The sequence below is a fragment of the Somniosus microcephalus genome, chromosome 23 (genome assembly GCF_052327205.1).
Source record: "Somniosus microcephalus isolate GS21.2 chromosome 23, FLI_Smic_1.0, whole genome shotgun sequence".
Lineage (NCBI taxonomy): Eukaryota > Metazoa > Chordata > Chondrichthyes > Squaliformes > Somniosidae > Somniosus > Somniosus microcephalus.
The window spans coordinates 207,909-279,997 of NC_141009.1; the positions used below are offsets into that span (position 1 = coordinate 207,909).

A 72,089-nucleotide genomic window follows, 5' to 3' on the forward strand; every position below is an offset into this window, starting at 1 on the left:
GCTTCAACAACACTCAAGAAACTTGACACCATCCAAGACAAAGCAGCCCGCTTGATTGGCACCCCATCCACCACCTTAAACATTCACTACCTCCACCACCAGCGCACCATCTACAAGATGCACTGTAGCAACTCGCCAAGGCTAATTCGACAGCATTTCCCAAACTCGTGACCTCTACCACCTAGAAGGAGAAGGGCAGTAGGTGCATGGGAATACCACCACCTCCAAGATGCCCTCAAATTAACACACCATTCCTTCATCGTCGCTGAGTCAAAATCCTGGAACTCCCTCCCTAACAGCACTGTGGGAGTACCTTCACCACATGGACTGCAGCGGTTCAAGAAGGTGGCTCACCACCACCTCCTCAAGGGCAATTAGGGATGGACATGGACCGACTGGTGAAATGGGCAGACACATGGCAGATGCAATTTAATGCAGGGAAGTGTGAAATGATGCACTTTGGGAGGAACAACATGGAGAGGCAAGCTATCATAATCTAAATGGTACTATTTTGAGGGGGGTGCAAGAGCAGAGGGGCCTGGGGGTACACATTCACAAATCGTTGCAGGTGGCAGGGTAAGTTGAGAAGGCGATTAAGAAAGCGTATGGGGTACTTGGCTTTATAAATAGAAGCATTGAATACAAAAACAAGGAAGTCATACTAAACCTTTAGAAATCTCTGTTTAGTCCTCAGCTGGAGTATTGTGCACAATTCTGGGCACCACACTTTAGGAAGGATGTCAAGGCCCTGGAGGAGGTTTACCAGGATGATACTGGGGATGAGGTACTTCAGTTATGTGGAGAGATTGGAGAAGCTGGGATTGTTCTCCTTAGAGCAGAGAAGGTTAAGAGATTTGATAGAGGTGTTCAAAATCATGAGGGCTCTTGATAGAGTAAATAGGGAGAAACTATTTCCTCTGGCAGGTGGGTCCGTAACCAGAGATCATAGATTTAAAATAATTGGCAAAAAAGCTAGAGGAGAAATGAGAATTTTTTTCAAGGAGGGTTGTTGTGATCTGGAACACATTACCTGAAGGGCTGGTGGAATCAGGTTCCAGAGGAACTTTCAAAAGGCAAATGGACATGTATTTGAAGAGGACTAATTTGCAGGGGGAAAAGCTAGGGTGAGACTAAATTGGACAGCTCTTTCAAAGAGCTGGCACAGGCATGACGGGCCAAATGGCCTCCTTCAGTGTAAGATTCTATGATTTTACAAATGTCAGGTATATTATCCCCAAATCTGCTGAAAGTCAAAGGGCAAGAAGCAATGTTGTGGGAAAATCATCACCACCTCCAAGTTCCCTTCCAAGTCATACACTATCATATATCACCATTCCTTCTTCGTCGCTGGGTCAATATCCTGAAATTTTCAAACGCCATCATGAGATAAACCATCTCCACAAGAACTGCAGCAGTTCAAGGAGGTGCCCCACCACCACCTCCTCAAGGCAACTAGAGATGGACAAGAAATTCAGCCTTGTGAGTGACGCCCACAGCCCAAGACCAAGTAAAAAAATTGGAGGGGCCTCAGGGTGGAGGGTGGCCCAAGGACTTGTGGGGAAGAGAACCTAAATCATGATGTTGAGGATCTGGGGCTAATAGTAGGGGTCCAAGCCCACTGAAGGAGTTGTCTCCCCAGACTATGGAATGCATACAGGCACCAATGTCCTGAGCAGGCCAAAATATCACTTGAGAGCATTGAACAAGGTGGTGAAAGACTATCCAGTCCTGGGTATGTCTAACAGGAGACCCACCACAGACAGTGCCAGTCAATGCCAGTGTTACTGCATTTGCTGATGCCAAATAGGGCCGGTAATGAGAACAGTGGACCAGTCAGTGCCAAGGTGTCCAAAGTGCCTTGGATTGGGAAGATGGGGATAGCCTTGAAAAAGGTCTCAGTCAGCAGGGAGCTCAATGTAGGGAGGTGCTGGTACATTGGACATAGAAGTTTTCTTTTTCTTTTCAGAGGTGGTGCCCCAAGTTGAAGTGGGGCCTGTGCGTCACTCGGCACTCATTGGAACTGAGGAACCAGAGGCATCTGCTTTAGACAAGGGGAGACATAAGGAATAGGATCAGGAGCAGGCCATTTTGTCCTTTGAGCCTGCTTTGAGACTGGACAAGCTTGCTTTGTGCTTACTTTTATGGTGTACTTTCTCTGTAACAGCAAAGACAAACACTACAGTTTGTCCTGATAGGTTCGACCGAGTGCATCCCTGAAAAATAAATTAATTTGTTGTGCTCAAAATCAACAGGTGAGCAAAACGATGGAACCTTGAAAGTGGAGAGAAGAATAAAAGAAACGCATATGCCCCCTCCTCCCTCCCTCCCTCATTCCTCCCTTCCCCTTCATCTCCCTCTCCTCTCCTTCTTCCTCTCCTTGCCCCCTCCTCCCTCCCTCCCTCATTCCTCCCTTCCCCTTCATCTCCCTCTCCTCTCCTTCTTCCTCTCCTTGCCCCTCCTCCCTCCCTCCCTTTCTCATCCCTCCCTTCCCCTTCATCTCCCTCTCCTCTCCTTCTTCCTCTCCTTGCCCCCTCCTCCCTCCCTCCCTCCCTCATTCCTCCCTTCCCCTTCAACTCCCTCTCCTCTCCTTCTTCCTCTCCTTGCCCCCTCCTCCCTCCCTCCCGTTCTCATCCCTCCCTTCCCCTTCATCTCCCTCTCCTCTCCTTCTTCCTCTCCTTGCCTCTCCTCCCTCCCTCCCTTTCTCATCCCTCCCTTCCCCTTCATCTCCCTCCCCTCTCCTTCTTCCTCTCCCTGCCCCTCCTCCCTCCCTCCCTTTCTCATCCCTCCCTTCCCCTTCATCTCCCTCTCCTCTCCTTCTTCCTCTCCTTGCCCCCTCCTCCCTCCCTCCCTTTCTCATCCCTCCCTTCCCCTTCATCTCCCTCTCCTCTCCTTCTTCCTCTCCTTGCCCCTCCTCCCTCCCTCCCATTCTCATCCCTCCCTTCCCCTTCATCTCCCTCCCCTCTCCTTCTTCCTGTCCTTGCCCCCTCCTCCCTCCCCTCCTCCACCTTGCCCCTCCCCTTGCCTCCCCTCTCTCTTCCTCCTGTCCCCTCGTGCTCCCCCTCTTCTTCCTCCCCTCCCCTCCTCCACCCCAGCCTCCCTCCTCTCTTCTTCCTCCCTCCCCTCCTCGTCCTCCCATCACTGTCCTCCTTCTCCCCTCCTCCTCTTCCTCCCCTTCTCCTTGTCCTCCTCTTCCTCGCTCCTGTCCTCCTCCCTCCTTTTTCCCTCCCCTCCTCCTCTTTCTCCCCCTCTCCTCCTCCATCTCCCCTCCCTTCCTCCTTGTCCTTGCCTTCCTCACTTCCCTCCCCCTCTTCCTCCCCCAGCGAGAATCGGTCTTATCCCAAAATCTGCTGCAAGGCAAACTTCCCACCAACATTATCCCCAAACTCACTAAAAATAACAAAGAACCTTGGGCCAGAGAAACATGAAAAATCCAGACACCGGTTTAAAGATTTGTTTATACAAAGGTTAGAGATTGTGGTGAGACATGGTACATTCGATTATGCAGCACTAACAGACACAGTGAGGTTTATTGGGTCGTGCAATACATGGGGAAATGATATACATTTGAAAGGTGGTCAGGGCTTTTCCTATGTTTCATTCTCCATACTAGTGACTCTCAAATCACAGCCTACGGCATCTAAGTGGGCTACCCCTCAATCTGTAACTCAGAAAAAAGTAAATTCAACAATGTACTGCATATATATCGGGTTATATTACACTGTTAGATATGGGTAGGATTTGTGTTTGCAATAAAACCCAGCCTATGAATAGATTCCCATTCTATTGTGTGCTGTGACAATGCGTGTCCTGGGACTGGTGTTTAATAAAAATGTTATTAACATCATTGTTTCCTACTTTAAGTATTACTCTGAATTATTATATGTATTAAGTTATATTACTTTCCTCACTATTGATGTTGATGTTTTCAATTGCTCTCATACCGCGTGTGATTTACGCGCCTGAACAGATCGATGGAGAGAAGCTCATATTTCCACGATTGCACATCACATCCGGGCAGGAAGCTCTCTTCAGCCACAAAAATATCCAGCTGCTTGGCTTGATCTGAACCATGCTGGGCAAACAAGCTGTCTGAAAAAGCAGGGAGAAAGTAGGAATCCCCAACAAAACCTGGCCTTATTGTCAGCAGTTTTTGTGTTGCACAGACATATTCCTCGATGATGGAGTTTGACAGGTTACAGAAACAGCCCGTCTCCTGTTCCTGGACTCAGTACTTGCAATCCATGCAGACAGGGACTGGGTGAGAATGGGCTGTTCAGTGCCAGAGTCCTCCCTCTCCAGCATCAGGGGTCTGGCTGTCTGACCTCCAGATTATGACTGACTGCGTGTTTATGCCAGCAGTCCGAGAGCTGCAGCTGCACCTCAGTACAGTACGTTGGAATACTGACTTACAACACCACTGCTCACACCGACAGTGGCTCTTCCAAATGGGCTTGCATCTTTTTCTTCTAATTTGTTCCACTAAATCTTGGCGTTGATAGATTTTTGCAAGTGGGCAGAAATATGACAAATGAAAATCAATACCCATCAGTGCAAACTGTTATATATTGGAAGAAAAAAATGGAACGCTTAATGAAGGGCATCAAACTAGCTGAGACAGAGGCTGAAAGAGATCTGAGAGTGATATTAAACTCAACAACAACCATGTCCCGTCACAAACTGAATAGACTGCTGAACTATATAGTCATAGTATGTTACAACACACACCCTGGAGTCATTCATGAGTTTAGATGTTGCGATGAAGAAAACCGCAGGGGTTAGAATTTCTGTGGGGTTCTCCCGATTGTCTGTCAGAACTTCAGGAGGAGATTCATGTAAACACTGCTCCAGAGCATTCCACCCCCTTTTCTCTGGGCTTTGCTGATCTTCTGCAGAATTTATGGCAGACAATCAAATGAACCCACTGTGAAAAGGAATGGTGTGGGTGCCCATTGAAGGACAAGCTCGATGTGGGTGCCCATCGAAGGACAAGATCGATGTGGGTGCCCATCGAAGGACAAGATTGATGTGGGTGCCCATTGAAGGACAAGCTCGATGTGGGTGCCCATCGAAGGACAAGATCGATGTGGGTGCCCATCGAAGGACAAGCTCGATGTGGGTGCCCATCGAAGGACGAGCTCGATGTGGGTGCCCAATGTGGTTTTAGATTTGAGCTTATACTGTCTTTATACGCATACCTGTACCTCCATTCCAAACTAGGCAATGATGTATTCTACCTATTGGTACTGAAGCTCCTCCCCCACCTAATTTTATCTTCTTTTTTCCTAAAAGGTATACAGATTAAGAGGAAGCTAGATAAGTACATGAGGGAGAAAGGAATAAAAGGATATGCTGATAGGATGAGATGAAGTAGGGTGGGAGGAGGCTCGTGTGGAGCATAAACACCGGCACAGACCAGTTGGGCCGAATGGCCGGTTTCTGTGCTGTAAATTCTATGTAAGATCGCATCTTGCCCAAGTGCCTATTCTCCAAGTGATCATCTGTGAGTTTAGACAGTGAGTGTCAGCAGGCTATTCACCCCAAGAGGGGGGTTCATTGCAGTCAAGCCCAATCCTGTCCTCACCCAACGTCCACACAGAAGGGGTCACCGGATAGTGATCAGGAACAGGGACCCTGGATGATTTTCCCATCCCTAATCCAAAGGCTTTGAAGTCAATTATATCACTGTTAATGCCCACACACAAATGCTTCCCAGCAGTGGGTCAGTGGATAGTTAACAGGAGCATGAACCCTGGCTGACTTCCCCTTCGCTAACTCAGGAGTGCTAAAGCCAATTGTATCACTCCTACTGCTATTCTGCAGAGACCAGGGATTGAACTTTTTTGTGTATATGTGCTACTCCAAATGATGCAGTTACTTCCTGGGCCAGTGGAGAGCTTCTTATGCAAAGTTTTAAGATGAGTTCACAGTTACACAGTACGATATTGGACAGGAGAAGACCACTGATGTCGCGAGCTTACCCTTTCAAACACCAGTTTCCTTGCCATGATTTTGGAAATCCCTTTCCTAATAAGGATCATGCAGTCCATTTTTAAAACCTGCCATAGTTTTCTGTTTATGTCTTTACGTTTTTATAATCATTCATTTGAATCACACATTTAGCCACCAGCTGAGCTTTTGCTTCGCACAATTGATATTCTTGCCTAACAGCCAATATTTCATAAGCTATTTCTGAACATATCAAGACTGGTTGGAGATAATGATACAGAGCCCCTTCTATTTCATATCGTACAGTGCATTTATGATGTCATTGTCAAAAGGAATGATCATTTCAGTGATGCAGTGCACAAATATAATGCTAGGACCAGAGACAGGATCTTGCCTGTTTCAGACACAGCAGAGTGTGCAGCAACTTAGTTTTACCGGATTTCCTCCATTTCCTGCTTGAGAGTTAATCTTCGGGAGAAGTAAGATAAAGGAGGCTGCCAGGCTGCAGTGATAGAAGCTGTGTACATAGCTGTAATCCCATTCCTGTGAAGAAAAGAGAGTGAGCCTGCATCAATTAGCCCATGTCACACACAATTCACAAATTAATCATCCATTTTGCTCAGTGTATCAACAACAACTTGCATTTATATAGTGCCTTTCATAGAATCATATGATACAACACAGAAGGAGGCCATTCAGCCCATCGTGTCTGGGCTGGCTCTTTGGTAGAGCTCTCCAATTAATTCCACTCGCCCGCTCTTTCCCCACAGCCCGGCACATTTTTCTCCTTCAAGTATTTATCCAATTCCTTTTGAAAGTTCCTGTTGAAACTGTTTCCACCGCCCTTTCAGGCAGCACATTCCAGATCATACCAACATGCTGTGTAAAAAAAACGTTTCCTCGTGTTGCCTCTGGTTCTCTTGCCAATCATCGTAAATCTGTGTCCTCTGGTTAACGACCCTTCTGACACTGGAAACAGTTTCTCCTTATTTACTCTATCAAAATCCCTCATGATTTTGAACACCTCTATCAAATCTCCTCTTAACCTTCTCTGCTTTAAGGAGAACAACCCCAGCTTCTCTAGTCTATCCCTGTAACTGAAGACCCTCATCCCTGGGACCATTCCAGTAAATCTCCTCTGCACCCTCTCCAAGGCCTTGACATCCTTCCTAAAGTGCGGGGCCCAGAATTGGACACAATCCTCCAGCTGGGGCCTAAGCAGTGTTTTACAAAGGTTTAGCACAACTTCCTTGCTTTAAACTCCCCTTTAGAATTGTACCATTTAGTTTAGATTGCCTCTCCTCATTCTTCCTACCAAAATGTATCGCTTCACATTTCTCTGTGTTAAATGTAATCAGCCATGTGTCTGCCCATTTCACCAGTCTATGTCCTCCTGAAGTCTGTTACTATCCTACTCATTGTTTACTACATTTCCACATTTCATGTCATCTGCAAACTTTGAAATTATACCCTGTATACCCAAGTCCAGGTCATTAATATCAAAAGGAGCTATGGTCCTAATACTGACCCCTAAGGAACACAGCTGTATACATCCCTCCAGTCCAAAAAACAATCATTCACCACTACTCTCTGCTTCAATCTACTAAAACGTCCCAAGGCGCTTCACAGGAGGGATTTTCAAAATGTGACACCGAGCCAAATAATGAGATATTAGGACAGCTGACCATAAGCTTGTTCAAAAGGTAGGTTTTATGTAGCATCTTAAAGGAACAGAGAGAGGTGGAGAGGTTTAGAGAAGGAATTCCAGAGTTTAGGGTCTAGGCAGCTGAATGCAACCCATTGAGCTGACCCATTGAACAGACCCATTGAGCAGACCCCATGAACTGACCCATTGAACTGACCCTGCAAGCTGACCTGTTGAGCTGACCCCATGAACTGACCCATTGAGCTGACCCACTGAGCTGACCCACTGAGCTGACCCAATGATCTGACCCATTAAGCTGACCCATTGAGCTGACCCATTGAGCCGACCCAATGATCTGACCCATTGAGCTGGCCCCTTGATCTGGCTCATTGAGCTGACCTCACGAGCTGACCCACTGAACACACCCATTGAGCTGACCTATTGAACTGACCCAATGAGCTGACCTATTGAACTGACCCAATAATCTGACCCATTGAGCTGGCCCATTGAGCTGACCCATTGAGCTGGCCCATTGAGCTGACCCATTGAGCTGACCCATTGAGCTGGCCCATTGAGCTGACCCATTGAACTGATCCATTGAGCTGACCCACTGAACTGACCTATTGAACTGACCCAATGAATTGACCCATTGAACTGACCCATTGAGCTGACCCAATGAATTGACCCATTGAACTGACCCGTTGAACTGACCCGTTGAACTGACCCGTTGAGCTGACTCATTGACCTGAACCATTGAACCGAACCATTGACTGACCCATTGAGCTGGCCCATTCAACTGACCCATTGAGCTGACCTATTGAACTGACCCAATGAATTGACCCATTGAACTGACCCATTGAGCTGACCCATTGAACTGACCCGTTGAACTGACCCGTTGAACTGACCCGTTGAACTGACTCATTGACCTGAACCATTGAACCGAACCATTGACTGACCCACTGAGCTGACCCATTGAACTGACCCATTGAGCTGACCCACTGAATTGACCCATTGAACTGACCCATTGACCTGAACCATTGAACCGAACCATTGACTGACCCATTGAGCTGGCCCATTGAACTGACCCATTGAACTGACCCATTGAGCTGATGCATTGAGCTGGCCCATTGAACTGACCCATTGAACTGACCCATTGAACTGACCCATTGAGCTGACCCATTGAACTGACCCATTGAACTGACCCATGGAGGTGACCCATTGAACTGACCCATTGAACTGACCCATTGAACTGACCCATGGAGGTGACCCATTGAACTGACCCATTGAGCTGACCCATTGAACTGACCCATTGAACTGACCCATGGAGGTGACCCATTGAACTGACCCATTGAACTGACCCATTGAACTGACCCACTGAGCTGACCCATTGAACTGACCCATTGAACTGACCCATGGAGGTGACCCATTGAACTGACCCATTGAGCTGACCCATTGAACTGACCCATGGAGGTGACCCATTGAACTGACCCATTGAACTGACCCATTGAACTGACCCGTTGAACTGACCCATTGAACTGACCCACTGAATTGACCCATTGAACTGACCCACTGAGCTGACCCATTGAACTGACCCATTGAACTGACCCATTGAACTGACCCACTGAGCTGACCCATTGAGCTGACCCATTGAACTGACCCATTGAACTGACCCACTGAGCTGACCCACTGAGCTGACCCATTGAACTGACCCATTGAACTGACCCATTGAGCTGACCCATTGAAATGACCCATTGAACTGACCCACTGAGCTGACCCATTGAACTGACCCATTGAACTGACCCACTGAGCTGACCCACTGAGCTGACCCATTGAACTGACCCATTGAACTGACCCACTGAGCTGACCCACTGAGCTGACCCATTGAGCTGACCCATTGAACTGACCCATTGAACTGACCCATTGAACTGACCCATTGAGCTGACCCATTGAACTGACCCATTGAACTGACCCATTGAGCTGACCCATTGAACTGACCCATTGAACTGACCCATTGAACTGACCCATTGAGCTGACCCATTGAGCTGACCCATTGAACTGACCCATTGAACTGACCCATTGAGCTGACCCATTGAACTGACCCATTGAACTGGCCCATTGAACTGACCCATTGAGCTGACCCATTGAGCTGACCCACTGAATTGACCCATTGAACTGACCCATTGAGCTGACCCATTGAACTGACCCATTGAACTGACCCATTGAACTGACCCATTGAACTGACCCATTGAGCTGACCCATTGAACTGACCCATTGAACTGGCCCATGGAGGTGACCCATTGAACTGACCCATTGAACTGACCCATTGAGCTGACCCATTGAACTGACCCACTGAATTGACCCATTGAACTGACCCATTGAACTGGCCCATGGAGGTGACCCATTGAACTGACCCATTGAACTGACCCATTGAGCTGACCCATTGAACTGACCCATTGAACTGACCCATTGAGCTGACCCATTGAACTGACCCATTGAACTGACCCATTGAACTGGCCCATGGAGGTGACCCATTGAACTGACCCATTGAACTGACCCATTGAACTGACCCACTGAGCTGACCCATTGAGCTGGCCCATTGAACTGACCCATTGAACTGACGCATTGAACTGGCCCATGGAGGTGACCCATTGAACTGACCCATTGAACTGACCCATTGAGCTGACCCATTGAACTGACCCATTGAACTGACCCATTGAACAGACCCACTGAGCTGACCCATTGAGCTGACCCATTGAACTGACCCATTGAACTGACCCATTGAGCTGACCCATTGAACTGACCCATTGAGCTGACCCATTGAGCTGACCCATTGAGCTGACCCACTGAATTGACCCATTGAACTGACCCATTGAGCTGACCCATTGAGTTGACCCATTGAACTGACCCATTGAGCTGACCCATTGAGCTGACCCATTGAACTGACCCGTTGAGCTGACCTGTTGAACTGACCCGTTGAACTGACCCGTTGAGCTGACCCGTTGAACTGACCCGTTGAACTGACCCGTTGAACTGACCCGTTGAACTGACCCATTGAGCTGACCCATTGAACTGACCCATTGAGCTGACCCATTGAACTGAACCATTGAACCGAACCATTGAACCGAACCATTGAACTGGCCCATTGAGCTGACCTATTGAACTGACCCATTGAGCTGACCCACTGAACTGACCCATTGAACTGACCCGTTGAACTGACCCGTTGAACTGACCCATTGAGCTGACCCATTGAACTGAACCATTGAACCGAACCATTGACTGACCCATTGAGCTGGCCCATTGAACTGACCCATTGAACTGACCCATTGAACTGACCCATTGAGCTGACCCACTGTACTGACCCATTGAACTGACCCATTGAACTGACCCATTGAGCTGACGCATTGAACTGACCCATTGAGCTGACCCACTGTACTGACCCATTGAACTGACCCATTGAACTGACCCATTGAACTGAACCATTGAACCGAACCATTGACTGACCCATTGAACTGACGCATTGAACTGACCCATTGAACTGACGCATTGAACTGACGCATTGAACTGACCCATTGAACTGACGCATTGAACTGACCCATTGAACTGACCCATTGAACTGACGCATTGAACTGACGCATTGAACTGACGCATTGAACTGACCCCGCAAGCTGACCCCACAACCTGGTTGAAATCAAATGATGATTGGGGAGTTAACACATTGCTTTTGTGTTTTAGGAAGAACTAGGGGTGGCATTATTTGTTAGATAGGGACTAATTACAATGGGGTTGGATGTGGAAAGTGGTACTGAGTGGTTAGAATTAAAAGGCAGTAAAAGGGAAAAGTTAGTAATATGAATGTGCTAATGATCAAAGGTGATTGCAGTTTTGAGGATGGCGATGAGGCAGTTGAGTGTCAAGTCTTAATAGTAATCCTGGGGGATTTCAATCTTCCTCATATTGACTGGCGTGCAGAATGGGGACAGTCTGCATCGAGATGAAATTTATTAAAATTGTGAGGGATTTGTTTCTTATCTTAAACAGTACTTTAAGGAATCCACAAGGGGTAATGCAATATTGGATTTAGTTTTAATGAAGTAGGAGGTAACAATAAACAATAAAGTAGAAGTTAGTGAGAATAATGTTCTAGTAAGTTCAAAAGGATAATTATTGAGATGCAGAAAGAATGTATCCCTGGAAGAGATCAGGGCAGTGTAAAAGAGGAAGACCAGGTTGGCTTAGTAACAAAGCATAGAGAAAGCATACAATTTTTTTAATGTTCAGGAAAGGAACAAGATTGGGAGATCTATAAAGATAAGCTGAGGAATGCTAATAATTGTTAAAGGCTGCAGAGGGATCACGAGGAAAACATAGCTGCAAACTTCAAGCAGAACAGTAAAGCATTCTCCAAGTATGTCAGGAGTAAACAAAGGTACAAAGAAGGGTCAGGCAACTAAACAATGACATTGAGGAAGTGCTGTCTGAAGGTAGAGAAATTGCTGAAGTATTTAACTGCCATTGTTCAACAGTTTTCACAAAAGAAATGGGAAAGAAATGCTAGAATTGGGGGTACAGTTTAAAGATGTATGTAGACTGAAAAATTGTAAAATCATAAGAGAGGACATATTGGGGAAGTTGCTGAAGTTCAAGGTAGGTGAGGCTCCTGATTCTGACAGGGGTCTGAAGGAATTGACTCAATGAGTGCGAGTTGTCTTGCGGATATTTCTCAGAGTTCACTGGACTCAGATCAAATCCCAAAGGACTGGAAAATAGCAAATGTGGCTCCCATCTTCAAGAAAGGGGCGAGGGGTGAACCATCAAATTATAGACCTGTAAGCCTTACTTCCACTGTTGCAAAAGTGTTTGAAATTATTATAAGGGTTAATATAAGGGAGCATTCTGAAGGCCATGAGTTAATCTGAGACAGCCAGCATGGTTTTAGGAATGGGAGATCATGCATGACTAATTTATTGGGGTTTTTTTGAGGAGATGACAGACTTTGTAGATAGGGGAGAGATAATGGATGTTATTTACCTGGATTTCAGGAAGCCATTTGACACGTCCCACATAATAGGCTCCTACATAAGGTCCAGGCCCAGGGGATAAATGGGAATTTATTAAAATATACATTGCCAAATGGTTGGTTGGTAAACAGCAAAGAGTAATAGTGCATGGGCAAATATCTGGTTGACAGCCAGTTGCCAGTGGAGTGCCACAAGGTCCAACGCTGGAGCTGCTGTTGTTTATCATTTTTATTTAGAGGAAGGTCAGGTGTCCAAACTTTCCAAATTTGCAGATGATACAAATTTGGAGCAGTGACAAATGATGAATATCAATGAGCACAAATTCAAAAGGTTCTTGACGAGCTCAATCGATGGCCGGAGAAATGGCTTATGTAATTCTTCCTGGCTCCACAATAAAATAAGTAAAAGAATTCGAACATACCTTTCGGTGGCAGCCTCCATCAGTCCCTTTAAAAACTGCTGGTTTGACTGCCAAGCGCCTAAGAATATTGACTGCAGCATGCAAGGCTGTGCATCTTTGAGGTTTAAGTCGCAAGTGCATTTTGCAAAGGGGGCCTCAAACAGGCTTTTGCATATGCAAATAAGGAACCTGCGACTGTTTCGGGTGCGGACTTTTGACACCTATGCAGGAGCCATTACCAATATGGCGGGTGTCGCACTTCCGATGTGGAATGAGTGTGCACACACCGCCCACCAAATTGGACCCTTGGGCCTGTAAAATGGGTGCGGTATGATCCAATTTACATAGAATTACATACAGCACAGAAACAGGCAATTCAGCCTAACTGGTCTGTGCTGGTGTTTATGCTCCACACGAGCTTCCTCGACCCTACTTCATCGCACCCTATCAGCATATCCTTCTATTCCTTTCTCCCTCATCTGTTTTTCTAGCTTCCTCTTAAATTCATCGATAATTAGATGCATTATTAAATCTATTAACGTTTCTAGGCCATCATTCTACAGCCTCAGCAATTTCCTTCCTCATCCCCCTCAGGATCCTGGGCTGTATCCCGCATTGTGCTGCCTTCCTTTAGGAATTTATGTTAGTTTTCCAGTTAATTCAGGGGTTTGAGTAATTTGGGTTGATTTCCATTGTGTGCCGCCACCTAGTGGATAGTTGGTACCTAGCAAGTGCAGTAAAGCGCAGTAAAGTGCTGTAAAGTAAACTACTGTATATCACAGACCTGCAGCTCGACACATGGTCTTGCAGTTATTTTCTTGTTACGCTCTGGCCTTGGACACTATTTGTCTGTAAGTACTTGAGCATGTTATAGATGATTAGTGTACACTATATTTTGCAGAAAATGTTTAGTTTGTAACCTTTCTCTGTACACAGCTAGCCGTGAAGTGCTCGCTCTCTGTCTAGCTGATTAATTTGTAGCTGTATTTTGATGCACTATGTACAGGGCTAATTTAAAGTGAATGTAAGAGAATGCCTTTCAGTTTGCTAAATGTATATTCACAGTAAGCTGTGTTTCCACGTGTTTTGGTAAGTTACATGTCAAATGTAGTGTGTTGCTCAGGCTTACCTAAATTTGTGTATGAATATCAGTTATGTGCTTGTGTACTAATGTGCGCTTCCATTTCTGTATTGTATTTCAGTTTCACAATAAGAATCTTTCAGTAAAGTTTACAAGAAAAGTCAAGCCTTGTGATTTTTATGGGAAGATATCAAGTTGTTAGCTACCTGTCTAGCTCTGCATAGGAACGCACTGCAAGGGCAGAAAACGCATCGCTGGCACTTTATCTTCCTTTGGTCTAACTAACTGATCAAACATTTTCCTTTTATCCAGAATAATATTATTCATCTCACTCTCCTCCACTTCAGAATTCAATCTTAAACATGGTGCTGAGTTTTTACATGTCAGACATCTTAGTTAACTGTTTGGGAGGTGTTAGAGTTTGGAGGTCATGGAACGAGAGGGATGGAGTACCAGAGGACTTTTTTTATATTCATTCCTGGGATGTGGACATCACTGGCAAGGTCAGCATTTATTGCCCATCCCTAATTGCCCTCGAGAAGGTGGCAGTGAGCCTTCTTGAACCGCAGAGGGCAGGTAAGAGTCAATCATATTGCTGTGGGTCTGGAGTCACATATAGGCCAGAGCAGGTAAGGACGGCAGATTTTTACGACAATCCGGTAGCTTCACGGTCACCATTACTGATACTAGCTTTTTATTCCAGAGTTATTGAATTCACTGAATTTTAATTCCCCAGCTGCCATGAACTCATGTCTCTGGATCATTAGTCCAGGCCTCTGGATTACTAGTCCAGTAACATAACCACTACGCTACCGTACCACTCAGCTGACTACTGACCCTGAACTGCTTGGTCACAGCTATTAGTGGTCCAAAGTAGGACTCCACTGGCAATGGTCTGGCACCAGCTCCGTTGCCCTCTCAGCTAAGGAATGGTGCATGGTGAGGGGAAGGGACATCTGAAAAGAGCTGAATCTTTTAATACGATTATTATTTTGATAAGAAGCTATGCAACATGAGACTTTGTGACATTGATTCATTAGGAAGCTGTCAGTAATAAATGGCAAAGAACTGAGCTGGAATATAAACAAAAGGTAAATCTGAAATCTATCAGAAGAAAGTGAAAAGATGTTCTCCCAACTGTACGATAGCAAAATACTGCAGATGCTGGAAATCCAAAATAACAACAGAAGATGCTGGAAAAACTCAGCAGGCCAGGCAACATCCGTGGAGAGAAATTAGAGTCGACGTTTCGGGTCTAACCCTTTTTCAAAACTGGAAAGGAAATGAAATAGATTGATCTCCACTGTCCTATCACCATCTCGTCCTGTTTTGAATACCTCTTAATGTCTCTTCACTTCTTCTGTTCTCTCCCACCCCTGCCTTTCGATCTATTTCATTTCCTTTCCAGTTTTGAAAAAGGGTTTCGACCCAAAACGTTGACTCTAATCTCTCTCCACGGATGTTGCCTGGCCTGCTGAGTTTTTCCAGCATCTTCTGTTGTTCTCCCAACTGTTAATTGCCATAGCTAAAAATGAAACTGACTCTATTGTACCTCAAAGAAGAATCGTAGCATCAAGGCAAGTGCCCCAAAGCAGAAACCAGGGCCAATCTGTTGTGTATAGATGCTCTTATCAGGGTAAAGGCCTTTTTTGTCTTTCATCTTCTTTAACTGTGAAATTAAAAGCAGCAGTTATTCAACAATCTAGTTTATATTTAAATATATTATCCTTTGTATCAAGAATTTTCTGTTAAACAATTAAAATGTGTCTCCCTTTCCCCCTTCAAGAATACAATTTGTCCTGCTTAGTACATGCATTTCACAGCCACTAACCCTACTTTTGGGGCAATGATTACAGCACACTCTGTATCTCACTAAGTGAGTTAGGGAACATCTTCAAGAAAAGTAAGAATTACATAGACTATGCAGCACAGAAACAGGCCATTCGGCCCAACCAGTCCATGCCGGTGTATGTTCCACTCGAGCCTCCTCCCATCCTTCCTCATCTAACTCTATCAGCATAACCCTCAATTCCCTTCTCCCTCATATGCTTATCTAGCTTCCCCTTAAATGCATCGATACTATTCACTTCAACCACTCCCTGTGGCAGCGAGTTCCACATTCTCACCACTCTCTGGGTAAAGATGTTTCTCCTGAATTCCCTATTTGATTTCTTGGTGACTATCTTATATTGATGGCCTTTAGTTTTGCTCTTCCCCACAAGTGGAAACTCTCTCTCTGTATCCACTCTATCAAAACCTTTCATTATTTTAAAGACCTCTGTTAGGTCACCCCTCAGCCTTCTCTTTTCAAGAGAAAATTGACCCAGCCTGTTCCTCCTTTCCTGATGGGTGTACCCTCACATTTCTGGTATTGTGGTAAAACCACCAATGAACTCCTGTACAAATGAATAACTGTCTTTAAAGCAATGTTACAGCACCTACGTCTGTTTGCTGAGTGTAAACAAGCTTTCTGTAAAAACCCTGAAACAACGCGATGATGTCATCACGTTGGTCACGTGGTGCCCCGAGTGGCGGGAAACGTGATGACGTCATGACGTCAGAGGTGGGAGGTTCTGAGTTCAGACCTCGTGGAACTAGTTACTGTGTAGACCTGTTTGCTGTTGCTCCTGCATGTTTTTGTTTTGTTCACCAGTTTAATTAAATTCGGTTAATTTACTGAACTGCCTCGACCTCAGTGATTTAGATAGGAATCCGTTGATTCCTACATTGGTGACCCCAAAGCTTCGCGGACGATTTTCGCGGAGACAAGCTCGAGAACAAGATGGATGTAAATGCAGCGAGTTTGAAGCTCCCTCAATTTTGGGAACAACAGGCAGCCTCCTGGTTCGTTCAAGCGGAGGCTCAGTTCCAACTGCGAAACATAGTGCTGGATCAGACCCGTTACCTGTATGTGGTCTCCGCACTGGACAGCTCGACGGCTTCCCGCATTATCAGCCTGCTGGAGACCCCGCCCGCGGAGAACAAGTACGAAATGCTCAAGGCGCGCCTCCTGCAAGTATTCGGTCTCACAAAGGCGGAGCGCGCACGACGCTTGCTCGCGCTCCCTGGGTTAGGCGATGCTAAGCCTTCCGAGTTGATGAGCCACATGCTCACCCTCCTCGGGTCTGAGCCACAGTGTTTTATATTTCGTGAACTGTTCCTCAGCCAGCTCCCTGAGCAGGTACAAGCAGCCCTGGCCAGGTCGATGGCTACGGACGGTGTGGCGCTCGTGGCCGAAGCCGACACCATTTACGCGGTGATGCAACAGTATTGCACCACCTCGACGCGCCCCGCCTCCAAGAACCCCGCCTCGGCACCTCCACAGACCGGCTTTTGCTACTACCACGCCTGTTTCGGTCAGAAAGCCAGATGCTGCCGACCCCCATGTAAATTCGTGCCACCGGCACCGAGAAAGCAGCAACACCGATTGCGCGACCGGAAGGGAAGCCCCGAGGTCGGTTTCGCCTCCACAATGACAGTTGGTGATTCCGGGAATATCGGAGTCGCTCCGACAGGACTGTCCGACCTCCTCGGCGATTGACTTTGATGATTAAAGACACTTCTGGGGGGCGCATGTGGTAAAACCACCAATGAACTCCTGTACAAATGAATAACTGTCTTTAAAGCAATGTTACAGCACCTATGTCCGTTTGCTGAGTGTAAACAAGCTTTCTGTAAAAACCCTGAAACAACGCGATGACGTCATCACGTTGGTCACGTGGTGCCCCGAGTGGCGGGAAACGTGATGACGTCATGACGTCAGAGGTGGGAGGTTCTGAGTTCAGACCTCGTGGAACTAGTTACTGTGTAGACCTGTTTGCTGTTGCTCCTGCATGTTTTTGTTTTGTTCACCAGTTTAATTAAATTCGGTTAATTTACTGAACTGCCTCGACCTCAGTGATTTAGATAGGAATCCGTTGATTCCTACAGTATCATCCTTGTAAATCTTCTGAGCCCGCTCCAGTGCCTCTATATCCTTTTTATAATATGGCAACTAGAATTGTGCACAGTATTCCAATTGTGGTCTAACCAAGGTTCTATACAAGTTTAGCATAACTTCTGTATTTTTCAATTCTATCCCTCTAGAAATAAACCTTAGTGCTTGGTTTGTTTTTTTATGGCCTTATTAACCTGTGTTGCTACTTTTAGTGATTTGTGTATTTGTACTCCGAGATCCCTTTGCTCATTAACCCCATTTAGATTCTTATTTTCCAAGTAATGGGCCAGAAATTCGGGTTGGGGGCTTCCCGCGGGTGCAAGCCCCCGACCTGCACTTACCTTGCGTGCCGGCAGTTGAGCTGTAGGGCCCGTGTGGGATTCCGATCCGGGGCCTGGTCCAGCTGCCAGCGCGCAGTGCTTGCGTATCCCAGGGGCGCAGTTAGTTCGATGCGTCCCCTGGGATCACGTGGGCCATGGGCAGCCAATCGGAGCAGGGAATGCTCCATTCATAAGTCTGACAGGAAGTGCTGTCAAGACTTATAAATACTACGGCCCCAAAATAGCACTAAACCTTCAAATACATTTTTTAAAACATCACATTTTTTAAATAAACTATAAATTACATGAAAGAACTATTTTAAACAATAATTTAAATTTTTGAAAAAAATAATTTTAAATTCTAACGGGGCTAAAAATAAACTTACCTTGCTTTAAAGTATTTAAAAATAATAAACCTGTGGAAAAAATGTTTTAATTTTAATTAATTCACCACTTACCTTGTAAAAAGCAGGCCTTACGCCTGCTTTTTACATTTCTAACTTCTGCAGGCTTACGTTCCCGGAGAAACCTGTAAAACAAAACGTAAGTTTGATGCGCACGCGCAGCCTCCCCCGCGCACGCGTTCGACCTCTGAACCCCTTCGTTCAGAGGAACGGAAGTGCCAGTTTCCCGCGCATGCGCAGTGCATGCAGGAAACCGGCACTTCCATCGGGCCTACGGGTGAGTACCCCATGCGTACTCACCCGTGGAGACCCGAACTTCTGGGCCAATATGTGACCTCCTTATTTTCTTACCAAAATGTAATACCTCACACTTACTTATGTTGAAATTCATTTGCTAGAGTTGCTTACACTTACAAATAATCACTTGTGATTGCTGCCAGTGTGACAGCGATTACCCAATGGAAGGTGAGCTTGCAACACTGTGAAAGAGGCGCTGCTCTCCCCCAGAGTTCACCCCATCCCATTAGAAGCTGCTGCCTCCGAGCACTAGAAATGTCAACATGCCACCAAGTAGCTGTGGTTTCTCTGCAAAGCTCCTCCACACAGTGAGTTCTTGATCTGTACTGACCTGTCTGAGGAGTCTCTAAGCACAATGCAACAAGTAACTCAGGCAACTTTTAATTCAGTAATAGTTGTAAGAAGATTTGCAATCCACTTCAGTAATGGGGCATGGTGAGAATATTAATATTTAAAAGTAGCAAAATTCTCAAAAGAAGCAGGCAAATTTATGCAATGGGCAGCCTGACAGCTAAGTGATCCAAAGTCTGGATTAATAGGCATTGCTTTATTATGCTGCTTCTAGGCTGCTTATAAAACAGGTGAAATACAGAAATAGGAGAGAGACCAGAGCAGAGGAATAGTCACAGTGAGCTGTATATAATGAACAGTAATGGTGATTTACACACAGACATGTGTAAATGCTTCAGTGACTCTACGTACGAATTTGACGGTTATTATGAAGACAGCTGTTCCAATTGGTCCGGAGTAAACACCATAGCCCCATCGATCTTGATAGATCCGCACACTCAGAGTCAGCACTCCAAATATAACCAAAGTAGATCTTTTTGGTTCCTCAAATTCTGCTAATGCTAAATAGCAAATAAGAAAGAAATATTTGCATTTAAATAGTTATTTATTACTTCACAGAAATTACAGTTGTTATGTAGGAAAATGCAGTAGCTATTGTATACCCGATCGCAGCCCTGCCTTCGATCTATTTTCTTTTCTTTCCAGTTTTGAAGAAGGCTTCGATCCGAAACGTCAACTCAAATTTCTCTCCACGGATGTTGCCTGACCTGCTGAGTTTTTCCAGCATTTTCTGTTGTTATTTCGGATTTCCAACATCTGCAGTATTTTGCTATCGTAACACCTTAGACAACCCGCTGTGCTTTTCCGAGTAACTCTCTGCCAGCCTGTCTATTTTCTGAGAAATACCCTGTGTGCCTTTGGGATTTAAACCCCATATATGCTGATTCTAGCCATGAAGAATCCAAATCAGGAATTTAATACAGACAAAAGTACATTTTAGCACACTCCCCCTCTGATTTATCACTCCTTCCCTTTGGGGAAGGGCCTTCCCTCACTAACTGCCTTTCAAGATGGTAAGTCTCATATAGAAACTTAAGCATGTAAAGAAACACAAGTATGAAGCTGCATCCCATCACTGTATGGCTCCATGTTCAAAGCCCTCAATTACTAGCCATTGTGCTAGTTATAACACTTATGGGGAAATTTTCAACTACACAAAATGCAGCTTCTCCCTCCAATTTCTGAGTTTGAAAGACAGTGAGTGGCGCTGATCTATAATTTGATGGGCCCCAGGCATTGTCTGATGCTTTGTTTAAGTTGCCATTCTTCATGTGAGGTTATTCCTGGTATAGGCATGATGGGCCGAATGGCCCCCTTCTGTGCTGTATACTATGATTCTATGTAAGATAATGAGTACTGCACACTACTTGATTTGGAGGAATTACATCAGAATCCAATCCTGTTCACATCTAATACTCATTCACACACACTTTCTAGCAGGGGTCACTGAGCAGTATTCAGACTGGGCAATCTGTTTACTTTCTATGCCAGGAATTCTGAGGCCAACTGTAGCAAACCAGCGCCACCTGTAATCAGATAGCTCAGCAGTGATCAGGGACTGCATTTGGACATTTTGATGGTCTTTCTGGTTTAGTTCAGTTTTTACCCACTCAGTGATCCAGTAAGGGTGGGGGTGCAAAACGCATTGTGATTAATATGATTTTGAAGCTTGTATCGACAGTTATGAAAGCATGACCTATTTTCCATACAGAACCAACTATACAATATAAACATGTGATAATGTGCTGGGCCTATTAGTAATCTGTACAACACCGCACCCCCCCCCCCCCACATCAGCTTTCACCATCACTTGACAGCATTAAGTGCCTTAGGCAAGATGATAACTCTAGTTCTGGATTGTCCTATAGGTGACAACTTTGACATTTAGTCAGACAAGAATTGCCAATCAGTTTTAATAATAAGAACCCAGTGTGTCAGTAATACCTGCAGACTCCCATAATGGTAAATATATGGAAAGGATCAGAATTCAACTTCAAAATTGAACATTTGGGACTATGTATAGTGACATTGTAACTATTCGATTCTTTAGTCCCACAGAATCAATCAGGGACACATTCACCACCTCTACACACAGTGACCATAGAAACTCGTTTACCTTGATCATTTTTGAAATGGTTAAAATATTTGATATAAATGATATATTTCTGACTCTGCCCAGTCAGAGATGTACTTGCTTCAGGGTCTGTTCAATACTGAACTGCAGGGAATCTTGTACTGGCTCCCCAGTGGCACTCGTGTGTGCTGGGACACCGCTGTAATGAACAGGACACGAGGGCGATTTGCTCGGTTTGTGCTCCTATCGGAGGGTGTGCGGAGCAAACGGTTTCTTACCTATTAAAGTGACCCACATGGACAGAGCGGTGCCGTACACACTGAAATACTGCAGGATGTCGTGGCGCATGATACACAGAACCGTCAGGCCAGGCCCTTCACACGCGTGGAAAAACTGGAAGGAGAAAGAAATAAAGCTTTCATATATCGCGAATGTTAAATAAAGGGAACGGAAGAGCTAAAACTCTTCTAAGAAGTGGATCGATCATTCTGACGAAATGAACCAAAAGAGTTTGGGGAGAAGCGGTCGGGGCTCGGGATGTCCATGGCTTGCTTCACCTGGTGACCGGGAGGGAGCGGGGAAAACCATGGGGACACACAGCTCACGGTGCGGCTGGACTTCAGCGCTTACCGTACAATATCTACAGATTGTCAAACATTATCTTCTCACCGCTATGAAAAACATTGTGAAGAAGTAAACCATGGCCTCCATGTGGAATCTCCGCTTGGCTGCGATGCTGATGGTGGGGAGGAAGACCAGGCTGCTGAGGGTTGGAAGGAGAAGTTTGGCAATCGCAGCTCCCATCTAAACACCCAGAGAGGAACAGGAGTTAAACACAAGTACACATCATGCAATGGACCCAGTCTCTGCAGCTAAAGCAGCTTGAGACGTACCGTATCCTGTTGGTTTCTGACTGTTGTCAAACAGCTGCCGAGAGACCTTTAAAGTTTAAAAGTCCAACACTCAGCCGTTTGGGAGACGTCATTGGAGACCAACAGCTGAGGCCCAGAGAGGAGCGGTCAGTTATTGCACACATCAAAACATTTGCTATTGTTCCTAATCCTGCTCAGCAGCTGCTACAGTGAGATTCAGCCCTTACAAAGGTGCTTTGTGAGGCCCCGTGAGATCCTGGCTTCTAAAGCGGCACAGATCTTAAGAATAATAAAACGGTTCAGTATTTTGTGCAGAAAAAGTAGAATTAAGTACATAAGTCTCCGACTTTGCGGCCAGGGTGCACACTCGGAATCGTCTCAAGATCGTATAAATCCTTCGTCCATTCCTAAAGATTTCCAACAGGGTAGAGATACAAACCAGTACTAAACGGTGATACGGCTTTGCGGTTTGATTTATGTAAAGATATACCAGCAATAAAGTAACTTTCGTTAAAAAGATAGTCTCTTGAGTGAGCTGTGATCATATGTTCTATCCAGTTGTAATAAATACTGCAATAAATTTCTGACTTGCACCTGCCCCCCACAGCAGCTGTTCGCAGTTTGCAGTTCAAATCTAGCCTTTATTCGCAAAAAGAACCAGAGTAACTCCAACATATTGCACCATTCTCATACCAACCACCTCAACAACCCCTCCAACACCAACCATTCCCATACCAACACCTCCAATACTACCACCTCAACAACAACCCTTCCAATACTAGATATTCCAATAAAACCTCTTCCAATACCAGCAAACTCAAAGACAACCCTTCCAATGCTAGCCATTCCCATACCAACCACTCTAATATCAATCACTCCAATACCAACCACTCATAGGAACAGGAGGAGGCCATTTAGCCCCTCGAGCCTGTTCCGCCATTCAATGAGATCATGGCTGATCTGTGACCTAACTCCATATACCCGCCTTTGGCCCATATCCCTTAATACCTTCGGTTAACAAAAAGCTATCAAGCTCAGATTTAAAATTAACAATTGATCTAGCATCAATTGCTGTTTGCAGAAGAGAGTTCCAAACTTCTACCACCCTTTGTGTGTAGAAGTGTTTCCTAATTTCATTCCTGAAAGGTCTGGCTCTAATTTTTAGACTCTGCCCCCTAGTCCTAGACTCCCCAACCAGCAGAAATAGTTTCTCTCTATCTACCCCATCTGTTCCCCATAATATCTTGAAAACTTCGATCAGATCACCCCTTAACATAGAAACATAGAAGATAGGAGCAGGAGTAGGCCATTCGGCTGTTCGAGGCTGCTCCGCCATTCAATGCGATCATGGCTGATCATCCAAATTCAGTACCCTGTCCCTGCCTTCTCCCCATATCCCTTGATCCCTTTAGCCTTAAGAAATATATCTAACTCCTTCTTGAATATATTTAATGACTTGGCCTCAACTGCCTTCTGTGGTGGAGAATTCCACAGGTTCACCACCCTCTGGGTGAAGAAATTCCTCCTCATCTCTGTCCTAAATGGCTTACCCCTTATCTTTAGACTGTGACCCTGGTTCTGGACTCCCCTGCCATCAGGAACATCCTTCCTGCATCTAGTCTGTCCAGGCCTGACAGAATTTTATAGGTTTCGATGAGATCCCCTCTCAATCTTCTAAACTCCAGTGAGTATAAGCCCAATCGACACAATCTCTCCTCATACGTCATTCCTGCCACCCCAGGTATCAGCCTGGTGTATCTTCGCTGCACTCCTTCCATGGCAAGAACGTCCTTCCTCAGGTAAGGCGACCAAAACTGCACACAGTACTCAAGGTGTGGTCTCACCAAGGCCCTGTACAACTGTAGCAAGGCATCCTTGTTCCTGTACTCGAACCCTCTTGCTACGAAGGCCAACATACCATTTGCCTTCTTAACCGCCTGCTGCACCTGCTTGCTTACCTTCAGCGACTGGTGCACAAGAACACCCAGGTCTCTTTGCACTTCCCCTTCTCCCAATCTATTGCCATTCAAATAGTAATCTGCCTTCCTGTTTTTGCCACCAAAGTGGATAACCTCACATTTATCCACATTATAGTGCATTTGCCATGTTTCTGCCCAATCACCCAACCTGTCCAAATCGTACTGGAGTTTCACGACATCCTCCTCACAGCTTACCCTCCCACCCAGCTTTGTGTCGTCTGCAAATTTGGAGATATTACATCCAATTCCCTGGTCCAGATCATTAATATATATTGTGAACAGCTGGGGTCCTAGGACCGATCCTTGCGGTACCCTACTAGTCACTGCCTGCCACTCGGAAAATGACCCGTTTATTCCAACTCTTTGCTTTCTGTTCGCCAACCAGTTCTCTATCCAAGTCAATACCTTGCCCCCAATCCCATGTGCCTTAATTTTGCACGCTAATCTCTTATGTGGAACCTTATCGAAAACCTTCTGAAAGTCCAAATACACCACATCCACTGGTTCTCCCTTATCTATTTTACCAGTTATATCCTCAAAAAATTCCAGTAGATTAGTCAAGCATGATTTACCTTTTGTAAATCCATGTTGACTTTGTCCGATCCTGTCACTGCTTTCCAAGTGCTCTGCTATTACATCTTTTATAATAGACTCTAGCATTTTCCCCACTACCGATGTCAGGCTTACCGGTCTATAATTCCCTGCTTTTTCTCTACCACCTTTTTTGAATAGTGGGGTAACATTAGCTACCCTCTGTAATGTATGTACCTTTAAGGGGAGAACTACTTTTTACAGCTCCTGTATACTGTAGTACCGGCAGTGACCACACCTGTATATAAACCCTGAGTAGGGATCTGCAAAGCTAGTTCTAGAGTAACCCTCATTCAGTAAACACCTGTTGATTGTTCCCTGCAGTCTCTTGTCTAATTATTGAAGGACACAACATCAAGATACACGGATCTAACATTGGCGACCAGCAGATTCAAACCTACCTGCAACTCTGCATCACCTCCCACGGATTCACTCCTGGAGAACAGTGGAAGAAGGCTGAGTCCAGAAGCACGGGCGTCGACCACGGGAAACCCCCCAGTCATCCAGCAAAGATTGAGCATCGCAGGGGAGGCTGTCGAGAGCCAGGCTTGGCTTTCCAGCACAGTGGTCCAGCGAAACGGGCTGGCAACAGATTCTGCGCAGACCCTTCCTGGACAGCGGCGGCTAAAGCCGACCGACGGCACAGAAAAAGGCCGAGCAGCGTCGACGGGGGAGAGAGAGAGGGTAGAGCGCACAGGGCGCAGCCGGTGTTCAGGACCGAGCGGCGTCAACGAGAGAGAGCAGAGTGCAGCCGGTGTTCAAGGGCCGAGCAGCATCAACGGGGGAGAGAGGCGCGCAGGAAAACGCGCAGAGCGCAGCCGGTGTTCAAGGGCCGAGCAACATCAGTGGGGAAGAAAGGAAAGTGCGGGAGATGCCATTTTGAGCTGCAGCGGGGAAGAAGGGAGAGTGTGGGAGACGCCATTTTCAGCCAGTCTAACCATACCCAGGGATGCCGAAGAGTGGCAGTGTCACAGCGTTCGACAATGAAGTCGAAGATTGGACGACATATGTCGAACGCATAGAAGTGTACTGCAAGGCGATTGAAGTGACAGATGACAGGAAAGCGCTGGTATTGTTGAATTCAATGGGTGCAAAAACATATGGCTTACTGCGAAACCTAGTAACCCGAGAAGCCAGTGGAAAAGGATTTTGAAAACATAGTGTTAATCCTACAGGACCACTTAGACCCCACACCGCTGCTGATAGCGGAAAGATTTAAGTTTCACAAAAGGAACCAGCATAAAGACGAAAGTAATGCTGAGTATTTAACGGAGCTGCGCAAGCTATCGAAACACTGCCAGTTTGGAACGGGACTAGCAGATACTTTAAGGGACAAGTTTGTGTGTGGGCTTCAAAGTGAAGGAACCCAGAAACGGCTTCTATCAGAAAAGGATCTTACGCTGGACAAGGCTTTCAGCATGGCAGTATCACACGAAGCAGCAGCACGGGGCGTGGCAGAGATACAACAGAGACCGCAAGAATATGGCACAAATGAAATGTCATACGGAACAGTGAAGTGCTATCGCTGCGGCAGAACAACACACGACCATAAGGATTGCTGGTTCAAGTACAAAGTGTGCAGACAGTGTGGAAAAGTAGGACACATAGCAAGGGTCTGCAGGTCGGGAAAGAAAACCAGCAGCAAGAAATCTCCACAGGAGAAGTACAAGAAGGTACATAAGGTGACGGAGAGTAGTTCAGACGAACAGAAAAGTGATACAGACTCCGGAAGCAAAGAGCTGGGTTGTCTGAAACTACATAATGTGATCAAAATGGAGGATCACCAAACTATCTAGGTCACGCTCAAGATAGCAGGAGTCCAAGTGAAAATTGAATTGGACACAGGATCAGCCCTAACAGTCATAAACCGAAGGGACTACAAGCGGCTATTCTTACATATACCCTTGAGAGATACAAAGATTGTCTTGAAGACGTACACGGGGCAAAAAGTCTACCCCAAAGGAAAAATAAGGGTGAACGTTATATATAACGGCAAGGAAACACCAAAAATGGACCTATATGTATTGCCAGATGGAGGACCACCAATACTAGGATGTGAATGGATCCGGAAGATACAGCTAGATTGGCATTCCATACAAGCACTGACTGTAGATGCCAAAAACGATGACGACGTCACACCTGGATGACTGTCAAAAATGCTAACTGACGCAAAAGAAGTGTTCCAGCAGGGACTCGGAACACTAAAAGGCATAACAGCGATGATCAAAATAGAGGAAAATGCAAGCCCAAAGTTTTTTAAGGCCAGACCGGTACTTTATGTGATCTGCCCAGCCGTCGAAGCAGAGCTGGAAGGTTTGGAACATTCAGGAGTACTGTCCAAAGCGGACTGGAGCGAGTGGGCTACACCATCATTCCTGTAATGAAGAGGTCGTTGAGTAATACGCCTGGGGAACCAAAGAAGGTTCGCATCTGTGGGGACTTTAAGGTGACAGTGAACCCAATCCTTCACACTGTACAATATCCGCTTCCGTGGATTGAAGATATTTTCGCCTCGCTATCTGGAGGGAAACGCTTCACTAAGATTGATCTGGCCCAGGCGTACCTGCAAATGGAGGTAGAAGAAGCCTCGAAACAGTACCTCACGATCAACACTCATAAAGGTCTCTACCAATACAACCGGCTGGTGTTCGGGGTAGCATCAGCTCCGGCTATTTGGCAAAGGGCAATGGATCAAGTCCTGCAAGGGATTCCAGGGACCCAGTGTTATTTGAATGACATCCTGGTCACGGGCGAAAATGACAGTGATCACCTCACCAACCTGGAGCAGGTGCTCACTAGATTGAAGGAATATGGGCTCCGAGCTAATTGCCACAAATGCGAGTTTTTCCAGAAGCAGATCTCGTATTGTGGCCACGTTATTGATAAAGAGGGGTTACATAAGTCCCCTGAAAAGATTGAGGCAGTAGACAAGGCTCCGGCACCGGAAAATGTGTCACAACTGAGGTCGTTCCTCGGGCTGGTGAACTACTACCATAAGTTCTTGCCGAATTTGTCTACAGTACTACACCCACTGAACACCCTACTGCAAACGGGGGTACCATGGAAGTGGAATGACGAATGTAAACGAGCTTTCCAGAAGAGCAAAGAATTGATCACATCAAAAGAGGTGCTGCCTCATTTCAACCCGGCACTACCAATTCGGTTGGCGTGTGATGCATCACCCTATGGCATTGGAGCGGTGCTGTCGCACAAATTCCTGGACGGCTCGGAGAGGCCAGTAGCCTTTGCGTCTCGGTCACTAACTTCAGCCGAGCGTAACTACGCCCAGATTGACAGGGAGGCCCTCAGCCTAGTGTGGGGAGTGAAAAAGTTCAACCACTATCTGCACGGGCAGAAGTTCACCTTGCTGACTGACCACCAACCACTTGTCTCCATCTTTAATCCAAAGAAGGGCGTTCCGGTGATGACTGCGCAACGGCTACAAAGATGGTCCCTTTTTCTAGGGGCGCACCAATATGAAATCGAGTATAAGGGCACGAAACAGCATGGAAACGCTGATGGGCTATCACGCCTGCCACTGCCTACTGCGGAGGAAGCACCAGCAGTGGATCCTGTCGAAATATTTCATTCGACTATAATTGAATGCTTGCCAGTAACTAACGCTGGTATAGAGAAGGAGACCCGAAATGACCCGACACTGTCTCGGGTATATGATTTGACGGTGAAGGGATGGCCAGCACATGGCGACTCACTGTTGCCAGCATTCTCATCCAGAAGAGAACAGCTGTCAGTATGCCAGGGGACCTTGATGTGTGGATCCCGAGTGGTAATTCCACCCAAGTTAAGGGAGAGAGTGCTCAATGAGCTTCACGAAGGCCATCTGGGAGGGGTGAAAATGAAAAGCCTTGCTAGGGCTTATGTGTGGTGGCCGGGGATCGATCAGCAAATCGAGGACCTGACAAAGAGCTGCTCAGGATGCCAGAAGGTCCAAAATGCACCACCACATGCCCCTCTACACCCATGGGAGTGGCCTTCATCTCCAAGGCAACGGGTGCATATTGATTTTGCTGGTCCATTCATGGACTCAATGTTTTTAATAGTCGTGGATGCGCACTCGAAATGGCCTGAGGTGATCAAAATGTCCTCCATCACCACGGAGAAAAGTATTGCAGTCCTACGGACCATTTTTGCCAGGAACGGCTTGCCAGAGCAGATTTGCTCTGATAACGGACCACAGTTTGTGTCCGAAGAGTTTCGAAGATTTATGAAAAGGAATGGGGTAAGGCATTACACATCCGCCCCGTATCATCCAGCCACAAATGGATTGGCTGAGAGGTTCGTACAAACCTTTAAAAAAGCAGTAAAGGCCATGTGCGATGACGACATTCCACTGCAGCATAAGGTTTCCTGTTAACCTACAGAAATGCGACACATGCAGTCACTAACCAGACCCCGGCCATGATGTTCTTTAACCGAAGGTTGAGATCTTGTCTGGATTTGCTCAGACCAAACGTACGAAGAAATGTTGAGAATAAGCAATTCCAGCACATCAATGAGAAGCCGACAAGGAGCTTCAATGTAGGGCAACCAGTCTTGGCCCACAACTACCGAACAGAGAAATGGCAACCAGGAATGATAGGCACACGGCAGGGGCCACTAATGTACACAGTGGATGTAGGGGAGAACATTGTGAGACGCCATGTTGACCAGATCCTAGAGTCACTGGAACGAGTCAACCCCATGTCTCGGCCATACGTACCTGGTGATGAACCCGACGTACAGGTAGCATCTACCCCAGAAACAGTAGCATCGGAAGCGGATGAACCAACTGACGACAGGGGGCCAGAATCGCCTCCGCACCAAGAGCAAGACACTCAGGAAAGGCGCTATCCAGAAAGGATCAGGAAGCCTCCCCAAAGACTGAATTTATAAATAGACTATTTTCAGTTAATGTTGCATGTTAAAAGTGTTAATTGTAATTAGTTTGATATTTAATTGTTAAATGAGTGTTATGGTACTGTTAATCTAAAAGGGGAGGAATTGTAATGTATGTACCTTTAAGGGGAGAACTACTTTTTACAGCTCCTGTATACTGTAGTACCGGCAGTGACCACACCTGTATATAAACCCTGAGTAGGGATCTGCACAGTTAGTTCTAGCGTAACCCTCATTCAGTAAACACCTGTTGATTGTTCCCTGCAGTCTCTTGTCTAAATATTGAAGGACACAACATCAAGATACACGGATCTAACACCCTCCAATCCATGGGTACTGTTCCAGAGTCTATCGAGTTCTGGAAGATGACCAGCAATGCATCTACTATTTCTAGGGCCACTTCCTTAAGTACCCTGGGATGTAGATTATCAGGCCCTGGGGATTTATCGGCCTTCAGTCCCATCAATTTTCCTAACACCTAAATTCTAGGGAATACAACCCTAATTTGTGTAATCTCACCTCATAACGTAACCCTTGAAGTCTGGGTATCATTCTGGTAAACCTACGCTGCACTCCCTCCAAGGCCAGTATATCCTTCCTAAGGTATGGTGCCCAGAACTGCTCACAGTGCTCCAGGTGTGGTCTAACCAGGGTTTTGTACAGCTGCAGCATAACTTCTACCCCCTTGTATTCTGGTCCTCTGGGATATAAAGGCTAGCATTCCATTAGCCTTTTTGATTATTTTCTGTACCTGTTCATGACATTTTAATGATCTATGTACCTGAACCCCTAAGTCTCTTTGGACCACCGCTGTTTTTCGATTTTCACCATTTAGAAAGTTCCCTGTTCTCTCCTTTTTAGTTCCAAAGTGGATGACCTCACATTTGCTTACATTGAAATCCATTTGCCACAGTTTTGCCCATTCACTTAATCTATCAATATCCCTTTGTAATTTTATGCTTTTCATCTACACTGTCTACAATTCCACCTATCTTTGTGTCATCGGCAAATGTGGATATATGACTTTCTATGCCATCATCTAAGTCGTTAATAAATAGCGTGAATAGTTGAGGCCCCAACACAGATCCCTGTGGGACACCACTAGTCACATCCTGCCAGTTTGAGGACCTGCCCATTATCCCTACTGCCTGTCTCCTGCCACTCAGCCAATTTCCTAACCAGGTCAATAATTTGCCCTCAATTCCATGGGCTTCTACCTTAGTTAACAGTCTCTTATATGGGACTTTATCAAATGCCTTCTGGAAGTCCATATAAATAACATCCATAGACATTCCCCTATCCGCTACTTTAGTCACCTCTTCAAAAAATTCAATCAGGTTTGTCAGGTATGACCTTTCACAAATCCATGCTGGCTCTCTCTGATCAACTGAAAATGTTTGTGTTGTTCAGTCACCCTATCCTTAATTATAGACTCTAGCAATTTCCTGACAACAGATGTTAGGCTAGCTGGTCTATAATTCCCTGGTTTTCCTCTCTCACTATTCTTAAATAGCGGAGTGGCATGCGTAATTTTCCAATATAAAGGAACGGTTCCTGAATCGAGAGACCTTTGGAAGATTATAGTTAGGGCATCTGCAATGTGCTCACCTACTTCCATTAAAATTCTGTGATGGAAACTATCTGGTCCTGGGGATTTGTCACTCTTTAGTGCCATTATTTTCTTCATTACTGTTATTTTACTTACGTTAATTTTATTGAATCCCTGGCCCCGATTCAATATTAGTTTCCTTGGGATTTCTGATATGCTATCCTCTTCTTCTACTGTAAATACTGACACAAAGTAATTATTCAACATGTCCGCCATTTCCCTATTATCACTGACAATATCACCACTTTCAGTTTTTAAGGGGCCAACATTGCTCCTGACCACCCTCTTTTCCCTAATGTAATTGTAAAAATTCTTCACATTGATTTGATATCCCTTGCAAATTTATTTTCATACTCCCTTTTTGTAGCTTTTACTATCTGTTTTGTGACACTTTGCTGTTCTTTGTATCTTTCCCATTCGCCAGGATCTGTGCTATTTTTTGTATTTTTGTATGCTTTTCTGTTTAGTTTTATGCTGTCCCTTATCACTTTATCATCCATGGCTCTTTTTTTTGGCAAGTAAGCTCTTGCCCCTCAGGGATATAAACTGGCTCTGTATCACGTTAAATTCCTTTTTGAACATCTCTCACTGATCTCTGTCATTTTACCCATTAATGGATTTGCCCAGTTTACTATGGACAGTCTCTGTCTCATCCCATTGAAGTCGACCATACCTAAATCTTGAATCTTAAGCTGCGATTTCCCCAACCTCGGTGGGTCTGGTGCGGCTGGGGTCGGTGGCGTGGTGCGACCCCGCTGCTGGCTCCAGCCTGTTGTCCAAAGTGATCTTACACTGATTGGGCTTGTTAAGCCTGCCCAGTGCGTTTCCCGGCCATTTGAAGGAGGCGGGTCTGATGACATCACTTGCTGACGTGTCACCAGCCAGTTTCCTTAAAGGGACCATACGCAAATTTAGTTTGACAATTGTGCTGTCAGTGTTCTACAGCATTGAGGTGCTACAAACATTGACAAGCGCTCCCCAGAGGTGCACGGCTATAACCAGGCTCTCCCATTACTCCCCCCAAATGGAGGATGTCAGAGCACACAGGGAGGATCTCTTCCCTTCCCATGGGCAGAAGAGACCTCCCCATGCGATCAACGCAGCCTGGTTGCAGATTGCACAGGAGGACACAAGCAGAGATGTCGTTAGGAGGACCAGGTTGTAGTGGCGCAAACCTTTCAATGATCTTAGTAGATCATGAAACGGTACTGTAAAGCCACTCAACCTCATCCTGCTGTGCCACTCATCACATCCCCATCACTCTGCCTTCCCTACTCTACTCCTGCACATCCTTACTCACAGCAAATTACCTTGCAGCTCTACCCATCCCTCTCTATCTACTTTATCACTTCCCCATCTCACTAGCCACCCCTCACACTCACCCTCATCCTTGTCCAATCATACAACACACAAGGGTAGGCATTTGGATGTGTTATGCAATGTTCATGTAAATTTTCTGTTAATGTGTTGTCAAACATTTAAATCTTTATTTTCAACACTTTGCGTTCTTGCACAGATTTGTGTGCACCTTTGGAAGTGGTTTAGTGAGTTGCAGTGAATAGTGAGACATAACAGTACATCCGCAATGGCGATAAGTGTGGAAGGAATGGCTTGGGCATTGTAGGGATGCTTTATGGTAGTGGTGTGGGGTGGTGCCAACCTGGTGCATCATGTGGCAGCCAGGGTGTACAGCATCAAGTGAAGTAAATCTAGCTGTGGTGAGGCCATCCCTGGGGTCCCGGGCAGCAATGTGGTATGGTGCAGATGCCCTCTGTCCTGTGTAGCAACAGTTGATTGCGGAGAAGGTTGGTGTTGTTGTTGGTGCTGCTGGTGTGCCTGGTGCTGCTGGTGTTGGGGTTGATCATGGTGGGATTCTGAAGACCAGCAAGCGGGTAGTAAGAGGCGGGATGGGGCCTATTAGAGACAAAGAAGGTGAAATATGCTTAGAGGTGCAGGGCAAGGCTAGAATACTCAATAAGTGGTTTGTATCGATGTTTACTAAGGAGGTGGATGCTGACAAAATATCGGTAGAAGTGGAGAAGGTAGAAGCAATGGAAGGGATGAAAATTGATAGACAGGATGTACTAGAAAGGCTGGGTATGCTTAGAGTGGGCAAGTCGCCTGGTCCAGATGGCTTGCATCCCAGGTTGCTAAGGGAATTGGGGGAGGAAATAGCAGAAGGGCTTGCCATAATTTTCCAATCTTCCCTAGATGCGGGGGGAGGTGCCTGAGGATTGGAAAGTGGCAAATGTGGCACCATTGTTCAAGAAAGGGTGTAAGGATAATCCTAGTAACTATAGGCCGGTCAGTTTAATATCAGTGGTGGGAAAAGTTTTAGAAATAATAATCAAGGAAAAAATTAACGGGCACTTGGAAAGGTTTAAGCTAATTAAGGAGAGCCAACACGGATTTGTAAAAGGCAGGTCGTGTTTGACTAATCTAATTTAATGGCTGTTTTTCAGACTGGAGGATGGTAGACAGTGGTGTTCCCCAAGGGTCAGTGCTGGGGCCACTGCTTTTTTGATATACAGTATATAAATGACCTGGATATTGGAATACAGAATAGAATTTCTAAATTTGCCAATGACACCAAACATGGGGGTGTGGCAAACAGTGAGGATGATACCAATCGACTGCAACAGGACATAGAAAGACTAGCAGAATGGGCAGACAAGTGGCAGATGGAATTTAATACAGAGAAGTGTGAGGTGATGCATTTTGGCAGAAGGAACAGGGAGAGGCAATATACACTTAATGGCACAGTTTTAAAGAGTGTGCAGGGACAGAGGAACGTGGAAGTTAATGTGCATAGGTCCCTGAAGGTGGCACGACATATTGAGAGAGTGGTTAACAAAGCATATGGGATCTTGGGCTTCATAAATAGAGGTATTGAGTACAAAAGTAGAGAAGTTATGCTGAACCTTTACATAGATACATTGATACATAGAAGATAGGAGCAGGAGTAGGCCATTCGGCCCCTCGAGCCTGTTCTACCGTTTAATAAGATCATGGCTGATCATCCAAATTCAGTACCCTGTCCCTGCTTTCTCCCCATATCCCTTGATCCTTTTAGCCTTAAGAAATATATCTAACTCCTTCTTGAATATATTTAATGAATTGGCCTCAACTGCCTTCTGTGGTACAGAATTCCACAGGTTCACCACTCTCTGGGTGAAGAAATTCCTCCTCATCTCTGTCCTAAATGGCTTACCCCTTATCCTTAGACTGTGACCCCTGGTTCTGGACTCCCCCACCATCGGGAACATCCTTCCTGCTTTTATAAAGCACTGGTTAGGCCACAACTGGGGTATTGCGTCCAGTTCTGGTCACCACACTTTAGGAAGGATGTGAAGGCCCTTGGGAGGGTGCAGAGGAGATTTACCAGAATGGTTCCTGGGATGGGGGATCTTAGCTACAAGGACAGGTTGGAGAAGCTGGATTTGTTTTCATTAGAGCAAAGGAGGTTGAGGGGTGATTTGATAGAGGTGTACAAGATTATGACGGGTTTGGATAGGCTAGACGGGGAAAGGCTGTTCCCACTAATTGATGGTACAAGGACTAGGGGACACAGATTTAAGGTTTTGGGCAAGAGATACAGGGGGGACGTGAAGAAAAACGTTTTTACGCAGCGAGTGGTGATGACCTGGAATTCGCTGCCGACGGAAGTGGTGGAAGCGGAGACACTCAATGTTTTCAAGGGGAGACTGGATTGGCACTTGAGGGAAATAAACTTGCACGGCTACGGGGATAGAGCGGGGGAATGGGACTGACTGGATTGCTCTACAGAGAGCCAGCACAGACTCGATGGGCCGAATGGCCTCCTTCTGTGCTGTTATGACTCTATGACTCTATGGGCTGGATTTTGTCAATGGGGGCGCGTTGGGAGTGGGACTGCTGGTTTTTGGGTTTCAGTCCTGCCCCCAACGACGTCTGACCAACCCACGCTATTTTCCCTTGATTGACCTTGGACTTAGCCAGCCAATTAAGGGAAAGCCGGTGAGAGAGGACGTCAGCGTATGACGTTTCATCTGTCGAAAAATATTTGACAGATGAACTGTCAGCGTTTGACAGCTTTGAGAAGCTATCATACACTGACAATCTCTGTTCTAAGGTGAGCCCTTGCACAAAGGCTCACCAAAACCTCTCGCCTCAGCAGGAAGCAGATGGCTGCTGCATTGGAGAATGCAACAGCCATTCTGTCATCTCTGCCATTGAGATGAGGCACCTCCGCATCCCCAAGGGTTGAAGCCTGCAGGAAGAAGCAAAGGTAAGTAAACTTTTTCTAACAGTTTACACTCACCTCTCATACTTACCTCTCCACACTTGCACCCATCACTCACCTCTACAGCGGACTTTTCGATCGCTCTCACCCCCACAGATCCACTGCTCGCCTCGCTGACCCTGGCGAAGTTCGCAGCCATTGGGAAGCCCGCACTCGCAGGGGTAAAATGGGGATAAGCCTCAAAACTGCCTGTTAACTACCTGTTAACAGGCAGTTAATTGGCTCTAATCCTCTTCCTGCCTCGAGGAGACAGGTCCCTGCGCGAGTCGGGGACCCGCCTCCTGGGCAGATGGCACGGAGGTGGGTTGGGAGTGGGGTCGGTTCCTGCTCCCAGTTCCTGCCATTTTCCCGGCAGTCCCGCCTCCATACCCGCCTCCCCAGGACTGGGAAAATTCCTCCCTTTGACTCTATGACCAAGGTGAGATAGTTTCAAGGGCACCGATGTTGATGGAATAGATGGCAGGTGAAGTTGAGATGACAGAAGCGATCTGTCAATGGTGAGAGAGGTTGTTCCAATGAGGTGACACTGGATACAGTGTTTGCTACAAACACTTGCAAGCTGCATAAAGCTCAATCTGTCTTCCAAATGCAGTAAGCAGCAGCTCTAACCTTGGAAAGCGAGCAGCTATGAAATGGGGGCTTTTATAGAACATTTGCAGCTGTCAAGTTAAGAAACCATCCCATGCTGACACATCTCCGGACCTGCTTACCTGAAGTGATCCCCAAGTAGCAGGGAAGCCATGAGCGAACACTTAAAATCTAAAGGTGAGCTTAAAATAGTTTTTAAGTGCCTGTTAACAAGCTCTTAATCATCTAAATTGCCTCCCAAGCCGCTTGGAGTCGGGTCTGTTCAGCGATAACAGATCCAACATCTGGGAAAATAGCATGGCGGCAGGTTGACAGCGGGTTCCCTACCCACTGTCAAAACATTTTTATCCCACTTGACTTGACACCAAATGCACCCGATGACCCACGAAAAATTCGCCACTCAGTAGCTGTTTCGCATTTCTCCTTTTCAAACGGTACATTGAACTCAATCATGTTATGATTGCTACTGGATAAATATTCATGCACAGTTAAGCTGTTAACTAAATCTGGCTCATTACTCATTACTAAATCTAATATTGCATGTCCCCTTGTTGCCTCTAGGACATATTGTTGTAGAAAACTATCCCAGACACACTCAAGGAATTCACTACCTTTCTGACAAGTGCTACTCTGCTTATCCCAATCTATACGAAAGTTAAAATCCCCCATTAAAATCACTCTGCCTTTACTACATGCTTGTCTAATCTCTGTATTTATACAATCTAGCACTTCGCAGCTGCTACCAGGGGGCCTTTACTCAACTCCCACTATAGTCTTAAATTCTTTCCTATTTCTTAATTCTGCCCATAAAGTCTCCACTGCTTGCTTACCTCCCGTTATACCCTCTCTTATCATTGAAGTAATTTCATCCTTAATCACGAAGACTACTCCTCCCCCTCTGCCATTTCCCTTATCATTCCTGTAAACCTTATAACCTGGTATATTTAATTCCCAGTCCTGACCACTCCAATACCAACCCCTCCAATACCGACCACTCCAATCCCAATCCCTGTAATACCAATCACTCAATACCAAACCCTCCAATACCAGCTCCTCCAATACCAACTCCTCCAATACCAAACCCTTCAATATAAGACCCTCCAATACCAACCCCTCCAATACCAATCACTCCAATACCAGCCCCTCCAATACCGACCCTCCAATACCAATCGCTGTAATACCAACCCGTCCAATACCGACCCTCCAATACCAGACCCTCCAACACCAACCCCTCCAATACCAACCCCTCCAATACCAGACCCTCCAATACCAGACCCTCCAATACCAACTCCTCCAATACCAACCCCTCCAACACCAACCCCTTCAATACCAATCAGTCCAATACCAACCCCTCCAATACCAACCCCTCCAATACCAACCCTTCCAATACCAAACCCTCCAATACCAACCCCTCCAACACCAGCCCCTCCAATACCAACCCCTCCAATACCAACCCCTCCAATACCAACCCCTCCAATACCAACCCCTCCAATACCAGCCCCTCCAATACCAGCCCCTCCAATACTAACTACTCTGTTCTCAGTGCGTTATCAGTATTTTGTGTTCCAGGACACAGAAGGGTCCTCCTCGGCTTTTCTGAGTTCTCTGCATTAACATATGACAGCTGAGCTTCCAGCTCAATTTTTTTCACTTGCTGAGTTTTCAGGGGAAGAGCTTTAAAAAATACATGTGTGGCACCTTAAAGCTGTACCTGCACTTTTTGTTCAGGGAGAAAAGCTTCCTTTGGGCTGGTAGTGCTACAACTCTTCAGGAAATAAGCCAAGAATCCACAAATCCTGGTGGGGAGTGGGGTGAGGGGTCGGGGCGGATGGTGGTGGTGGGACGACAGCTCCCTTTAGCGAGCAAGGCTTGGAGATGATGTTAACGGAGGCATGCCATTTTCAATCTAAGTGGCCCCCTTCTCAGCAAGCTGCAGTGAGATGGCCAAACAGATCAATACAGTATCTGTAGTAAAATCATCCTTCCAGGAGATGAAGAAATTCAGCGCCTCAGGAGTTTGCCAAGGAAAGGGAATTCTCAATTTATTTCTATGCAGTGGTCTGTAATGGCATGTCTGCAACACACACACACATTTTACCCTTAATCAGCTGCATACTCACTTCAAATGCTTTCTTATCTTGAGACAGTCCTTGGCTCTCTACCAAAGCAACCCATAACCATGCATGACACACCTTTCACCTTCCCAGGGACTCTTTCACTGATGATGCGTAGACCATTAAAACCATTATACCCATTTGTATGCTGCCTGTTCTTGCTCTCCTGTTCAGCTAATTGCTTAGCTCTGGCAGGCCCCTCAGGAAACAGCCAGCTTTTCATTGATGTCTTATGATGGCAAGTCAAGGAAGCCCACAATAGAATAGAGGTTGAAAGTTGGATTGGGCCCACAAAGTCCCAGATAATAACACACCTTGAAGAACTTAGTCTGGACACTGATAAGAGAGGATATAATGAGAGGTAAGTAGGCAGTGGAGACTTTAAGAGTAGAATTAAGAAATAGGAAAGGATCTAAGACTGTAGTGGGAGTTGTGTATAGGCCCCCTGGTAGCAGCTGTGAAGTGCTAGATTGTATAAATACAGAGATTAGACAAGCGTGTAGTAAAGACAAAGTGTTTTTAACGGGGAATTTTAACTTTCATATAGATTGAGATAAGCAGACTAGCACCTGTCAGAAAGGTAGTGAATTTCTTGAGTGTGTCTGGGATAGTTTTCTACAACAATATGTCCTAGAACCAACAAGGGGACATGCCATATTAGATTTAGTAATGAGTAATGAGCCAGATTTAGTTTACAGCCTAACTGTGCGTGAACATTTATCCAATAGCGATCATAACATGATCGAGTTCAAAGTACTGTTTGAAAGGGAGAAACGCAAAACAGCTACTAAGATTTTAGATTTAGGTAAGTCTGACTTCAATGCGATGAGACAGAGACTGTCCATAGTAAACTGGGTAAATCTGTTAATGGGTAAAATGACAGACGATCAGTGGGAGATGTTTAAAAAAGAATTTAATGTGATACAGAACCAGTTTATACCCCTGAGGGGCAAGAGCTCTACTTACCAACCCCCCCAGCCCTGGACAACTAAAGAGGTAAGGGACAGCATAAAACTAAAAGACAAAGCATACAAAAATACAAAAAATAGCACAGATCCTGGTGAATGGGAAAGATACAAAGAACAGCAAAGGGTGACAAAACAGATAGTAAGATCTACAAAAAGGGAGTATGAAAGAAACTTGCAAAGGATATCAAAATCAGCAGAACTTTTTTTAACCATTATATTAGGAAAAAAGAGGGTGGTCAGGAGCAATGTTGGCCCCATGAAAACTGTGATATCCGAGTGGTAAGGTCAGAAACTGATAGAAGCGAGATATTAGGAACAAACCCAACTGTTTATTTACACGGTGTAGCAGAGAGACATAGCTCTTACCAGCTGGAAGCCAGGCACATAATTCTTACTGCACGAGCCAAGATGGAGGATCAACCTCTGAGTCATACCCATAATGCAATGCCACATGACCGTGTTAACTGGTGTACCAGGACATTGAATACATGACCCATTACCTTAAATACTGGTGAATGTGAACCCTTAATATTTGGCTCCATCTGGTGGATAACTTAAACATTACATCCCCGATTACTATATCCATCCCCTCTTAAGTTGAACATTAATTTCTTAACAACATTCTTAAAAAGTCCCATAAGGAAACTCCTTTAACGATAGTCCATACTGAACGAATCTAGCAGGTCGTTATCGATCTCTCTGGCAGCTTGTGAATCCTTGGTGAACGTCTTACAGTCAAGTCCCTGCTTGGTTGTGGTAGAGCCACCTGCTGCTCCTGAGCAGTACTCAGAGTATCTGACTCTGCTACGATGGTTTCCTCTTGACGAAGGGGTCCAGGTGGAACTGACTCTGTTCGTGGTGGTGGTACCACCGATGCATTTGGATAACTGGGGGCCAACTTGTCCTCCGACATCTCCTCTGGAACCTCCATTTCGATTTCCCCTGGTCTGGTCAGTATCTGATCTACATGTCTGCGTACAACCTGACCAGTTCCCACCATGACCGTATATGATACTGGACCGGTCATTGAGTCTATGACGCCAGGAATCCATTTTGGACCATAACTGAAATTCCTGGTAAGGACCGCATCTCCTTCTCCAAAACTGCGGTTCTTTGTCCTTCTGTCATGGTTCTCCTTTTGTTTGATTTGTCAGTTTTCCACCTTCCTTTTTAGATCTGGGTGAACCAGGTCAAGAGTGGAGCGTAGTCGCCGTCCTAACAACAGCTCAGCAGGAGAGAGTCCTGTGGTAGATTGAGGTGTTATTCTGTAGCTGAACAGAACTCGTGACACCTTGGCTGCCAAACTCCCTTCCGCACTTTTTTTCATCATCTCCTTAAATGTTTGTACGGCTCTCTCCGCAAGGCCATTTGAAAACGGATGATATGGAGCTGAGGTCACGTGCACTATGCCATTGTTTCTCATGAACTCTTTTGTTTCTGTACTCACAAAACACGTGGCATTGTCACTTACTACAATCTCCGGTAGCCCTTGATTACTAAAACTCCTATGCAGGCAGTCTATAGTAACAGTAGATGAAGCAGAATTTACAGGATAAACATCCATCCACTTGGAATGGGCATCAATGATTATGAGGAACATCCTTCCCATGAATGGACCCGCATAATCTACATGTAATCTTCTCCATGGTTTATCCGGCCACTCCCAAGGGTGGAGAGGAGCCGCGGCTGGTGCCTTCCTGTGTACTTGACAAGTGCTGCATGTCTTGACTAGATTTTTAATCTCCTCATCTAGCTTTGGCCACCACAAGTAACTCCTTGCCAAGGCTTTCATACGCGAAACTCCAGGATGACACTGATGTAGTTGCCCTAGGATAGACTGTCGTGCTGGCTGTGGAATAATCACTCGTGCTCCCCACAACACGCAACCATCCTGCACACTCAGCTCTGTCTTCCTGACACTGTAAGGTGTGAAATCAGTCCCTTCCGGATGCTGTGGCCAACCCCTCATCACATATTCTCGGACTCTAGACAGTACTGGATCTTTACCGGTCCATGTCCTTACTTGTTCTGCGATCACAATTGCCGTGTCCATATCCTCCAATATCAAAACTCTCTCCTCTGGAGCTGCACGGATAGGTGTACCTGGCAGTGGAAGACGGCTCAAGGCATCTGCGTTCCCATGGTACTTGCCCGCCTTGTAAACGATGACATACTCATATGTCCTCAACGTCACTGCCCACCTCTGGATCCAGGGTGACACCATCTGTGGTACTGCTTTCATTTAATTAAAAAGAGATAGAAGAGGTTTATGATCGGTGCATATGGTGAATTTCCTGCCATATATGTACTTGTGAAACCTCTGTAACCCAAACATTACTGCTTACCCCTCTTTATCTAACTGGGAATAGTTTTTTTCCGCCGGTGTCAGAGTTCGAGACATAAACCCTATTGGTCTTTCTGTTCCATCTTCCAAGCTGTGTGAACGAACCGCCCCCACCCCGTAAGGTGAAGCATCACAAGAGAGAATGATGTCTTTCTCTGCATTGTAGTGAACCAGCACATCCGAGGACAGCATCAGTTTCTTGGACTGTTCAAATGAAACCCTCTGTTCCTCTTCCCACTGCCACTGTGTCTCCTTGCACAGAAGTTTGTGAAGAGGTGCTAACACTGTTGCCAAGTTTGGTAAAAATCTGTTATAATAGTTTAGCAGTCCCAGGTAAGCTTTTAACTCAGTCACATTGGTAGGAGCTGGGGCCTCCTGCAGTGCTTGTACCTTCTCCTTGATTGGATGGAGCCCGGTGGCGTCCACTCTGTGTCCCAGGAACATGGCCTCATTCCCCAGGAAAGTGCACTTACTCCTCTTGAGCCGTAATCCAGCCTTATCCAATCTTTGTAGTACCTCTCTCAGAGTGCTCAGATGTTCCTGGTCGGTTCTTCCCGTCACCAGAATGTCATCCAGATAGATTGAAACATGTGGGATCCCTTGCAGTACACCCTTGATAGTCCTCTGGAAAATAGCTGGACTAGATGAGACACCGAATGGTAAGCGGTTATAGGTAAACAAACCCTTGTGTGTATTTATGGTTACATACTTCTTGGATTCCTCATCTAGTGTAATCTGCAAGTATGCATGACTCATATCCAGCTTCGTGAATTTCTTCCCTCCAGCCAGGTTCGCAAAGAGATCCTCTGTTTTGGGAATAGGATACTGTTCTAGTTTAGACACCGTATTTACAGTCAATTTATAATCTCCACAGAGTCTTACCGAATTGTCCGGTTTTAAAACAGGTACAATGGGAGCTGCCCATTCTGAACATTTCACGGGTTCCAGTATGTTCTCTCTCAAAAGATGATCAAGCTCAACCTCTACCTTCGGTTTCATGGCATACGGCACAGGTCGTTGTTTAAAAAACCTTGGCAGTGCCTCCTTGCCTACATAAATCTTAGCTGGGGGGCCATTAAATGTGCCAAGTTCTTCCTTGAACACGTTCTCATGTTCAATCAACACTTCTTGCAAAGACAACTGTTTGCCTCCCTCTATTTGATTTATTGCTCCCCAATCTAATTTAAGTTCTTGTATCCAGCCCCGACCTAACAGGTTTGGTCCGGAACCCGATACTACAACTACAGGTAGCTGTTCCACGGTGTCCCTGTGTTGCACAGTTACACTAGCTGTACCCAATGTCGCCACTCATTCACCGGTATATGTTTTAAGCTGCATAGAGCAAGACTTTAACTCTGGAACTTTTGCACGGTTCCACAATTTTGAGTACTCCTCCCTGTTCATTATGGTCACACCGCATCCTGTATCCACTTCAAAGTTGACCTTAGAGTCATTTACTGTCAGTTGCAAAGAGATTGGATCCACTTTTGGAATGTTCTCTACCATACTATGCATTATGAACATATCGTCTTCTTTCTCAGCTTCTCCGCTGATGTGATGTGCTCCCTGTTTTTTCACTTCTCTTCCTAGGTTTTGCTTTCCTCCCCCTTTTGGTTTGTATTCCTCCACGATTGCTTTTGCCCTGCGTGCACGTTTTATGTGCCCTTTTTTCCCACACTTGTGGCACCTTTCCTCCAGAAACCTGCATTCCCTCGCCAGGTGATTGCCATTGCATCTATAACATGCCTTTACATGCTCATGTTGTGGTTTCTGACGCATGTTTAACTTGTGCACAATAACATGACCTGCAACTTGCTTTGTAGTAGCCCAGTCTGAACCTTGTATTTCCTTTACATCTCGGTTCACTGTCTCTATGGCTTGAGCAAGTTCCAACGCTTTTTCATACGTAAGCCCAGTCTCGGGCAATAATCTCCGCTGCATTTGATCATCCATTATCCCGCAAACTAGCCTATCTCTCAGCATGTGTTTCAGGTTGTTGCCGTAATTGCAATCGTGTGCCACTTTTCTCAACACCGCTACATAATCCAATACAGTCTCTCCCGGTTTCCTGTTCTGTGAATTAAATTTGAAACGCTGTACAATCTCACTCGGTCTGGGATTGAAATGGTCCTTTAGCAAGGCCACTAAGTTAGCAAATGATCTGTCTCCAGGCTTTTCAGGACTGCATAAGTTTCTCATTAAACTATACGTCTGACTTCCCACGGAAGTGAGCAAAATAGCTCTCCTTTTTCCGACATCATCTATATCATTTGCTTCAAAGAAATGCATCAACACCTCGCAGCATTCATCCCAGGTCTGCGTCTGAACATCAAAAGCAGAGATCTTTCCTACCGTAGCAGCCATGATCCGTTATTCAGTGTTCCTTTTTTTTCCCATCAAGATGTGATCTGTTGATCCTCGTCGCCAATATGTGATATCCGAGTGGTAAGGTCAGAAACTGATAGAAGCGAGATATTAGGAACAAACCCAACTGTTTATTTACACGGTGTAGCAGAGAGACATAGCTCTTACCAGCTGGAAGCCAAGCTCGAGCTAGGAGCAGGCTCGAAGGGCCGAATGGCCTACTCCTGCTCCTATCTTCTATGTTTCTATGTTTCTATCTGGCAGAGAGTGAGCATCGCAGGGGAGGCTGTTGAGAGCTGGGCTTGGTTCTCCAGCCACGACGATCCAGCAACAGGCTGGCAACAGGTACAGCGCAGACCCTTCCCGGACAGCGGCGGCTGGAGCCGACCGATGGCACAGAAAAGGCAGAGCAGCGTCGACGGGGTAAGAGAGAGGGTAAAGCGCACAGGGCGCAGCCGGGGGTTGAAGACCAAGCGGCGTCGACGGAAAACAAAAAGAGAGAGAGGGTAAAGCACAGCCGGGGTTCAGGACCGAGCGGCGGCATCGAGAGAGGCACACAGGAGAACGCGCAGAGCGCAGCCAGGGCTCAAGGGCTGAGCAGCGTCCACGGGGGAAGAAAGGAAGCGCGGGAGACTCCATTTGAGCCGCGGAGAAGAAGGGAGAGTGTGGGAGACGCCATTTTTGAAGCCACAGCGGAGAAGAAGGGCGAGCGCGGGAAGAAAGGGAAGCGCGGGAGACGCCATTTTAGCCAGTCTAACCACACCCAGGATGCCGAAGAGTGGCAGTGTCACAGCGTTCGACAATGAAGTCGAAGATTGGGCGACATATCTGGAACGCATTGAGGTGTACTGCAAGGCAAATGAAGTGCCAGATGCCAGGAAAGCACTGGTTTTGTTGAATTCCATGGGTGCAAAAACATATGGCTTACTGCGAAACCTAGTAACCCCAGAGAAGCCAGTGGATAAGGATTCGAAAGCATAGTGGAAATCCTACAGGACCACTTAAACCCCACACCGCTGCGGATAGCAGAAAGATTTAAGTTTCACAAAAGGAACCAGCATAAAGACGAAAGTAATGCTGAGTATTTAACGGAACTGCGCAAGCTATCGAAACACTGCCAGTTTGGAATGGGACTAGCAGATACGTTAAGGGACAAGTTTGTGTGTGGGCTTCAAAGTGAAGGAACCCAGAAACGGCTTCTATCAGAAAAGGATCTTACGCTGGACAAGGCTTTCAGCATGGCAGTATCACACGAAGCAGCCGCATGGGGCGCTGCAGAGATACAACGGAGACCGCAAGAATATGGCACCAATGAAATGTCATATGGAGCAGGGAAGTGTTATCGTTGCGGCAGAACAACACACGACCAGAAGGATTGTTGGTTCAAGGACCAAGTGTGCAGACAGTGTGGAAAAGCAGGACACATAGCAAGAGTCTGCAGGTCGGGGAAGAAAACCAGCAGCAAGAAATCTCCACAGGAGAAGTAAAAAAAGGTACATAAGGTGACGGAGAGTAGTTCAGACGAACAGAAAAGTGATACAGACTCCGGAAGCAAGGAGCTGGGTTGTCTGAAACTACATAATGTAATCAAAATGGAGGATCACCAAACTATCTGGGTCACGCTCAAGATAGCAGGAGTCCAAGTGAAAATGGAATTGGACACAGGATCAGCCCTAACAGTCATAAACCGAAGGGACTACAAGCGGCTATTCTCACATATACCCTTGAGAGATACAGAGATTGTCTTGAAGACGTACACGGGGCAAAAAGTCTACCCCAAAGGAAAAATAAGGGTGAACGTGATATACAACGGCCATGAAACACCAAAAATGGACCTATATGTATTGCCAGATGGAGGACCACCACTACTAGGACGTGAATGGATCCGGAAGATACAGTTAGATTGGCATTCCATACAGGCACTGACGGTAGAGGTCAAAAAGGATGACGACGTCACACCTGGATGACTGTCAAAAATGCTAACTGATGCACAAGAAGTGTTCCAGGAGGGACTCGGAACACTAAAAGGCATAACAGCGATGATTAAAATAGAGGAAAATGCAAGCCCATAGTTTTTTAAGGCCAGACCGGTGCCTTATGCGATCCGCCCAGCCGTCGAAGCAGAGCTGGAAGGTTTGGAACGTTCAGGAGTACTGTCCAAAGTGGACTGGAGCGAGTGGGCTACACCCATCGTTCCTGTAATGAAGAGGTCGTTGAGTAATACGCCTGGGGAACCAAAGAAGGTTCGCATCTGTGGGGACTTTAAGGTGACAGTGAACCCAGTCCTTCATACGGTACAATATCCGCTTCCGCGAATTGAAGATAGTTTCGCCTCGCTATCTGGAGGAAAACGCTTCACTAAGATTGATCTGGCCCAGGCGTACCTGCAAATGGAGGTAGAAGAAGCCTTGAAACAATACCTCACGATCAACACTCACAAAGGTCTCTACCAATACAACCGGTTGGTGTTCGGGGTAGCATCAGCTCTGGCTATTTGGCAAAGGGCAATGGATCAAATCCTGCAAGGGATTCCAGGGACCCAGTGTTATTTGGACGACATCCTGGTCACGGGCGAAAATGACAGTGATCACCTCGCCAACCTGGAGCAGGCGCTCACTAGATTGAAGGAATATGGGCTACGAGCTAATCGTCACAAATGCGAGTTTTTCCAGAAGCAGATCTCGTATTGTGGCCACGTTATTGATGAACAGGGGTTACATAAGTCCCCTGAAAAGATTGAGGCAGTAGTCAAGGCCCCAGCACCGGAAAATGTGTCACAACTGAGGTCGTTCCTCGGGCTGGTGAACTACTACCATAAGTTCTTACCAAATTTGTCTACAGTATTACACCCACTGAACACCCTACTGCAAACGGGGGTACCATGGAAGTGGAATGACGAATGTAAACGAGCTTTCCAGAAGTGCAAAGAATTGATCACATCAAAAGAGGTGTTGGCTCATTTCAACCCAGCACTACCAATTCGGTTGGCATGTGATGCATCACCCTATGGTATTGGAGCGGTGCTGTCGCACAAATTCCCAGACGGGTTGGAGAGGCCAGTAGCCTTTGCGTCTCGGTCACTAACCTCAGCCGAGCGCAACTACGCCCAGATTGACAGGGAGGCCCTCAGCCTAGTATGGGGAGTGAAAAAGTTCAACCACTATCTGCACGGGCAGAAGTTCACCTTGCTGACTGACCACCAACCACTTGTCTCCATCTTTAATCCAAAGAAGGGCGTTCCGGTGATGGCTGCACAACGGCTACAAAGATGATCCCTTTTTCTAGGGGTGAACCAATATGAAATAGAGTATAAGGGCACGAAACATCATGGAAATGCTGATGGGCTATCACGCCTGCCACTGCCTACTGCGGAGGAAGTACCAGCAGTGGACCCTGTCGAAATATTTTATTCAACCATAATTGAACGCTTGCCAGTAACTAGCGCGGATATAGAGAAGGAGACCCGAAATGATCCGACACTGTCTTGGGTATATGATTTGACGGTGAAGGGATGGCCAACACATGGCGACTCACTGTTGCCAGCATTCTCATCCAGAAGAGAACAGCTGTCAGTATGCCAGGGGACAGTGATGTGTGGATCCCGAGTGGTAATTCCACTCAAGTTAAGGGAGAGGGTGCTCAATGAGCTTCACGAAGGCCATCTGGGAGGGGTGAAAATGAAAAGCCTTGCTAGGGCTTATGTGTGGTGGCCGGGGATCGATCAACAAATTGAGGACCTAACAAAGAGCTGCTCAGGATGCCAGAAGGTCCAAAATGCACCACCACATGCCCCTCTACACCCATGGGAGTGGCCCTCTTCTCCATGGCAACGGGTGCATATTGATTTTGCTGGTCCATTCATGGACTCAATGTTCTTAATAGCAGTGGATGCGCACTCGAAATGGCCTGAGGTGATCAAAATGTCCTCCACCACTACGGAGAAAACTATTGCAGTCCTACGGACCATATTTGCCAGGAACGGCTTGCCAGAGCAGATTTGCTCTGATAACGGACCACAGTTTGTGTCCGAAGAGTTTTGGAAATTTATGAGAAGGAATGGGGTAAGGCATTACACATCCGCCCCGTATCATCCAGCCACAAATGGACTGGCTGAGAGGTTCGTACAAACCTTTAAAAAGGCAGTAAGGGCCATGTGCGATGACGACATTCCACTGCAGCATAAGGTGGACAATTTCCTGTTAGCCTACAGAAATGCGACACATGCAGTTACCAACCAGACCCCGGCCATGATGTTCTTTAACCGAAGGTTGAGATCTCATCTGGATTTGCTCAGACCAAATGTGCAAAGAAATGTTGAGAATAAGCAAATCCAGCACATCAATGAGAAGCCGACAAGGAGCTTCAATGTAGGACAACCAGTCTTGGCCTGCGACTACCGAACAGAGAAATGGCAACCCGGAACGATATGCACACGGCAGGGGCCACTAATGTACACAGTGGATGTTGGGGAGAACATTGTGAGACGCCATGTCGACCAGATCCTAGCGTCGCAGGAACGATTCAACCCCATGTCTCGCGTACCTGGTGATGAACCCGACATACCGGTAGCATCTACCCCAGAAACAGTAGCATCGGAAGCTGATGAACTAACCGACGACAGGGGGCCAGAATCGCCTCCACACCAAGAGCAAGACACTCAGGAAAGGCGCTATCCAGAAAGAATCAGGAAGCCGCCCCAAATACTGAATTTATAAATGGACTATTTCAGATAATGTGCATGTTAAAAGTGTTAACTGTTAAATGAATGTTATGGTACTGTTAATCTAAAAGGGGAGGAATTGTAGTGTATGTACCTTTAAGAGGAGAACTACTTTTACAGCTCCTGTACACTGTAGTACCGGCAGTGACCACACCTGTATATAAACCCTGTGTAGGGATCTGTACTGTTAGTTTTTAGACTACCCTCATCCAGTAAACACCTGTTGATTGTTAATGTGCAATCTCCGTCTATTTATTGAAGAACACCATACCTTAAGATTCATGGATTTAACAGACTCTATCCTAGCTGATGATGACCCTACCCTAGCGGCATCTTGGCAATCTAAAAAAAAGTGTTTCTTCTGTGGAGGTGCATTTCAGTATAGGAAATTTTGTCCTGCTCGTAATGCAACCTGCAATCATTGCAGTAAGAAAGGTCACTTTTCTAAAGTATATCAGTCAAGAGCCTCTCCTAGGGTTACAGCTGCTATCTATAAAACTGCTCCTTCCCCAAGAGCCACTACTAATGTTACAGCTGTCGTCTATAAAACTGCTCCTCCCCCAAGAGCCACTACTAAGGTTACAGCTGTCAAGTATAAAACTGCCCCTCCTCCCATCACAGCTGTTTTTCCCCAAAGCTTGTCCCATACAGCCACAAAGGTTTCGGTAAATGGACACATTTTGAGTGCACTAATCGACTCATGTAGCTCTGACAGCTTCATCAGTGAGCAGGCTGTCAGTAAGTTAAAACTGCGTATTTACCCCTCGGACAGGGAAATTGCAATGGCTCTGACGACACTGACCACCAACTCTTCTGGCTTTGTCTTGTCGACCTTATTCTCAATGGCCGCACTTATTTTTCCACCCGGCTTGGGGTGCTCAAGAACCTATGCAGTGATGTGCTCCTGGGACAGGATTTCCAGAAGCAACACAAGACTCACTTTCGAGTTTGGAGGGTCAAAGCTGGAGCTTACTGTTTCCAAAGTACCGTTTTGTGCGCTTTCGGCGGCTTCAGTCGACAAGCCCTCCTTGTTTGCCAATCTTTCCCCCCAATGTAGGCCCATAGTCACTAAATCATGACGTTTCAGTCAAGATGATCTATCCTTTATCAAGGCAGAAATCTCTCGCCTTCTAGCGGATGGTATCATTGAGCCATGTTCATCATCCTGGCGGGCTCAAGTCATCGTTGTTAAAAATCCTCTGAAGCCGCACAAGAAACGTCTTTGCATCGATTACTCACAAACTATTAACCAGTATACCAACCTGGATGTCTACCCACTACCACGCATCGATGACATGGTCAATAACCTTGCCAACTACAGGGTATTTTCAACTTCTGACTTAAAGAGCGCATATCATCAAGTACCGTTAAAGGACTCTGACAAGAAGCATACGGCCTTTGAGGCCAACGGTCGGCTTTACCAGTTTTGTCGCCTTCCGTTTGGGGTCACCAATGGGGTGGCTGTATTTAAACAGGCAATGGACAGCCTAGTCAAACAGGAGAACTTAATGGACACTTTTCCATATCTGGATAATATCACCATTGCTGGTCATGACCAGAAGGAGCATGATGCCAACCTCCAGAAATTTCTTGACGTTCTCCGTCGTCGCAACCTAACCTTAAATGAGTCCAAATCCATGAAATCAGTACCATCAGTCAACATCCTTGGCTACTGGGTGGGCAATGGTGTCATCAAAACCGGATCCAGAACGACTTCGTCCACTCCAGGAGCTCCCTCCCCCTACAAATCTCGGCTCTCTTCGTCGGACCCTCGGCATGTTTGCCTATTATGTGAAGTGGATACCCCACTTCTCCGACAAGATCCAGCCCCTGCTTCACGCAAAGTCATTTCCGTTGGAGCCAATGGCTATTTCAACTTTTGACCTCCTCAAGCAACAACTGGAAAAAGCCACGCTTCGTTCCATCGATGAAAATCTCCCTTTCGTGGTCGAGTGCGATGCATCGGAGGTGGTGATCTCGGCTACCTTGAATCAAGGTGGTCGACCCGTTGCATTTCTGTCCAGAACTTTGCAAGGTAGAGAGCTCCATTATCCTCCTGTCGAGAAGGAGGCTACGGCTATCATTGAAGCAGTACGTAAATGGAGTCATTTTCTCGCTTGTCGCCATTACACGCTTATCACCGATCAGCGCTCCGTGGCCTTTATGCTGGATAACCGGAAATGCACTAAGGTCAAGAATAACAAGATACAGCTCTGGAGAATGGAATTGGCCACCTTTGGCTACACGATACATTATCAACCCGGCAAAGATAATGTGGCCCCGGATACTCCCATGCATGCATTCTGCTCTTCCATGTCAACTTCGACTCTTGTGGATCTTCACACTGACTTATGCCATCCTGGCGTTACCCGTATGTTACACTTTGTGCGATCCAAAAATCTCCCATTTTCTACGGAAGACTTGAAAAGAACGTGCTCCACTTGTTGAATTTGCGCGGAATTAAAACCGCAATTCTTCTGTCCGTCGGATGGCTCGCTCATACACGCTACACAACCTATGCAGCGACTCAGCATTGACTTTAAAGGGCCACTGCCTTCTCCAACACGAAACACCTACTTGCTTACTATGGTGGACGAATATTCACGCTTTCCCTTTGCTTTCCCCTGTCCCAATATGCTTACTTCCACAGTGATCAATGCCTCGATCAGGTCTTTTCCCTTTGAGGTATGGCCAATTTCATCCACTCTGATCGGGGTCCCTCCTTCATGTCAAGCGAACTCAAAAGTTATTTTTCCCAACGGGGAATCGCCACAAGTAAAATGACACCGTATCATCCTATTGGAAACGGACAGGTTCAGAGATACAACGCTATCATTTGGAATGCTGTTCGTCTTGCACTGAGGTTACACAACCTACCAGACTAGCAGTGGGAAACTATGCTCCCTGACGCGTTGCATTCCACCAGGTCTCTCCTTTCTACATCCACCAATGTTACTCCTCACGAACGATTCTTCATGTTCCAGCGTCGCTCTACTCATGGGACGTCCCTACCATCATGGTTGGCAGCTCCTGGCCCCGTGCTGCTCTGAAGAGTCGTCCGATCCTCCAAGAGTGATCCTCTCATCGACAAAGTGGAACTAACGGATGTCAATCCTACATACGCGTATGTGCTGTACCCTGATGGCTGGGAGCCCACAGTTTCACTTCAGGATCTGGCTCCCTGCCCAACTGATCCTCGGACCCAATCAATAGAGGGATCCATATTAACGACGCCGATACTCTGCGCTCCTCTGAGGATGACGCCCTACCCGGGACATCAAGGGATCTGCCAGCTACTTTGCCAGATCAACCCGGGGAGCAGAGGGCTCCCTGCGGGATGGCCACCCGAAGCCAGGACGCCGGTTAATCACCGACGACTGAGCAGGATGAAGCCAGCTCTGCGCCTGTGGGGGCCCGCACCCGGAGTCCCGATCGCCCCAGTCCCCCTCAGGTCGCTCAAGGCGACATGGGCTCTGCCAGCCCGCCGGTACGAACCAAGCGACCCAGGGACCAAGACACGGTCCAAGGAGACGTGCCTTCTGGGCACAAATGGAGATCCAAACGACTGCAGTTATTCGTAGTCCGATTAATCCGGTAGAAGGAAGTCACCGGACTACCAATCCTTCAGGCAGGAAGAATGACATGAATCTTGTCATTCATGTGGAAATGACTTATGAAATAATACTGGGCGGCCTGCTGGTGGCGCTGTCCAGGGAGAGTATAAATACTCGGGCATGGGCCCAGCTTGCTCAGCATATTCTTTTACAGGAACTAGTGAAGGACACAACTAGACCTCCATGTTGTAAAACAGTTGATTAAAGCTTTGTTTAATGCTTAGACCAAGTGCCTAGTAGTTTTCTTAAGTCACTAATATTGAATCAGGGACAGGGACACAATTAAATTAATGTAAGCAAAATAGCAGTAATGAAGAAAATAATGGCACTAAAGAGTGACAAATCCCCAGGACCAGATAGTTTCCATCACAGAATTTTAATGGAAGTAGGTGAGCACATTGCAGATGCCCTAACTATAATCTTCCAAAGTTCTCTTGATTCAGGAACCGTTCCTTTAGATTGGAAAATTGCGCATGTCACTATTTAAGAATGGCGAGAGAGGAAAACCAGGGAATTATAGACCAGTTCGTCCAACATCTGTTGTTGGGAAATTGCTAGAGTCTATAATTAAGGATAGGGTGACTGAACACCATGAAAATTTTCAGCTGATCAGAGAGAGCCAGCATGGATTTGTGAAAGGTCATACCTGACAAACCTGATTGAACTTTTTGAAGAGGTGACTAAAGTAGTGGACAGGGGAATGCCTATGGATGTTATTTATAGGGACTTCCAGAGGCATTTGATAAAGTCCCACATAAGAGACTGTTAACTAAGGTAGAAGCCCACAGAATTAAGGGCAAATTATTGACCTGGTTAGGAAATTGGCTGAGCAGCAGGAGACAAAGAATAGTGATAATGGGCAGGTCCTCAAATTGGCAGGATGTGACTAGTGGTGTCCCGCAGGGATATGTGTTGAGGCCTCAACTATTCACACTATTTAAGAAAGGAAGGAGACATAAAGCAGGCAACTATAGACCAGTTAGCCTAACATCTGTCATTGGGAAAATGCTGGGGTCCATCATTAAGGAAGTGGTAGCAGGACATTTAGAAAATCATAATACAGTCAAGCAGAGTCAGCATGGTTTTATGAAAGGGAAATCATGTTTGACAAATTTGCTGGAGTTCTTTGAGGATGTAACGAGCATGGTGGATAAAGGAGAACCAGTAGATGTCGTGTATTTGGAATTCCAGAAGGCATTGAGGTTGAGCAGGTTGGGCCTATACACATCAGAGTTTAGAAGAATGAGAGGGGATCTTATTGAAACATATCAGATTCTGAAGGGGCTCGACAGGGTCGATGCAGAGAGGATGTTTCCCCTCGTGGGGTATCTAGAACTAGGGGGCATAATTTCAGAATAAGGGGGGACCCTTTTAAAACGGAAATGAGGAGGAATTTCTTCTCTCAGAGGGTCGTGAATCTTTGGAATTCTCTTCCCCAGAGAGCTGTGGAGGCTGGGTCATTGAATATATTTAAGGTGGAGATAGACAGAATGGTAAGGGAGTCAAGGGTTATGGGGAGTGGGCAGGGAAGTGGAGTTGAGGCCAAGATCAGATCAGCCATGATCTTATTGAATGGCGGCGCAGGCTCAAGGGGCCAAATGACCTCCTCCTTCTCCTACTTCTTATGTTCTTAAGTTCTTATGTTAACAACTTAGATTATGGCATATGGCAAATTGGCTGCCGCGTTTCCTACATTACAACAATGAATACACTTAAAAAGGTACTTCATTGCCTGTAAAGCGCTTTGGGCTGTCCGGTGGTTGTGAAAGGTGCTATATAAATGCAAGTCTTTCTTTTATTTCACAGAAAGACACATATCCAAATTTGCTGATGAGACAAAGATAGGCGGCACTGTAGGCATTGTAGATGAAAGCGTAAAATTAAAATGGGTTATTGATAGATTTAAGTGAATGGGCAAAACTGTGGCAAATGGATTTTGCAAATGTGAGGTCATCCACTTTGGACCTAAAAAGGATAGAACAGGATATTTCAAAATGGCGAAAAGCTAAAAACAGCAGTGGTCCAAAGAGACTTGGGGGTCCAGGTACATAGATCATTAAAATGCCATGAACAGGTACAGAAAATAATCAAAAAGGCTAATGGAATGCTGGCCTTTATATCTAGAGGACTAGAGTACAAGGGGGTAGAAGTTATGCTGCAGCTGTACAAAGCCCTGGTTAGACCACACCTGGAGCACTGGGAGCAGTTCTGGGCACCACACCTTAGGAAGCATATATTGGCCTTGGAGGGAGTGCAGCGTAGATTTACCAGAATGATACCCAGATTTCAAGGGTTAAGTTACGAGGAGAGATTACACAAATTAGGGTTGTATTCCCTAGAATTTAGAAGGTTAAGGGGTGATTTGATCGAAGTTTTCAAGATATTAAGGGGAACAGATAGGGTAGAAAGAGATAAACTATTTCCGTTGGTTGGGGATTCTAGGAGTAGGGGGCATTGTTTAAAAAATAGAGCCAGACCTTTCAGGAGTGAAATTAGAAATCACCAAAGGTAGTAGAAGTTTGGAACTCTCTTCCGCAAACTGCAATTGATGCTAGATCAATTAGAATCACAGAAAGTTATAGCACGGAAGGAGGCCATTTCGGCCCATCGTGTCCATGCCGGCCAACAAAGAGCTATCCAGCCTAATCCCACTTCCCAGCTCTTGGTCCGTAGCCCTGCAGGTTACAGCATCCCAAGTGCACATCCAAGTAATTTTTAAATGTGATGAGGGTTCCTGCCTCTACCACCCTTTCAGGCAGTGAGTTCCAGACCTCCACAACCCTCTGGGTGAAGAAATTTCTCCTCAAATCTCCACTAAATCTTCCACCAATTACTTTAAATCTGTGCCCCCTGTTTTTTGACCCCTCTGCTAAGGGAAATAAGTACTTTCTATCCACTTTATCTATGCCCCTCATAATTTTATATACCTCAATAATGTTTCCCCTCAGCCTCCTCTGTTCCAAGGAAAACAGACCCAGCCTATCCAGTCTTTCCTCATAGCGAAGGTTCTCTACTCCCGGCAACATCCTTGTAAATCTCCTCTGTGCCCTCTCTAGTGCAATCACATCTTTCCTGTAATGTGGTGACCAGAACTGCACGCAGTACTCTAGCTGAGGCCTAATTAGTGTTTTATACAGTTGAAGCATAACCCCCTGCTCTTGTATTCTATGCCACGGCTAATAAAGGCAAGCATTCCGTATGTCTTCTTAACCACCTTATCTACCTGGCCTGCTACCTTCAGGGATCTGTGGACATGCACTCCAAGGTCCCTTTGTTCCTGTACACTACTCAGTGTCCTACCATTTCATGTGTATTCCCTTTCCTTGTTAGCCCTCCCCAAATGCATTACCTCACACTTCTCCAGATTGAATTCCATTTGCCACTGTTCTGCCCACCTGACCAATTTATTGATATCTTCCTGCAGTCTACAGCTTCCTTCTTCAGTATCAACCACACAGCCGATTTTAGTACAATCTGCAATCTTCTTAATCATACCCCATATATTCAAGTCTAGATCATTGATATATACCACAAAAAGCAAGGGACCTAGTACTGAGCCCTGCGGAACCCCACTGGAAACAGCCTTCCAGTCACAAAAACACCCATCAACCATTACCCTCTGCTTCCTGTCTCCAAGCCAGTTTTGAATCCAACTTGACACTTTGCCCTGGATCCCATGGGCTTTTAACTTTGTGACCAGTCTGCCATGTGGAACCGTATCAAAAGCCTTGCTAAAGTCCATATACACTACATCAAACGCACTACCCTCATCTACCCTCCTTGTTACCTCCTCAAAAAATGCAATCAAGTTTGTCAGACACGACCTTCCCTTAACAAGCCGTGCTGACTATTCTTGATTAATCCGTGTCTTTCTAAATGAAGATTTATCCTGTCCTTCAGAATTCTTTCCAATAATTTTCCCACCACTGAGGTTAGGCTGACTGGCCTGTAATTACTCGGTCTACCCTTTTCTCCCTTTTTAAACAAGGATACCACATTAGCAGTCCTCTGGCATCACACCTGAAGCCAGAGAGGATTGAAAAATGATGGTCAGGGCCTCTGCTATTTCCTCTTTCGCTTCACTTAACAGCCTGGGATACATTTCATCCGGGCCTGGGGATTTATCCACTTTTAAAGCTGCTAAACCCCTTAATACTTCCTCTCTCACTATGTTTATTTCATCTAATATTTCACACTCCTCCCCCCTGATATCAATGTCTGCTTCGCCCCTCTCCTTTGTGAAAACAGACGCAAAGTATTCATTAAGAACCCTACCGACATCTCCCGCCTCCTCACACAGATTATCCTCATGATGTCTAATAGGCCCTACCCCTTCTTTAGTTATCCTCTTACTCTTAATATATTTATAAAACATCTTTGGGTTTTCCTTGATTTTACTTGCCAAGAATTTTTCATGCTCTCTCTTTGTTTTCCTAATATCCTTTTTAATTGCACCCCTGCACTTTCTGTACTCCTCTAGAGATTCTGGAGTATTTAGCCCTCGGTATCTGTCATACGCCTCCCTTTTTTTCTTTTTCCTACCCTGTATGTCCCTAGACATCCAGGAGGCTATAGATTTGTTAGTCCCACCTTTTTTCTTTAAGGGCACATATTTGGTCTGAACCCTCCGGATCTCCTCCTTAAATGCCTCCCACTGCTCTGACACTGATTTACCTTCAAGAGCTGTTTCCAGTCCACTATGGCTAAATCCCCTCTGAGCTTAGCAAAATTTGCTTTTCCCCAATTTAGAATTTTTATTCCTGGTCTATCCTTGTCCTTTTCCATAACTACCTTAAATCTAACAGAATTATGGTCACTAGCACCAAAATGCTCCCCCACTGATACGCCTTCTACCTGCCCAGCTTCACTCCCTAAAACTAAGTCCAGAACTGACCCCTCCCTTGTTGGTCTTGCTACATATTGGCTCAAAATGTTCTCCTGGATGCATTTTAGGAATTCCGCACCCTCTATACCCTTCACACTAATTTTATCCCAGTTAATATTGGGGTAGTTGAAATCCCCTACTATTACTGCCCTATAGTTTTTGCACTTCTCAGAAATTTGTCTACATATTTGTTCTTCTATCCCCCTCTCACTGTTTGGGGGTCTGTAGTACACTCCCAGCAGTGTGATCACCCCTTTTTTGTTTTTCAATTCGACCCATATGGCCTCGTTTGATGATCCTTCCAATATATCATCCCTCCTCACAACTGTAATAGTTTCTTTAATCAATACTGCGACCCCCCGCTGAGATTGATAGATTTTGTTAACCAAAATTATTAAGGGATACGGGGCAAAGGTGGGTATATGTAGTTAGGTCACAGATCAGCCATGATCTCATGGAATGGCAGAACAGGCTCGAAGGGCTAAATGGCTTACTCAGTGTCAGCTGTGGCTCAGTGGGCAGCACCCTCACCTCTGAGTCAGAAGGTTGTGGGTTCAAGTCCCACTCCAGGGACTTGAGCACATAAAGCTAGGCTGACACTCCAGTGCAGTGCTGAGGGAGTGCTGCACTGTCGGAGGTGCCGTCTTTTGGATGAGATGTTAAACCGAGGCCCCGTCTGCTCTCTCAGGTGGATGTAAAAGATCCCATGGCACTATTTCAAAGAAGAGTTACCCCCCCGGTGTCCTGGCCAATATTTCTCCCTCAACCAACATAACCAAAAACAGATTATCTGGTCATTATCACATTGCTGTTAATGGGAGCTTGCTGTGTGCAAATTGGCTGCCGCGTTTCCCACATTACAACAGTGACTCCACTTCAAAAGTATTAAATTGGCTGTAAAGCTCTTTGAGACGTCTGGTGGTCGTGAAAGGTGCTGTAGAAATGCAATTCTTTCTTTTACTCCTGTTCCTATGTTCATATGACACAGTAGGTTGCCACTCTGCGGTCTCTATTGGAAAGAGACATGCAGTTGGTGAAGCTCAATCTGCAGTAATACCCATTCTTGCCTCAAGGAATGTTTCTTTCACTTACCCATTCTGCCAACAACCAACTTACATGCCGCAAGTACCTCATTTCAGGTGCTGCGGGGTCTGTGTCTAAGCAGCGTCTTGCAGAGTCCAATTAATGCTTTTCCCATTGTGTTTCCACAGAGCCACCTGAAGAAAGCAGGGCCTGGGACAGAGGGCCGGAGGCAGAGGGCCAGAGATGGAGGGGCAGAGATGGAGGGGCAGAGACAGAAGATCAGAGACAGAGGGCCAGAGACAGACGGCCAGAGACAGAGGGCCACAGACAGAGGATCACGGACAGAGGGCCAGAGGGCCAGAGAAAGAGGATCAGAGACAGAGGGCCAGAGACAGAAGATCAGAGACAGAGGGCAAGAGACAGAGGATCAGAGACAGAGGGCCAGAGACAGAGGATCACAGACAGAGGGCCAGAGACAGAGGATCAGAGACAGAGGGCCAGAGAAAGAAGATCAGAGACAGAGGGTCAGAAACAGAGGGTCAGAGAAAGTGGGCCAGAGACAGAGGGCCAGAGACAGAGGATCAGAGACAGAGGGCCAGAGACAGAGGGCCAGAGACAGAGGGCCAGAGACAGAGGGCCAGAGGCAGCGGGCCAATGGTAGAGGTCCAGAGACAGAGGTCCAGAGACAGATGATTAGAGACAGAGGGCCAGAGACAGAGGATCAGAGACAGAGGATCAGAGACAGAGGGCCAGAGACAGAGGGCCAGAGACAGAGGATCAGGGACAGAGGATCAGAGACAGAGGATCAGAGAGAGAGGATCAGAGACAGAGGGCCAGTGACACAGAGGGCCAGTGACACAGAGGGCCAGAGACAGAGGGCCAGAGACAGAAGGCCAGAGACAGAGGGCCAGAGACAGAGGGCCAGAGACAGAGGATCAGAGACAGAGGATCAGAGACAGAGGGCCAGAGACAGAGGGCCAGAGACAGAGGATCAGAGACAGAGGGCCAGAGACAGAGGGCCAGAGACAGAGGGCCAGAGACGGAGGATCAGAGACAGAGTGCCAGAGACAGAGGATCAGAGACAGAGGGCCAGAGACAGAGGATCAGAGACAGAGGGCCAGAGAAAGAAGATCAGAGACAGAGGGTCAGAAACAGAGGGTCAGAGACAGAGGGCCAGAGACAGAGGATCAGAGACAGAGGGCCAGAGACAGAGGGCCAGAGACAGAGGGCCAGAGAAAGTGGGCCAGAGACAGAGGGCCAGAGACAGAGGATCAGAGACAGAGGGCCAGAGACAGAGGGCCAGAGACAGAGGGCCAGAGACAGAGGGCCAGAGGCAGCGGGCCAATGGCAGAGGTCCAAGACAGAGGTCCAGAGACAGATGATTAGAGACAGAGGGCCAGAGACAGAGGATCAGAGACAGAGGATCAGAGACAGAGGGCCAGAGACAGAGGGCCAGAGACAGAGGATCAGGGACAGAGGATCAGAGACAGAGGATCAGAGACAGAGGATCAGAGACAGAGGGCCAGTGACACAGAGGGCCAGTGACACAGAGGGCCAGAGACAGAGGGCCAGAGACAGAAGGCCAGAGACAGAGGGCCAGAGACAGAGGATCAGAGACAGAGGATCAGAGACAGAGGGCCAGAGACAGAGGGCCAGAGACAGAGGATCAGAGACAGAGGGCCAGAGACAGAGGGCCAGAGACAGAGGGCCAGAGACGGAGGATCAGAGACAGAGTGCCAGAGACAGAGGATCAGAGACAGAGGGCCAGAGACAGAGGGCCAGAGACAGAGGGTCGGAGACAGAGGATCAGAGACACAGGGCCAGAGACAGAGGGTGAGAGACAGAGGATCAGAGACACAGGGCCAGAGACAGAGGGTCAGAGACAGAGGATCAGAGACACAGGACCAGAGGCAGAGGATCAGAGACACAGGGCCAGAGACACAGGGCCAGAGGCAGAGGGCCAGAGACAGGGGGCCAGAGACAGAGGGCCAGGGACAGAGGATCAGAGACAGTGGGTCAGAGACAGAGGATGAGTGACAGAGTACCAGAGACAAGGGGCCAGAGACAGAGTATCAGAGAAAGAGTATCAGAGATAGAGGATCAGAGAGAGAGGATCAGAGACACAGGGCCAGATACAGAGGGCCAGAGACAGAGGGCCAGTGACAGAGGGCCAGTGACAGAGGGCCAGTAACAGAGGATCAGAGACAGAGGATGAGTGACAGAGGACCAGAGACTGAGGGCCAGTGACAGAGGGTCAGAGACAGAGGGACAGAGACAGAGGGCCAGAGACAGAGGGCCTGAGACAGAGGGCCAGTGACTGAGGGCCAGAGACAGAGGGCCAGAGACAGAGGATCAAAGACAGAGGATCAGAGACAGAGGGCCAGAGACAGAGGGCCAGAGACAGAGGATCAGAGACAGAGGCCCAGAGACAGAGGATCAAAGACAGAGGATCATAGATAGAGGGACAGAGACAGAGGATGAGGGGTAAAGACAGAGGGCCAGAGACAGAGGGCCAGTGACAGAGGGCCAGGGACAGAGGGCCAGAGACAGCGGGCCAGTGACAGAGGATGAGAGACAGAGGGCCAGAGACAGCGGGCCAGAGACAGCAGGCCAGAGACAGCGGGCCAGAGACAGAGGATCAGAGACAGAGGACCAGAGACAGAGGGCCAGTGACAGGGGATCAGAGACAGAGGAGCAGAGACAGAGGGCCAGTGACAGAGGATCAGAGGCAGAGGGCCAGAGACAGAGGGCCAGAGACAGAGGGCCAGAAAGAGAGGGCCAGTGACAGAGGATGAGAGACAGCGGGCCAGAGACAGTGGGCCAGAGACAGAGGGCCAGAGACAGAGGATCAGAGACAGAGGATCAGAGACAGAGGGCCAGAGACAGAGGGCCAGAGACAGAGGATCAGGGACAGAGGATCAGAGACAGAGGATCAGAGAGAGAGGATCAGAGACAGAGGGCCAGTGACACAGAGGGCCAGTGACACAGAGGGCCAGAGACAGAGGGCCAGAGACAGAAGGCCAGAGACAGAGGGCCAGAGACAGAGGGCCAGAGACAGAGGATCAGAGACAGAGGATCAGAGACAGAGGGCCAGAGACAGAGGGCCAGAGACAGAGGATCAGAGACAGAGGGCCTGAGACAGAGGGCCAGAGACAGAGGGCCAGAGACGGAGGATCAGAGACAGAGTGCCAGAGACAGAGGATCAGAGACAGAGGGCCAGAGACAGAGGATCAGAGACAGAGGGCCAGAGAAAGAAGATCAGAGACAGAGGGTCAGAAACAGAGGGTCAGAGACAGAGGGCCAGAGACAGAGGATCAGAGACAGAGGGCCAGAGACAGAGGGCCAGAGACAGAGGGCCAGAGAAAGTGGGCCAGAGACAGAGGGCCAGAGACAGAGGATCAGAGACAGAGGGCCAGAGACAGAGGGCCAGAGACAGAGGGCCAGAGACAGAGGGCCAGAGGCAGCGGGCCAATGGCAGAGGTCCAAGACAGAGGTCCAGAGACAGATGATTAGAGACAGAGGGCCAGAGACAGAGGATCAGAGACAGAGGATCAGAGACAGAGGGCCAGAGACAGAGGGCCAGAGACAGAGGATCAGGGACAGAGGATCAGAGACAGAGGATCAGAGACAGAGGATCAGAGACAGAGGGCCAGTGACACAGAGGGCCAGTGACACAGAGGGCCAGAGACAGAGGGCCAGAGACAGAAGGCCAGAGACAGAGGGCCAGAGACAGAGGATCAGAGACAGAGGATCAGAGACAGAGGGCCAGAGACAGAGGGCCAGAGACAGAGGATCAGAGACAGAGGGCCAGAGACAGAGGGCCAGAGACAGAGGGCCAGAGACGGAGGATCAGAGACAGAGTGCCAGAGACAGAGGATCAGAGACAGAGGGCCAGAGACAGAGGGCCAGAGACAGAGGGTCGGAGACAGAGGATCAGAGACACAGGGCCAGAGACAGAGGGTGAGAGACAGAGGATCAGAGACACAGGGCCAGAGACAGAGGGTCAGAGACAGAGGATCAGAGACACAGGACCAGAGGCAGAGGATCAGAGACACAGGGCCAGAGACACAGGGCCAGAGGCAGAGGGCCAGAGACAGGGGGCCAGAGACAGAGGGCCAGGGACAGAGGATCAGAGACAGTGGGTCAGAGACAGAGGATGAGTGACAGAGTACCAGAGACAAGGGGCCAGAGACAGAGTATCAGAGAAAGAGTATCAGAGATAGAGGATCAGAGAGAGAGGATCAGAGACACAGGGCCAGATACAGAGGGCCAGAGACAGAGGGCCAGTGACAGAGGGCCAGTGACAGAGGGCCAGTAACAGAGGATCAGAGACAGAGGATGAGTGACAGAGGACCAGAGACTGAGGGCCAGTGACAGAGGGTCAGAGACAGAGGGACAGAGACAGAGGGCCAGAGACAGAGGGCCTGAGACAGAGGGCCAGTGACTGAGGGCCAGAGACAGAGGGCCAGAGACAGAGGATCAAAGACAGAGGATCAGAGACAGAGGGCCAGAGACAGAGGGCCAGAGACAGAGGATCAGAGACAGAGGCCCAGAGACAGAGGATCAAAGACAGAGGATCATAGATAGAGGGACAGAGACAGAGGATGAGGGGTAAAGACAGAGGGCCAGAGACAGAGGGCCAGTGACAGAGGGCCAGGGACAGAGGGCCAGAGACAGCGGGCCAGTGACAGAGGATGAGAGACAGAGGGCCAGAGACAGCGGGCCAGAGACAGCAGGCCAGAGACAGCGGGCCAGAGACAGAGGATCAGAGACAGAGGACCAGAGACAGAGGGCCAGTGACAGGGGATCAGAGACAGAGGAGCAGAGACAGAGGGCCAGTGACAGAGGATCAGAGGCAGAGGGCCAGAGACAGAGGGCCAGAGACAGAGGGCCAGAAAGAGAGGGCCAGTGACAGAGGATGAGAGACAGCGGGCCAGAGACAGTGGGCCAGAGACAGAGGACCAGAGACAGAGGACAAGAGACAGATGATCAGAGACAGAGGGCCAGTTTCAGGGGATCAGAGACAGAGGATCAGAGACAGATGGCCAGTGACAGAGGATCAGAGACAGAGGGCCAGTGACAGAGGATCAGAGACAGAGGATCAGAGGCAGATGGCCAGAGACAGAGGGCCAGCGACAGAGGGCCAGAGACAGAGAGCCAGTGACAGAGGGCCAGAGGGTCAGAGACAGAGGGCCAGAGACAGAGGATCAGAGACAGAGGGCCAGAGACAGAGGGCCAGAGACAGAGGGCCAGGGACAGAGGGTCAGAGACAGAGGATCAGAGACACAGGGCCAGAGACAGAGGGTCAGAGACAGAGGATCAGAGACACAGGGCCAGAGGCAGAGGATCAGAGACACAGGGCCAGAGACACAGGGCCAGAGGCAGAGGGCTAGAGGCAGAGGGCCAGGGACAGAGGATCAGAGACAGTGGGTCAGAGACAGAGGATGAGTGTCAGAGTACCAGAGACAGGGGGCCAGAGACAGAGGGCCAGTGACAGAGGGCCAGTGACAGAGGGTCAGAGACAGAGGATGAGTGACAGAGGACCAGAGACAGGGGGCCAGAGACTGACGGCCAGTGACAGAGAGTCAGAGACAGAGGGACAGAGACAGAGGGACAGAGACAGAGGGCCCGAGACAGAGGGCCAGTGACTGAGGGCCAGAGACAGAGGGCCAGAGACAGAGGATCAAAGACAGAGGATCAGAAACAGAGGATCAGAGACAGAGGGCTAGAGACAGAGGGCCAGACACAGAGGATCAGAGACAGAGGGCCAGAGACAGAGGGCCAGAGACAGAGGGCCAGAGACAGAGGGCCAGAGACGGAGGATCAGAGACGGAGGATCAGAGACAGAGGGCCCGTGACAGAGGGTCAGAGACACAGGGCCAGAGACAGAGGGTCAGAGACAGAGGATCAGAGACACAGGGCCAGAGACAGAGGGTCAGAGACAGAGGATCAGAGACAGAGGATCTGAGACACAGAGCCAGAGACAGAGGGTCAGAGACAGAGGATCTGAGACACAAGGCCAGAGACAGAGGGTCAGAGACAGAGGATCAGAGACACAGGACCAGAGGCAGAGGATTTGAGACAGAGGGCCAGAGACAGAGGGCCAGAGACAGAGGGCCAGAGAGAGAGGGCCAGAGATAGAGGGCCAGAGATAGAGGGCCAGGGACAGAGTATCAGAGACAGTGGGCCAGAGACAGAGGATCAGAGACAGAGGATCAGAGACAGAGGGCCAGAGACAGAGGACCAGAGACAGAGGACCAGAGACAGAGGACCAGAGACAGAGAGACAGAGACAGAGGGCCAGAGACAGAGGGCCAGAGACAGAGGGCCAGAGACAGAGGGCCAGAGACAGAGGATCAGAGACAGAGGATCAGAGACAGAGGATCAGAGACAGAGGGCCAGTGGCCAGTGATAGAGGGCCAGAGACAGAGGATCAGAGACAGAGGATCAGAGACAGAGGGCCAGTGGCCAGTGATAGAGGGCCAGAGACAGAGGGCCAGAGACAGAGGGCCAGAGACCGAGGGCCAGAGACAGAGGGCCAGAGACCGAGCATCAGAGACAAAGGACCAGTGACAGAGGACCAGTGACAGAGGACCAGTGACAGAGGACCAGAGACAGAGGGCCAGTGACAGAGGATCAGAGACAGAGGGCCAGAGACAGAGGGCCAGAGACAGAGGGCCAGGGACAGAGGGCCAGAGACAGGGGGGCCAGAGCCAGAGGATCAGAGCCCGAGGGCCAGAGCCCGAGGATCAGAGGCCGAGGGCCAGAGCGAGAGGGCCAGTGACAGAGGGCCAGGGACAGAGGATCAGAGACAGAGGGCCAGAGACAGAGGGTCAGAGACAGAGGATCAGAGACACAGGGCCAGAGACAGAGGGTCAGAGACAACGGATCAGAGACACAGGGCCAGAGGCAGAGGGCCAGAGACAGAGGGCCAGAGACAGAGTATCAGAGAAAGAGGATCAGAGAGAGAGGATCAGAGAGAGAGGATCAGAGACACAGGGCCAGATACAGAGGGCCAGAGACAGAGGGCCAGTGACAGAGGGCCAGTGACAGAGGGCCAGTAACAGAGTATCAGAGACAGAGGATGAATGACAGAGGACCAGAGACTGAGGGCCAGTGACAGAGGGTCAGAGACAGAGGGACAAAGACAGAGGGCCAGAGACAGAGGGCCCGAGACAGAGGGCCCGAGACAGAGGGCCAGGGACAGAGGGCCAGAGACAGAGGGCCAGAGACAGAGGATCAAAGACAGAGGATCAGAGACAGAGGGCCAGAGACAGAGGGCCAGAGACAGAGGATCAAAGACAGAGGATCAGAAACAGAGGATCAGAGACAGAGGGCCAGAGACAGAGGGCCAGAGACAGAGGATCAGAGACAGAGCCCAGAGACAGAGGATCAAAGACAGAGGATCAGAGATAGAGGGACAGAGACAGAGGATGAGGGCCAAAGACAGAGGGCCAGTGACAGAGGAGCAGAGACAGAGGGCCAGTGACAGAGGATCAGAGGCAGAGGGCCAGAGACAGAGGGCCAGACACAGAGGGCCAGTGACAGAGGATGAGAGACAGAGGGCCAGAGACAGCGGGCCAGAGACAGCAGGCCAGAGACAGAGGATCAGAGACAGAGGACCAGAGACAGATGGTCAGAGACAGAGGGCCAGTGACAGGGGATCAGAGACAGAGGATCAGAGACAGAGGGCCAGTGACAGAGGATCAGAGACAGAGGGCCAGTGGCAGAGGATCAGAGACAGAGAATCAGAGGCAGATGGCCAGAGACAGAGGGCCAGCGACAGAGGGCCAGAGACAGAGAGCCAGTGACAGAGGGCCAGAGGGTCAGAGACAGAGGGCCAGAGACAGAGGATCAGAGACAGAGGGCCAGAGACAGAGGGCCAGGGACAGAGGGTCAGAGACAGAGGATCAGAGACACAGGGCCAGAGACAGAGGGTCAGAGACAGAGGATCAGAGACACAGGGCCAGAGGCAGAGGATCAGAGACAGGGGGCCAGAGATACAGGGCCAGAGGCAGAGGGCCAGAGGCAGAGGGCCAGAAACACAGGGCCAGAGGCAGAGGGCCAGAGGCAGAGGGCCAGGGGCAGAGGGCCAGGGACAGAGGATCAGAGACAGTGGGTCAGAGGCAGAGGATGAGTGACAGAGTACCAGAGACAGGGGGCCAGAGACAGAGTATCAGAGAAAGAGGATCAGAGAGAGAGGATCAGAGGGAGAGGATCAGAGACACAGGGCCAGATACAGAGGGCCAGAGACAGAGGGCCAGTGACAGAGGGCCAGTGACAGAGGGCCAGTGACAGAGGGCCAGTAACAGAGGATCAGAGACAGAGGATGAGTGACAGAGGACCAGAGACTGAGGGCCAGTGACAGAGGGTCAGAGACAGAGGGACAGAGACAGAGGGCCAGAGACAGAGGGCCCGAGACAGAGGGCCAGTGACTGAGGGCCAGAGACAGAGGATCAAAGATAGAGGATCAGAAGCAGAGGGCCAGAGACAGAGGGCCAGAGACAGAGGATCAGAGACAGAGGCCCAGAGACAGAGGATCAAAGACAGAGGATCAGAGATAGAGGGACAGAGACAGAGGATGAGGGACAAAGACAGAGGGCCAGAGACAGAGGGCCAGTGACAGAGGGCCAGAGACAGAGGGCCAGAGACAGAGGGCCAGTGACAGAGGATGAGAGACAGAGGCCCAGAGACAGCGGGCCAGAGACAGCGGGCCAGAGCCAGAGGATCAGAGACAGAGGAGCAGAGACAGAGGGCCAGTGACAGAGGAACAGAGGAACAGAGGCAGAGGGCCAGAGACAGAGGGCCAGAGACAGAGGGCCAGAGACAGAGGGCCAGTGACAGAGGGCCAGAGGGTCAGAGACAGAGGGCCAGAGACAGAGGATCAGAGACAGAGGGCCAGAGACAGAGGGCCAGAGACAGAGGGCCAGGGACAGAGGGTCAGAGACAGAGGATCAGAGACACAGGGCCAGAGACAGAGGGTCAGAGACAGAGGATCAGAGACACAGGGCCAGAGGCAGAGGATCAGAGACAGGGGGCCAGAGATACAGGGCCAGAGGCAGAGGGCCAGAGGCAGAGGGCCAGAAACACAGGGCCAGAGGCAGAGGGCCAGAGGCAGAGGGCCAGGGGCAGAGGGCCAGGGACAGACGATCAGAGACAGTGGGTCAGAGGCAGAGGATGAGTGACAGAGTACCAGAGACAGGGGGCCAGAGACAGAGTATCAGAGAAAGAGGATCAGAGAGAGAGGATCAGAGGGAGAGGATCAAAGACACAGGGCCAGATACAGAGGGCCAGAGACAGAGGGCCAGTGACAGAGGGCCAGTGACAGAGGGCCAGTGACAGAGGGCCAGTAACAGAGGATCAGAGACAGAGGATGAGTGACAGAGGACCAGAGACTGAGGGCCAGTGACAGAGGGTCAGAGACAGAGGGACAGAGACAGAGGGCCAGAGACAGAGGGCCCGAGACAGAGGGCCAGTGACTGAGGGCCAGAGACAGAGGGCCAGAGACAGAGGATCAAAGACAGAGGATCAGAAGCAGAGGGCCAGAGACAGAGGGCCAGAGACAGAGGATCAGAGACAGAGGCCCAGAGACAGAGGATCAAAGACAGAGGATCAGAGATAGAGGGACAGAGACAGAGGATGAGGGACAAAGACAGAGGGCCAGAGACAGAGGGCCAGTGACAGAGGGCCAGAGACAGAGGGCCAGAGACAGAGGGCCAGTGGCAGAGGATGAGAGACAGAGGCCCAGAGACAGCGGGCCAGAGACAGCGGCCCAGAGACAGCGGGCCAGAGCCAGAGGATCAGAGACAGAGGAGCAGAGACAGAGGGCCAGTGACAGAGGAACAGAGGATCAGAGGCAGAGGGCCAGAGACAGAGGGCCAGAGACAGAGGGCCAGAGACAGAGGGCCAGACACAGAGGGCCAGTGACAGAGGATGAGAGACAGAGGGCCAGAGACAGAGGGCCAGAGAGAGTGGGCCAGAGACAGAGGATCAGAGACAGAGGACCAGAGACAGAGGATCAGAGACCGAGGGCCAGTGACAGAGGATCAGAGACCGAGGATCAGAGGCAGATGGCCAGAGACAGAGGGCCAGCGACAGAGGGCCAGAGACAGAGAGCCAGTGACAGAGGGCCAGAGGGTCAGAGACAGAGGGCCAGCGACAGAGGATCAGAGACAGAGGGCCAGAGACAGAGGACCAGAGACAGAGGGCCAGGGACAGAGGGTCAGAGACAGAGGATCAGAGACACAGGGCCAGAGACAGAGGGTCAGAGACAGAGGATCAGAGACAGAGGGCCAGAGACAGAGGGTCAGAGACAGAGGATCAGAGACACAGGGCCAGAGGCAGAGGATCAGAGACACAGGGCCAGAGACACAGGGCCAGAGGCAGAGGATCAGAGACACAGGGCCAGAGGCAGAGGGCCAGAGGCAGAGGGCCAGAGGCAGAGGGCCAGAGACAGAAGGCCAGGGACAGAGGATCAAAGACAGAGGAGCAGAAACAGAGGATCAGAGACAGAGGGCCAGAGACAGAGGATCAGAGACAGAGGCCCAGAGACAGAGGATCAAAGACAGAGGATCAGAGATAGAGGGAAAGAGACAGAGGATGAGGGCCAAAGACAGAGGACCAGAGACAGAGGGCCAGTGACAGAGGGCCAGAGACAGAGGGCCAGAGACACAGGGACAGTGACAGAGGATGAGAGACAGAGGGCCAGAGACAGCGGGCCAGAGACAGCGGGCCAGAGACAGCGGGCCAGAGACAGTGGGGCAGAGACAGAGGATCAGAGACAGAGGACCAGAGACAGAGGGCCAGTGACAGGGGATCAGAGACAGAGGGTCAAAGACAGAGGGCCAGTGACAGAGGAGCAGAGACAGAGGGCCGGTGACAGAAGATCAGAGGCAGAGGGCCAGAGACAGAGGGCCAGAGACAGAGGGCCAGACACAGAGGGCCAGTGACAGAGGGCCAGTGACAGAGGGCCAGTGACAGAGGGCCAGTAACAGAGGATCAGAGACAGAGGATGAGTGACAGAGGACCAGAGACTGAGGGCCAGTGACAGAGGGTCAGAGACAGAGGGACAGAGACAGAGGGCCAGAGACAGAGGGCCCGAGACAGAGGGCCAGTGACTGAGGGCCAGAGACAGAGGGCCAGAGACAGAGGATCAAAGATAGAGGATCAGAAGCAGAGGGCCAGAGACAGAGGGCCAGAGACAGAGGATCAGAGACAGAGGCCCAGAGACAGAGGATCAAAGACAGAGGATCAGAGATAGAGGGACAGAGACAGAGGATGAGGGACAAAGACAGAGGGCCAGAGACAGAGGGCCAGAGACAGAGGGCCAGAGACAGAGGGCCAGTGACAGAGGATGAGAGACAGAGGCCCAGAGACAGCGGGCCAGAGACAGCGGCCCAGAGACAGTGGGCCAGAGACAGAGGAGCAGAGACAGAGGGCCAGTGACAGAGGAACAGAGGAACAGAGGCAGAGGGCCAGAGACAGAGGGCCAGAGACAGAGGGCCAGAGACAGAGGGCCAGTGACAGAGGGCCAGAGGGTCAGAGACAGAGGGCCAGAGACAGAGGATCAGAGACAGAGGGCCAGAGACAGAGGGCCAGAGACAGAGGGCCAGGGACAGAGGGTCAGAGACAGAGGATCAGAGACACAGGGCCAGAGACAGAGGGTCAGAGACAGAGGATCAGAGACACAGGGCCAGAGGCAGAGGATCAGAGACAGGGGGCCAGAGATACAGGGCCAGAGGCAGAGGGCCAGAGGCAGAGGGCCAGAAACACAGGGCCAGAGGCAGAGGGCCAGAGGCAGAGGGCCTGGGGCAGAGGGCCAGGGACAGAGGATCAGAGACAGTGGGTCAGAGGCAGAGGATGAGTGACAGAGTACCAGAGACAGGGGGCCAGAGACAGAGTATCAGAGAAAGAGGATCAGAGAGAGAGGATCAGAGGGAGAGGATCAAAGACACAGGGCCAGATACAGAGGGCCAGAGACAGAGGGCCAGTGACAGAGGGCCAGTGACAGAGGGCCAGTGACAGAGGGCCAGTAACAGAGGATCAGAGACAGAGGATGAGTGACAGAGGACCAGAGACTGAGGGCCAGTGACAGAGGGTCAGAGACAGAGGGACAGAGACAGAGGGCCAGAGACAGAGGGCCCGAGACAGAGGGCCAGTGACAGAGGGCCAGAGACAGAGGATCAAAGACAGAGGATCAGAAGCAGAGGGCCAGAGACAGAGGGCCAGAGACAGAGGATCAGAGACAGAGGACCAGAGACAGAGGATCAAAGACAGAGGATCAGAGATAGAGGGACAGAGACAGAGGATGAGGGACAAAGACAGAGGGCCAGAGACAGAGGGCCAGTGACAGAGGCCCAGAGACAGAGGATCAAAGACAGAGGGCCAGTGACAGAGGGCCAGAGACAGAGGGCCAGAGACAGAGGGCCAGTGGCAGAGGATGAGAGACAGAGGCCCAGAGACAGCGGGCCAGAGACAGCGGCCCAGAGACAGCGGGCCAGAGCCAGAGGATCAGAGACAGAGGAGCAGAGACAGAGGGCCAGTGACAGAGGAACAGAGGATCAGAGGCAGAGGGCCAGAGACAGAGGGCCAGAGACAGAGGGCCAGAGACAGAGGGCCAGACACAGAGGGCCAGTGACAGAGGATGAGAGACAGAGGGCCAGAGACAGAGGGCCAGAGAGAGTGGGCCAGAGACAGAGGATCAGAGACAGAGGACCAGAGACAGAGGATCAGAGACCGAGGGCCAGTGACAGAGGATCAGAGACCGAGGATCAGAGGCAGATGGCCAGAGACAGAGGGCCAGCGACAGAGGGCCAGAGACAGAGAGCCAGTGACAGAGGGCCAGAGGGTCAGAGACAGAGGGCCAGCGACAGAGGATCAGAGACAGAGGGCCAGAGACAGAGGACCAGAGACAGAGGGCCAGGGACAGAGGGTCAGAGACAGAGGATCAGAGACACAGGGCCAGAGACAGAGGGTCAGAGACAGAGGATCAGAGACAGAGGGCCAGAGACAGAGGGTCAGAGACAGAGGATCAGAGACACAGGGCCAGAGGCAGAGGATCAGAGACACAGGGCCAGAGACACAGGGCCAGAGGCAGAGGATCAGAGACACAGGGCCAGAGACAGAGGGCCAGAGGCAGAGGGCCAGAGGCAGAGGGCCAGAGACAGAAGGCCAGGGACAGAGGATCAAAGACAGAGGAGCAGAAACAGAGGATCAGAGACAGAGGGCCAGAGACAGAGGATCAGAGACAGAGGCCCAGAGACAGAGGATCAAAGACAGAGGATCAGAGATAGAGGGAAAGAGACAGAGGATGAGGGCCAAAGACAGAGGGCCAGAGACAGAGGGCCAGTGACAGAGGGCCAGAGACAGAGGGCCAGAGACACAGGGACAGTGACAGAGGATGAGAGACAGAGGGCCAGAGACAGCGGGCCAGAGACAGCGGGCCAGAGACAGCGGGCCACAGACAGTGGGGCAGAGACAGAGGATCAGAGACAGAGGACCAGAGACAGAGGGCCAGTGACAGGGGATCAGAGACAGAGGATCAAAGACAGAGGGCCAGTGACAGAGGAGCAGAGACAGAGGGCCGGTGACAGAAGATCAGAGGCAGAGGGCCAGAGACAGAGGGCCAGAGACAGAGGGCCAGACACAGAGGGCCAGTGACAGAGGATGAGAGACAGAGGGCCAGAGACAGCGGGCCAGAGACAGTGGGCCAGAGACAGAGGATCAGACAGAGGACCAGAGACAGATGATCAGAGACAGAGGGCCAGTG

The 72,089-nt window shown here is 48.5% G+C and overlaps 1 protein-coding gene across 1 annotated transcript; it reads right to left on the reverse strand.

The window, feature by feature from the left end:
• Positions 1-3,437: 3,437 nt before the first annotated feature.
• Positions 3,438-22,797, reverse strand: mymk (myomaker, myoblast fusion factor). The gene is made up of 6 exons (XM_085965165.1): positions 22,367-22,797; positions 22,143-22,277; positions 21,752-21,866; positions 19,751-19,899; positions 15,643-15,759; positions 3,438-6,489 (listed from the first exon to the last, which is right to left on the reverse strand). Exons 2-6 carry the CDS (start codon positions 22,275-22,277, stop codon positions 6,346-6,348), a joined length of 660 nt encoding a protein of 219 aa, XP_085821291.1. The 5' UTR covers positions 22,367-22,797; the 3' UTR covers positions 3,438-6,345.
• Positions 22,798-72,089: the final 49,292 nt, after the last annotated feature.

Coding starts and splice junctions, on each gene's coding strand:
- mymk (XM_085965165.1), bottom strand. CDS start 22,277: ATGGGAGCTGCGATTGCCAAACTTCTCCTTCCAACCCTCAGCAGCCTG. Junction 21,867..22,142: donor TCACAATGTTTTTCATAGCG/GTGAGAAGATAA, acceptor TTCTCCTTCCAG/TTTTTCCACGCGTGTGAAGG. Junction 15,760..19,750: donor TCATAATAACCGTCAAATTC/GTACGTAGAGTC, acceptor TTAATTTCACAG/TTAAAGAAGATGAAAGACAA.